The sequence below is a fragment of the Cervus canadensis genome, chromosome 21, assembly GCF_019320065.1.
Source record: "Cervus canadensis isolate Bull #8, Minnesota chromosome 21, ASM1932006v1, whole genome shotgun sequence".
NCBI lineage: Eukaryota > Metazoa > Chordata > Mammalia > Artiodactyla > Cervidae > Cervus > Cervus canadensis.
In genome coordinates, this window is record NC_057406.1 from 26,115,365 (window position 1) to 26,187,453 (window position 72,089).

The 72,089-nt window shown below is 38.3% G+C and overlaps 1 long non-coding RNA gene across 1 annotated transcript; it reads right to left on the minus strand.

The window, feature by feature from the left end:
* Positions 1-8,415: 8,415 nt before the first annotated feature.
* On the minus strand, positions 8,416-48,999 carry LOC122423881. Its single transcript, XR_006264235.1, has 3 exons — positions 48,907-48,999; positions 44,659-44,845; positions 8,416-8,531 (listed from the first exon to the last, which is right to left on the minus strand). It is a non-coding gene; the product is annotated as an uncharacterized LOC122423881 (long non-coding RNA).
* Positions 49,000-72,089: the final 23,090 nt, after the last annotated feature.

Sequence of the window (72,089 nt, forward strand, 5' to 3'; positions counted from 1 at the left end):
AAAGAAGGAGTCTGTAATATTACTCAACTCTTAGACTTTAATTTGATTAGATCCTTTGTCCACCCTTGAATCGGTCATCGGTGCCCTCAGTGCTAATAAAAGTGTACACTTTATTGTTCAGTCCTAAGTCATGTTCTATTCTTTGAGACGCTATAGACTGCAGCATGCCAGGCTGCTCAGCCTTCACTGTCTCCTGGAGTTTGCTCAAATTCATGTCCATTGAGTTGGTGATGCTATCTAACCATCTCGCCCTCTGCTGCCCCCTTCTCCTCCTGCCTTCAGTCTTTCCCAGCATCAGGGTCTTTTCCAGTGAGTCAGCTCTTTGCATCAGGTGGCCAGAGTACTGGCTCAGCTTCAGCATTAGTCCTATTAAAAAGCAAAGACATCACTTTGCCAACAAAGGTCCATCTAGTCAAGGCTATGGTTTTTCCAGTAGTCATGTATGGATGTGAGATTTGGACCATAAAGAAAGCTGAGAGCCAAAGAATTGATGCTTTCAAACTGTGGGGCTGGAGAAGACTCTTGAGAGTCCCTTGGACTGCAAGGAGATCAAAGCATTCAATCCTAAGAGAAACCAACCCTGAATATTCATTGAAAGGACTGATGCTGAAGCTGAAGCTCCAATACTCTGGCCACCTGATGTGAAGAGTTGACTCACTGGAAAAGACCCCGATGTTGGGAAAGATTAAAGGCAGGAGGAGAAGAGGGCAGCAGAGGAGGAGATGGTTGGATGGCATCACCAACTCAATGGCCACGAGTTTGAGCAAACTCCTGGAGATAATGAAGAACAGTGAAGCCTGGCATGCTGCAGTCCATGGGGTTGCAAAGAACCAAACACAACTCAGAGACTGAACAACCACAAGGAAAACAAAGTATAAGTGGGCATCTGAACAATGCTACTCTTTCTCTGTGCTGTTTTATGAAAGAAAGAACTGAGACTTGTTGGGAATTTCCTGGCTGTCCAGTGGTTAAAATTTCACCTTCCTACACAGGAGGTGTGGGCTCGATCCCTGGTCAGGGAGCTAAGATCCCACATGCCTCATGGCCAAAAAACCGAAACATAAAACAGAAACAATATTGTAACAAATTCAATAAAGACAATAAAAATGGTCCACATTAAAAAAAAAAAGGAATTGAGGCTTGTGTAAGAAAGGGTAATATATTCACACACTCTGGTGTGTTTTGCATGACTTTAGGACCTGGGATAGTGCTAAGGTTTGTTAACTCTTTGTGTCAGAGAGGCAGAATTTTGTTTTCAGAAATTTACTTCTCCCTGGTGACCCCCCAAGTGGCAGAATATAATTTTATTGTACTTCTACCGTAAAGATTTTTTTATATCTATTGAACCATGGATTCTGGACTGAGAGGAACTAATATTATGTTTCCTATGATAAGACTATAAACACTAGAGAGCTGTCTCCTTAAGCCGGCCTAAGGCAGCCCAGAACTATGGAGAAAAACTTCAAAGTCATATCGCAGAATTTCAGTGGATATCATCTTCCCTAAACTAAAGCAAAAAGGTAGAGGTAAATAATTCTTGTTAATATTATTTCTCTAGTTTTCTGATCAGTGTTACTAGAGGTTTTTAAACCTCTAATGTTTTACTAGAATCAATGTTTTACTGGTATCTTCAAAGAAACCCCTTTTAAGTTTTGATGATCAACTCCATTGGTTTTTGTTCATTTGGATGTTTTTCATTTTATGAATTTCTGATCTAAGTTTTTATGATTTCATCCCTTCAACTTTGGGCTTACTATGCTCTTTGGATTTATTGTGCTGAATACTCTGTTGAGTTTATAAAGCAGATGGTCAATACTGATGAAAGTTCCATGTATGCTTAAAACGAGTATATAGTCTTTCTTTGTTACTGACAGCATAAAAATAAATTTTGATTCTACATATATGTATATATATACATACTCATAAACATACGTATGTATGTTTATATGTATAACTATACATATGTATAACTATACAACTTGTGACTTGAAAATTAATCATATTTCCATTATTTTAATGGGTCTGTTCAAATTTTTGACATGTATATTGATGTCTAAGGTTTATTTATTCTCTCTTCTCCCAATAAGACAAAATCCTTAACTATTTTATCTCCAATATTCCTCCATTTCATTTTCTGTTTTTGTCCAGCATTTCGGTTTCAACTTGTTTCCTGAACACACACACACACACACACCTTTTGTTTTGCAGTCAAAGACAGAAGCTTCTGTTTTCTTCTGTAGACTTTTATCCTCTAAAAATTGGGAATCTTCTGTGCTGTTTTTTTCCTCTTCATTCATTCTCTATATATAAAGTCAAAGTCACTCTCAATTTCATGTCTTCCTATCTCCTGAATACATTTCTTTTCTCCATCTTCACGTCTCCCCTTCACACATGTAAAGAGACTACCATCATCTCTAGCTTGAAATGAGATTCCTAACTAGTCTTCTTGCCTCTAGTTTTGCCCACTTCTGATCCATTCCACCCACACAGCAGTCAGAATGGTACTTCATATCAAAACATGACTTCTTGTTTAAAATCCTTTCAAGATTCTTACTGTTCTTAGAAAAATTTAAACTTCTTAATGTAGCTTAACACGATGCTATTGCCTTAGTCGTCTTGTGTTTCGATCCATCTCCTCTCTTGTTCACTCTGTTTCCAGTCGTTCTGGGCATCTCTGTGTTTCCTGCACACAGCAGGATCTTTCATCTCTACGCTGCTACATGAGTATTTCCTTCTAACTAGTGCACACTTGTCTGTTTTGCTTGGCTAATCTTTATTCATCCTTCAGACCTGAGCTTAGAAGCTATTTCCTTTCGGAAGACTATGCTGAAGTAACTCCTCATCTAGATGTCATGTTCTCTGAGCTTGTTCAGTATTATACTACTTCTTAGAAACCTCGGGCTGACTTCACTATAATTGCTTTTTAGGATTTGCTGTCTTTCCTGGACTAAAACCTGTGATGACAGGAATCAAATATGTAGTGCTTGACATACAAAACAACTTAATAAATATTTGGGTAATTAATATTGAATGGATTGTGGAAAGGATAAATGATTAAATACAGGTGTTATTCTGGTACTGAGCTTACACTGGAAAAACTTTTGTTGAGAAATGCACTAGGAAATTACTCTAAAGGGGAATTTGATAAAGGGTGAGTTTATCTTACATCCTCTAAAGGGGAAAAAATGGAAACTTCACGAGCCTGCAAGGTGGCCAGGTAACCCTGCAACCTTGCTTATAACACCAAATAGAGAGCACACCATACTGTCTGTAGTGATACAACTGGCAAGAGAAGATTGAGAGCCAGAGCAAGAGATATGAAAAAATTGTAGGCGACTCTTCTCTCTAGAATTCAGGGAATGTGTGATCTTGAGATAAATCACTTAATCTCTTGATGTCTCATTTTAACTATTGAGTATCTAATGAATGATTATTCTTAACTACTGCATGGGGTATTGTGAGACTTAATTTGCTAATGTTTATAGAGTGCTTCAGATTGTCTGATTAAAAGTATGAAGTATCATCATTATTATACTATAAGAGTATGTGAAATTTTATTTTAATTTCATAAATATGAAATTATACCTTTCTACTTTCACTGAAAGCGTTCTGAAATTCACACACATAAATTGGTACATGTTTGAATCTAGGTCTGCAGGCACTCATGTTAGCTGTTCTTATTCCTGTCTATCGACCTTGCCTGCATCTCTATTGTCCAAAAGTTTACATGATTTTGACTACAGTAGACCCTACAAAAAAGGCACAATTTCTTTTTGTTAAATCACTGCTCATATAAGTTGAGATCGGTGTATTAGGATGACTTTTTCTTTCTCTTCAACCTTTGATTCATTTGGTGGATAATTTCCTCATTTCTGGGCTTCCCTGGTGGCTCAGACGGTAAAGAATGTGGGAGACCTGGGTTTGATCCCTGGGTCAGGAAGATCACCTAGAGAAGGAAATGGCAACCCACTCCAGTATTCTTGTCTGGAAAATCCCATGGACGAGGGAGCCTGGCAGGCTACAGTCCACGGACATGACTGAGTGACTTCACTTTCCTCATTTTTAAATGTAAGCCTCTTTATGGGTCATTTGCAGTGATGTGAATGGACTCAGAGTCAGTCATACAGAGTGAAGTCAGTCAGAGAAAGAAAAAGAAATACTGCATGTTAACAGAAGATCCCTTGGAGCTGGAAATGGCAATCTGCTCCAGTATTCTTGCCTGGAAAATTCCATGGACAGAGGAGTCTGGCAGGCCACAGTCTATGGGGTTGCAAAGAGTTGGACATGACTGGGCGATTGCGCACAGCACAGCGTGGAGACTAGAAAAATGGTACAGATGAACCTATTTGCTGGGCAGGAATAGAGACTCAGACATAGAGGATGGACACGGGGAGAAGGACGAGTTGAGGCAGTAGCACGGACATACATACACTACCGTGTGTGAAATAGGCAGCTATGGGAAGCCGCTGTGTCGCAGAAGGAGCTCAGCTTGGTGCTCCGTGATGACCTGAAGGGGTGGGGTGGGGTGGGGGGAGGCAGGTCTCAGAGGGAGGGGAGATACGTATACACATGGCTGGTTCACACTGCTGTACAGCAGAAACGAACACATTCTAAAGCAATTATATGGGGTAAAGAAGCTGGAAGTGAAATCGCTGGATCAAATAGCTGCCGAGGTCCAGCCCCAGCAGGACCAGGAATACCCAAGGGATGAATGGCGTAGGCGAGGAAGAAGACAGACACACGCAGAAGGTTGCGTAGAAGAGATCCCCAAGGAATCCTGAATAGGATTTAGAAGGTCTATAATATCAGATGGGAAAAAGAATCACATCTTTAACTTCAGTAAACTATTTCCTGGCACTTAGTTAAGCATCCAATAATTGCCTCTTGGACTCAAATCTTATTTCCAGTTGCTGGAAAACTAACCAACCAGAGCTCTCAATTCTGCATCTGAACCACCTGGGAGGCTATATAGAAATGCAGATTACAACATCCATCGCCGACTTTGAATAAGAATCAGATTCTCCTCTAGGAAACACTCCAAAATCCTCACCTTGATCTGGGAGAAGCCGGAGGATGTTCCCGCGGACGCCCAGCTCCTTCATGAAGCACAAGTCTTTGGAAATGCCGGTGCTGGCTGCTGCCTCTTGAGCCTGGAAAATTCTCTTCAAGATGGAAGGCACAGGTTGGAATTTCTTGGGTGAAGGCACTTTGTCTAAGCCCAGAAATCGGAGAAAGACATGTTCATGGAATTGGAGTGTCTGGCCCAAGGCCAGAGTGAACAGGAGGCTGAAAGCCAAGGCTGCTAGGGAAGGAAGCATGACCGAGGTGAAGCCGCAGAGAGCTCTAGCACCCAGCTGCCCAGCAACTCAGGTGCTGCTGATTTATCTGACGTATGATAATCAGGTGTGAACTGCTCTCTTCCCAGCTCTCAAAAGCAATTGGATACGAAAGAACACATTTTTTTTTTTCCTCTTCCCTAGTTCTACTGTTTCAGAGAAAAATCACAAGAGATTACCCATGCATGGAGCTAACTCTACAACCATCTGAGATTTGTCAGCAGTAGACAGAGTAGAAAGGAGATTTACTAATTTAACAAACATTTACTAAGCATCTATTATGTGCAAGGCGCTGAGAAGAGTGCTGGAAACGTATTAGTAGCTCAAAGTCTTGTCATTCATAGTCTAATTAGACAAATATGCATGCACTCAGGCGCTCAGTCTTGTCCGACTGTGACCCCAAGGACTGCAGCCTGCCAGGCTCCTCCGTCCATGGGATTCTCCAGGCAAGAATACTGAAGTGGGTTGCCATTTCCTTCTCCACAGGATCTTCCTGACCCAGGGATCGAACCCACGTGTCCTGCATTGGCAGGCGGATTCTTCCCCGTGCTTCTCACACAGAGAGAAGCACACACAGTGTTCACAGCAAAAAAAAAAAACTGCAAAGCTTAGTAGACATTCAGGGCTGAAAGAATTACATGTGGAAAGGCATGGAGGTTATTGAGTAGCTTAAACAAGGCAGCCTAGATCAATTTCTGTTTGGGTTTTTTGTTTTGTCCTAGCAACTGTAAGTCTTTTCAGATGCTACAGAAGAATCAGCTTGTCTGTAGAGAAAATAACTTTCAAGCTTTTTGAGAACAGAGACATTATCATTTTGCATTATTTTATACCACCTATTTTTTTATCTTGATAAATTTTATTATTGCAGTAGATGGAAAGAATTATTGTAGATGGAAAGTATATTATATTTTTTGATTGACTTTCATTTCTATAAGCAATAAGCAACTGTTTTATGTAAATTTATCATTTGAACCTTTTAAATTGTTTGAGAGTGGTAGGAAAGGGGATAGTTTTCTAGAGTCGTGAATGAATTGGGGTCACAAATCATTGCCCTAAATTGTAACCATTCATAAACTCAAATCCTTTAACATCAGGTTCTCTGAATCTGGTCAGTTTCTCTCCCACCTATTTTTAAATACCACCTATTTTAAGAACTTCCTTCAAAAGGACTTAAGCCAGGACTGTTGTATTCAGTGCTGCTGACCCCACAGCAGGCCGCTGTCCACCCATGCCTCCACCATAGAGGCTCCTGGACACTCAGAGGCAAGTCTGGCTCAGTCTCTTGGGGGATCACTGCTCCTCTCTTCTGGGTCCTGGTGCACACAAGGTTTTGTTTGTGCCCTACAAGATTCTGTTTTCAGAGCTTGTTTTCCCAAAGGAAAAACAAAATGTTGTTTCTAATATATAATAATTTCTCACCATTTACAGGATAAAATCTGAACTCCTTAGTTTGACATTTAAGGACTTTCTTGGTTTGGTACCCATTTCCCTAGCCAGTTTCATTTCCCAACACTCAGCATCTTCAGTGTTAATGCTCTAATGATACTGACGTATTTTTATTTCTCCTAAGAGCTTATTCCATCTCAGAGCCTTTGCACAGATCAAGGTCAAAGGTCACCTCCACTGCAAAGACTTCCTTGACTCACCAAAACAGGTCTGGACACTTCCTCTTTCTCCCATGAGTCTTGAGTGGGCATCCATGAGAATACTTATCACCATGCATTTCACTGTGTTTTGCCCACATCCCTCCCAGATAACACACTCCTTGAGGGTTGTGAATCATATCATTTTATTTAAGTATCTTTCATTCTAAGTGCTAAGAATAGGGAATGGGGAGTTTAATGGGCATAATATTTCTCTTCTGCAAGATGGAAACAGTTCCAGAAATCGATGACAATGTAAATATTCTTAATGAGTATACTTCATGCCACTGAACTGCATACTTATGAATGATTAAAATGATAAAATTTTATGTTAAAAAAAAATAAAGCAATTATATTCCAAAAAATAATAAAATAATACATAAATGTGATCCGCTTTGTATGTGGCAGTTTTCTTCCCACATTCTTAAATATCCTCTCGGTTTTGTACCCAGTCTGTGAAAGTGTGCAAGTTCAATCATTTTTCCCGGAAGTGCACCCCTGGAGCGCCATGCTGCTTCCCTCCGTCCGGGTTGCGCTCCATGCTTGCTATGGACCATGGAGATTTGGTGTTACCCTCCTGTGGCACTTTCCTTATTCTCTGGATGCACTGTCCTTGTGTTTCTTTGAAATGGCAACCCACTCCAGTACTCTTGCCTGGAGAATCCCACGGATAGAGGAGCCTGGTAGGCTACAGTCCATGAGGTTGCAAAGAGTTGGACACGACTGAGCGACTTCACTTCACTTCACCTGTTCCTCTAGAATCTTCCTCAGAAATGTGTATAGGAGGTAAAATTTTGGTAATATTGCCTGTCTTAAAATGTCACTATTTTACCTAAACACTCAACAGACAGTTTGACTATAGGGTTCCAATAGAAAGTAATCTTCATTCAGAATGTTATAGAGTGTCTCCCTTTTTTTCCAGGTTCAACGTTGCCGTTTTTATTTTTCATCTTTCATATTTTTTTTCCTGAAAAGTTTAGGATCTTCTTTCTACCTTCAATGTTATAAAAATGTATGATGATGCATATGGGTGAGGGTTTTTTTCATTTATTGTGTTTGGCACTTAATCCGGCAAGTTAGATCCTTTGGTTCTGTGAATCTCTTTCATGTCTGGCTTAATATAAGACAGCTGGATCCTCATAGCTGCTTCTCTATTCAATTTGTTGTGATATTACATATTGTGTAAACTCTGAAAAACTCCTGCATACACTTATGAGAGTATGAAAGTGAGTAAGGAAAATAAAGTCTTATACTATTATTATGAAAATAATTTTGACCTTGCAGATCTCCTAAAGAGGCTGTGGGGGAATCCCCTGGGCCTCCAGACCACACAGTTTAAGGACTGTTTGTGCGCACACAGACACACAAACACATATACACACACACACTCTCTCTTCAAAAACTTACCTTGCTTTTTTTGTCTTTTTTATTTATGGTTTTTTTTTTTTTTTTTTACAGGTTTTCTTTTTCGGTTCTAGCTTGTTTTGTTGGAGTCTCCCTATGTTAGAGATTTTCTTCAAGCATCTGATAACAGTTGATTGACAGTCCACATCTAAGAATGAAATCCTGATTAGATACTGTTTTGGGGGAAATAATCTTCAATTAGTGACTTCCTCCCAGGGCTGAGGATATCAACCCTATTAAATGCAATGACTTTTTTTTTTTTTAAACCACATACTTTAGAAATCTGCTTTTACTACCCTGAAATGAAAATAGCAGAATGTAACCTATCAACACATGTGATTTTACCAATAACACTGCCATGCCATAACTATAATGTAAAAAAGAAACAGCAGAAAGTCACCCTAATAAAATATGTATTTCAATGTGTAAACCATCAGGCATAGGTACTCTACACTTCACTGTGCACATAATGAGGTAGTCAGCTGTTTGCACATACTTGTAGAATCTCTAAAGGTGACAGCTATAAATACAGACTGATACAGCTGTCTTGATGTACAGTACTGACATCTTAAGCACCATAAGCAGCACTGTTCTTTGCAATGTGATTTTAGGAAATGGTGAAGAACTCTTGGTTAAACTACAAACCAAACAATGTGCTGGCTTGCTTCAATTTATAATGGCATCCCTGAAAAATTCAGTCTATGTTCAGGCCATGCCAAAATACCTGTCTCTATATGTAAAATATAAAGATAAGAGAAGATATCACTTATATGCAAAATGCAGTTAAGACTATAGATTCACATGGTTTAAAACTTTTTTTTTTTTTGCATATGTGTTGCCTACCGAGCAATCAGAAAATCTTCAGAGATGTGGGATAATTCTTCACTGTGAGGGAGTTTTATATGTGAGATGTCTGGAATCTGAGTCTCCTACTCATTAAATGCCAGTAATGTTCTCCCAATTCTTGTGGCAACCTACACATAATCTAACTTAGCACTCTTCTAAGAAATCCTGCTCCACACTGATCAGAACAAGAGTTCAAATTTTGTTTGGAGAACCTTAAAGCGTGGTTCATCATATCAGTTTCTCTTTAGTTTACAAATCAGCCCTTCCCCCTCTCTAAGACTCATGTGTCTAATTCTGAAACTCTGGTTCCAAGGCTTTGGAGAATAGGATGTGAGGCTGGGCAGACTGTCTAGGTGGAGGGTAGTGCTTGAGAAGGCTGATGACAGAGAAGTAGTCAAGATTTAGCAAAATGCCCAAATGTTTTTAATATAAACTCTCAGCCATTTCTCTGGTTACACACTGTTAGGACTCTTGCTTTTTGTTGAAAACACTTAGTGCTTTCCAGCATTCTACAAGGAACATTGTTTTCCTTCCCCTCACTTTCCCTCCTGTAAGCACAAAAGTCTTAGTTTCCTCTGGTCTTCTTAGCACTTAGCTCTCTTCTACTTTCACTTCCCAAAACTTTGTTGACCTCTCTCATCTACTGTTGTCTTCCCCTGGGTCTCCTCCTTGAAGTTTTAAAGATTTTTATTTATTTACACTTTTGGAAGGTAATTTAAAGAAACAGCATTTAATCAACCATATTGAATTGGAAGTCCCTGTATTAATTTGTAATTAGAAAAATCAATATCATTAAGGTATGGCAGAGACTAAAGATTTATGAAAAGGAAACCCAAGAGACTTTTAAACTATTTCTTGGCATTCTCTAAACGTTAACATCACAAAGCTGTGTGTATGGCCACAGTCTCTACTCTACTAGAAGTGTCTTTCTAATAGGGACAAGAAAATTTTGTACTGATACTAAGAAATTTTCCTTGTTTTCCTTGTTTTTGTTCTAGAGAATGTTTAAAAAATATATTCAAACATAACTGATATACAACATTACATTCATTTCAGGTATCATAGATAGTAATTTGACATTTACATAATTTGCAGAATGATCACCATAAGTCTAGTAACCATTTGGCCCCAAACAGTTATGTTGACCTTATTCTTTATGTTGTATGTTACTTGCTCATGGCTTATTTATGTTAATACTTGAGATTTGTACCTCTTAATTCTCTTCACCTATGTCTTCCAAACCCCTACCTCCTTCCCCTCTTGTGACTATCTACTTGTTCTCTATAAGTCTGTTTTATTCTACATACTCCATATATGAGATCATATGTTCATCTTTCTCAGTCTGACCTATTTCAATTTAGCATCACATTCTCTAGATCCATCCACATTGTTGCAAATGGCAAGAATTTATCTATTTTTTATGGCTGAGTGGTATTCCATTCTTTACATATACCATATATTCTTTTCACAAGAAACTGTGGAAAATTCTAAAAGAGATGAGTGAAAAAGTTGGCTTAAAGCTCAACATCCAGAAAACTAAGATCATGGCATCCAGTCCCATCACTTCATGGCAAATAGATGGGGAAACAATGGGAACAGTAGCTGACTTTATTTTCTTGGGTTCCAAAATCACTGCAGCTGGTGACTGCAGCCATGAAATTAAAAGACGCTTGCTCCTTGGAAGAAAAGTTATGACCAATCTAGATAGCACATTAAAAAGCAGAGACATTACTTTGCCAACAAAGGTCCATCTAGTCAAGGCTATGGTTTTCCCAGTAGTCATGTATGGATGTGAGAGTCGGACTATAAAGAAAGTTGAGCACCAAAGAATTGATGCTTTTGAACTGTGGTGTTGGAGAAGACTCGAGAGTCCCCTGGACTGCAAGGAGATCCAACCAGTCCATCCTAAAGGAACTCTGTCCTGAATATTCATTGGAAGGAATGATGTTGAAGATTAAGCTCCAATCCTTTGGCCACCTGATGTGAAGAACTGACTCACTGGAAAAGACCCTGATGCTGGGAAAGATTGAAGGTGGGATGAGAAGGGGATGACAGAGGATGAGACGGTTGGATGGCATCATCGACTCAACGGACATGAGTTTGAGTCAACTCCGGGAGTTGGTGATGGGCAGGGAGACCTGGCATGCTGCAGTCCATGGGGTTGCAAAGAGCCGGACACGACTGAGTGACTGAACTGAACTGATATTTTCTTTATCCATTCATTTACAGTGCACACATACTGCTACTGTATTTTGGCTATTGTAAATAGTGCCACAGTGAACACTGATGTGCATGTATCTTTTCAAGTTAGTGTTTTTCTTTTCTTTGGGTAAACATGCAAAAGTAAAGTTGATGGATCTGATGGAAGTTCTAGTTTTTAATATTTTTAAAGAACATTACTAGTGATTTCCACACTGGCTGCACCAATTTATAATCTTACCAACACCACACAAGGGTTCCCTTTCTCTGCATCTTCACCAGCATTTGTTCTTTGTCATATTTTAATGGCAGTCATTCTGAGAGGTGTGAGGTGGTACTTCAGTGTAGTTTTAATTTGCATTTCTTTGATGATTAGTAATGCTGAGCACCTTTTCATGTGCCTTTTGGTAATGTATATGTCTTCTTTCAAAATACGTCTCATGAGGTCCTTTGCCAGTTTTTTAAATCTGGTTGGTTGTTTTTCTGATGTTTAATTGTATTAACTCTTTGCATTTTTGAATAGTAACCCCTTACCAGATATATTGTTTGTAAATATTTCTCCCATTCAGTAGGCTGCCTTTACTCCTTGTTGATAGCTTCTCTTGCTCTGCACAAGTTTTTTAGTTTGATGTCATTCTATTTATTTTTGCTTTCGTTTCCCTTGCCTGAGGACACAGATCCAAAAATATACCCCTAAGACCAACATAAAAGAAAGTAATGCCTACATTTTCTTCTAAGAGTTCTATGATTTCAGGTCTTTCTTTAAAGTTTTCACTCCATTTTATTTTTGTAAATAGTGTGAGAAAGAAGTCCAATTTGCTTCTTTTACATGTGGCTATCTAGTTTTCCCCTCTTTTTGAAGAGGCTGTACTTTCCCCGTTGTATATTTTGGCCTCTTTTGTTGTAGACTAACTGACAATATAAGTACAGGCTTATTTCTAGTCTCTCTATTCTGTTCCACTTACTCATGTATCTATTTTTGTGCTAGCATCATACTATTTTGATTATTGTAGCTTTGTATTAGAGTTGGTATTCAGGGAACTGACACCTCCAGCTTTATTCTTCTTTCAAGATTTCTTTGGCTATTTAGAGTCTTTTGTGGTTTCATACAAATTTTAGAATAATTTTTTCTAGTTCTTTGAAAAATAGCTTTGGCCTTTGGATATGAATTGCACTGAATTTGTAGATTGCCTTGGATAGTATTGTCATTTTAACAATATTGATTATTCCAGTTAACAAGTATGGGACATCTTTCCATTTATTTGTGTTGCTCATAGTTTTCAGAGCAAAAGCCTTTTATTTCTTTGGTTAGATTTATTCCTAGATATTTTATTATTTTGAGGCAGTATTAATGTGATGACTTTCTTAATTGCTCTTTCTGATAATTTGTTGTTAGTGTATAGAAATGCAACAGATATCTGTATATTAATTTTGTATCCTGCAACTTTACTGAATTCATTTATTAGTTCTAATAGTTTTTTGGGTGGAATTTAGAGGGTTTTCTGTACTTAGTATCATGCTTTCTGTAAACAGTGACATTTTTGTTTCTTACTTTCTAATCTACATTCCAGATTGTAGATTTCTAATATATAATTTTTTCTTGTATGATTTCTATGGTTAAAACTTCCAATACTAACTTGAATAAAAGTGGTGAGAGGGGGCATCCTTCCTGATCTTAGAGGAAAAGCTTTCATCTCTTCACCATTGAGTATGACGTTTTTGTGTGTTTCCCATACATATGGGTTTCCCTGGTAGGTGAGAGTGGGCATCCTTCCTGATCTTAGAGGAAAAGCTTTCATCTCTTCACCATTGAGTATGATGTTCCTGTGTGTTTGCCATACATATGGGTTTCCCTGGTAGGTGAGAGTGGGCATCCTTCCTGATCTTAGAGGAAAAGCTTTCATCTCTTCACCATTGAGTATGATGTTCCTGTGTGTTTGCCATATATATGGGTTTCCCAGATTCTGGTAGAGAATCTGTCTGCAGCAGCAGACCTCGGTTTGATCCCTGGGTTGGGAAGATCCCCTGGAAAAAGGACAGGCTCCCACTCCAGTATTCTTGGGTTTCTCTGGTGGCTCAGATGGTGAAGAATCTACCTGCAATGCAGGAGACCTGGATTCGATCCCTGGGTTGGGAAGATCCCCTGAAGAAGGGCACGGCTACCCATTCCAGTATTCTTGCCTGGAGAGTTCCATGGACAGAGGAGCCCAGCAGGTTCATGAGGTCACAAAGAGTCAGGCACAACTGAGCAACTTTCACTTTTGTGAAATCTATTCAGTACAGATTCACTTTTGTGAATCTATGTATATATAGAGTGAAAGTTTTTCTCTCTCTATATATATAGAGAGAAGTCATTCAGTCACGTCTGACTCTTTGTGACCCCGTGGACTGTAGCCTACCAGGCTCCTCCGTCCATGGGATTTTTCAGGCAAGAGTACTGAAGTGGGTTGCCATTTCCTTCTCCAGGGGATCTTCCCAACCAAGGGCTCGAACCCAGGTCTCCCACATTGCAGGCAGACGCTTTACCTTCTGAGCCACCAGAGAAGCCTATATATATATATGCTGTGTTTATTATGTTGAGGTATGTTCCCTCTATACCCACTTTGTTGAGAATTATTTTAATAAATGGATGTTGAATTTGGTCAAAAGATTTTCCACATCCATTGAGCTGATCATCTGATTTTTATCCTTTAGTTTATTAATCCAATTAATACACTGATTGATTTGCAGATATCAAATCATTCTTTCATGCCCCAGATAATTCCTACTTGATCATGGTGTATGATCCTTTTAATGTATTTTTGAATTTGATTTGCTAATATTTTGTTGAGGATTTTTGCATCTACAGTCATCAACTATATTGGCCTATACATTTCTGTTTTTTGTGGTTTCTTATTCTGGTTTTGCTATCAGGGTGCTGTTGGCCTTGCAGAGTGAATTTTGGAAAGCTCCTGTGCCTTCAGTTTTTGGAACAGTTTGAGAAGGATAGGTATTAGTTCTTCATTAAATCTTTTGTAGAATTTACCTGTGAATCTGTTTGGTTTTGGATTTTGTTGGAATTTTAAAAAATTATTAGTTCAATTTTATTACTGGTAATTGATCTGTTCATATTTTCTATTCCTTCCTGATTCATTCTTGGGAAACTGTACATTTATAAAAATTTTTTTCATTTGCCATGTTGTTAATTTTATTGGTATATAGTTGTTCATACCAATCTCTTATAATCCTTGCTATTTCTGTGGTGTTGGTTCTAGTTTTTTCTTTCATTTCTGATTTTATTTATTTGGGCACTTTCTATCTCTTTTTTAAACTGGCTACAGTTTTATCCATTTTGTTTATCTTTTCAAAGAGCCAACTCTTAGTTTTATTAATGTCTTTATTGTTTTTTAGTCTCTATTTCATTTGTTTCCACTCTGATCTTTATTATATCTTTCCTTTTATTAACCTTGGATTTTGTTTGTTCTTTTAAGGGTTTTTTGATATAAGTTGGACTTTTTTACTTGAGATATTTTGGGTTTGTTTGTTCTCTCTTTTCTCCTCTGGGATCCCCTTAATGCAAATGTTAGTATGCTAGGTGTTGTCCCAAAAGTTTTTCAAAACTGTCCACACTATTTAAAATTCTCTTTTCTGTTTAGCTTGGGTGATTTACACTACTCTGTACTCCAGATCATTTATTTATTCCTTTGTATCATTTAATTTACTGTTAATTCATTCCAGTGTAATTTTTAATTTTAGATATTGTATTCTTCAGCTCCGTTTGGTTCTTCATATTTTCTCTTTGTTGAAATTTTCACCATATTCATCCATTCTTTTCTCAGTTTGATGAGCATCTTTCTGATTGTGACCTTGAATTCTTTTCTAGGCTTGCTTATTATCTCCACTTCATTTAGTTCTCTTACTGAATTTATGTCTTGTTCCTTTGTCAGGGCTGACCCAGACTTTTTTCAAACTACTGCCCTGCACAGAGAATTGAACTGTGTGAGATTTTGCATGTGCCCTTTAAGAACGAAGTCTTGGTTTCTTATAGCCCTCCAGCTCTCCTGAACATAAGTCCTACTGGTTTGCAAATTCAGAAGTTCTGGGAGTTTGTCTTCCCAGTGCAGGCTCCCTGCGCTGGGGAACCCATGTGGGGCTTGGACGATTATAACATTTCTCTTATTTGTGGTCCAACATGGGTGTGAGGGTCCTGACTGTATTAAGTTTTCACATCTCCTACCCATTTTGTTATGACTTTAGTTGTGGAAAATCTTTTCTGCTAGTCTTAATGTCATTCTCACAGATAGTTGCTCTGGAGATAGTTGCTATTTTGGTATCTATGGGAGGTGGTGAGTTCACGGTGTTCCTATTCCACCATCTTGGCCACTTCCTAAAGACTGGCTTTGAACTTAGTTCCTATATATTTCCTGAATCAGGATATTTTGGGGAATTCCCTGGTGGTCCAGTGATTAGGACTCAGCATTTTCACTGCCAGGGCCCAGATTTGATCCCTGGTCAGGGAAATAAGATCCCACAAGTCATGCAGTGCAAAAAAAGAAAAAGGGAAAAAAAACACATTAAATCAATGTATTTTGAAATGGAGTGTTTCTTTGACATTTTTATAAACTTTCTTTTATTTTTTCCCATACATTTTGCAAACTGCAGGGAATTCTACCTTCAGAATAGGAGGTAATTTAAATATATCAATAAAAATAATAAATAGGTAAAATTCTGAAGTAGTATGCAACATTAAAAGTCATATAAATAGAATTATTTAAAATAAAAATAAAATCATTCTTATTTTTAAAATTTATTTAAATTCTTTCTTAATATGATTACTGTGCTGTGCTGTGCTAAGATATTTCAGTCATTTTCAGCTTTCTGTTACCCTATGGACCATAGTCCGCCAGGCTCCTCCATCCATGGGATTCTACAAGCAAGAATATTTGAGTGGGTTGCCATTTCCCTCTCCAGAGGATCTTCCTGACCCAGGAATTGAACCCACATCTCTTATATCTCCTGCATTGGCAGGCAGGTTTTTTTTTTTTAACCACTAGTGCCACCTGCGAAGCCCAATATGATTACTAATTGTACATAAGTGAGAGTACAATTAATACTATTGATAACTGGAAATGTTCTCTTCTGGATGCCTTGTTTCCTGTTATCTCCCTTAGACTTTCTACTCATCTTCACATGTTAGGGCTGAAGCAACAATTAGTCTGACCTCATCAGCATCCCCTCCTTCTTCAGGCCCAATCTTTGCTTCGCTCCATCTCTGACAACTGTTCCCCACTTCCAGCCCTCTGGATATTTTTTTAAATCAGTGGGAAGGTAAGTATGTTTTAATACTCTACATGACTCATAAAAAATAAAGAAATATGGTATTTTTACACATATAGTATACCACACCACCTGCAAAAAGATCCAGTCAAATTTAAGAAGAAAATAAAGTGGAGACAAAAAACCTGCTGACCTTGAAACTAGCAGAATCATGGGATAATACAAATATTCTTCCAGTTACTGGAAGATTTTTGGCAAAAGAGATATTATGTCTTTACTTCTCTACTTGATCTAGAAGGAGATACAATATAAAATTATACACATACTTTATACTCATAAATCTTTATCTAAAATCAAGAAAATGTGTTTCCTTTATGGGGTACTTCATTAGAGCAATAATGTGCCTTGCTGTTTTATAGTATATTATTTATCTGTGTAATCCCAATACAGCCTAAAGTAACATTTCAAATATTATTTCAAAAAGTTATTTGGCTTGTGTTATGTCAAAAAATGAAGAACGTAATGCTTTTTAATCAAATTGACTATCATTATAAACAAAAGAAAATGGAAGTGCTTGAATTGAATGAATGTTTTTGAATTAAGTGACTAACTTTTGCAGGTATAAATCCTTGTATCTGTAATATTCTTTTTCACTTTCTACTTGAATCATGTGGTTACAATCATATAACTACACCTTTCCATCTTGTACCCTGCCTAAGATTGTAGAAATAAGTTTCATTTCTAGAAAAAGAAATGGTAAGTTTTAAGCAATGTCTGATCAGTTTTTCATACATCTACCTTCAATCTAAGTATCTTCCCTGGTTATACTGTGAAAATCACTGCTGAGTATCAGAATACTTTGTCAATGGCTATTTTATCCATGGGAAGTCTCTCCAAGAAAACCAACAGAAGAAATAGCATATAGTGAAGTGATTACACAGGTGAGGAAAGAGCTGAGAAGCCCAGTGGGAAAAGCTAAGACAATTCACAGATCAGGAACAGAAGGAATCTACTAGTAGGTCAAAGGGAGAATGTGTTGTCACAGCTTAGGGACCACTTTTATGAGCAAATGCTCCATCACTGGGAATATCTAGAAAGAGCAGAACTTGCTAAGGGCAGCTGCTGCCAGAAATAACACTGTAGGCAGAGAGAAATGAGAAAATCTTTGCCTTTCCTTTCCTTCCAGTTACCAATATCCTGCCAAGGACACCCACTGGCTGAACTAGAACCCAGTTAATGTGGACTCCCAGGGAATAACATTCAAAAAACTAAGATCATGGCATCCAGTCCTATCACTTCAAGGCAAGTAGGTGGGGAAACAATGGAACAGTGACAGACTTTATTTTCTTGGGCTCCAAAATCACTGCTGATGGTGACTGCAGCCATGAAATTAAAAGATACTTGCTCCTTGGAAGAAAAGCTATGACCAACCTAGACAGCATATTAAAAAGCAGAGATATCATTTTGCCGATGAAGGTCCATCTAGTCAAAGCTATGGTTTTCCAGTAGTCATGTATGGATGTGACAGCTGGACCATAAAGAAAGCTGACTGCTTAAGAATTGATGCTTTTGAACTGTGGAGTTGGAGATGACTCTTGTGAGTCCCTTGGACAGCAAGGAGATACAATCAGTCAGTCCTAAAGATCAACCCTGAATATTCATTGGAAGGGCTGATGCTGGAGCTGAAGCTTCAATACTTTGGCCACCTGATGTGAAAAGCCAACTCATTGGAAAAGACCTTGATGCTGGGAAAGACTGAAGGCAGAAAGAGAAGGGGACAACAGAGGATGAGACGGGTGAATGGTACCACTGACTCAATGGACATGAGTTTGAGCAAGCTCTGGGAGTTGGTGAAGGGCAGGGAAGCTTGGCATGCTGCAGTCCATGGGATCACAAAGAGTTGGACACAGCTGAGCAACTGAACAACAAAAACAAGCCTTTCTGTGAGGAGAGGGTGAGAAATGGATCCTATTGGGAAAAATCCCAGGTCCAGCACTAGCCAGTCATTCCTCCTGGTACTCAGCATCTGTCTTCACCTCTATGCATGCATGCATGCTAAGTCCCTTCAGTTGTGTCCAACTCTTTTTGACCCCATGAACTGTAGCCAACAGGCTTCTCTGTCCATGAGATTTCCTAGGCAAGAATACTGGAGTGGATTGCCATGCCCTCCTCCAGGGGAACTTCCTGATCCAGGGATTGAACCCACGTCCCTTATGTCTCCTGCACTGGCAGGCGGGTTCTTTACCAGTCATGCTGAATTTAAATCTCAGAAAAGTTTATAATTTGGCATAAATTTAAAAGTGAAGCAACTTTGTGCCATAAATAGAAATATACTGCCAATCTCTCCTAAACAAAAGACCTCACCACATCTGCCCTTTGACATTCTGATCTCATTCTTTTTTTTAAAATATACACTCACTGTTCAATTCAATCCCAGTGCTTCCTCTAGTTGTGGCAAGTGGGGGCCACTCTCCAGCTGCAGGGCATGGACATCTCACTGCTGTGACTTTTCTTATTGTGGAGCAAGGGCAATAGGTGTGTGTGTGTTAGTAGGTGCGACGCATAAGCTCAATAGTTGTGGCTCTCGAGTTCTAGAGCATAGGCTCAACAGTTGTGGCACATGGGCCCAGCTGCTCAGCAGATGTGGAATCCTCCTGGATCAGGGATCAAACCTGTGTCTTCTGCACTGACAGACTCTTCACCACTGAGCCACCAGGGAAGCCCCTATCATCTCATTCTTGATGAAGAGCTCAAGTCGCTAAGTGTCTCATGATTAATCGTTAAAAAAGCCCACTAGAGGCCAGAAGCTGCTTTAAAAAAAGAGGGCATTTATAATCAAAGGAAATTATAACTTTACTCCAGTATCTTACCATTATGATTTTTCTTTTGGGGCCTTCCAGATGCTCCCTATAAGTTTTTATTTATTGCCAGCATTTTGAGCACCGTTAGTATCTGCTAGATCATAAAACTGGAATGGTAAGGCAGCTTGACCCTGTTGGAGAGCCTTTTTCTACTCTGGGCTCAATTTCAAGGCAGAAATTATATGGCTTATTCAGTAAATCTATTAGAGGAACGCAAAAGTGTGTGATATGCATAGTTTATAACCAGCAAAACATCATAATCTATTCTTCTTTGATCAAGTACATTTGAAACCCTCATTCTTTCATGAACAATATTTATCCACCCTGGATACTGAGTTATGATAGATTCCATCAGCCTTCCAAATTCTTTATCTCTGTCAGTAGACTTGTCCTTTGCTATCGACTTCGCAGTTTTTGCAACTAAATAGAGTGTACTTCTAAAGGAAGTTTCTATTTCCTTACTCCTCTAGAAGTATTCATCCTGCAGCTACTCCCCAGTAGTCTAGTGCTGAAGAGGATCTCATAAGTGACTCAATTCATGAGGGCTAAACAAGTGTCAGTTTCTAGTTAGATATCCTTCCATCTTCATTTTCACCTTTATATCACAGCACTAAATTCAAATATTTTGAGCAGGTAACAGGCACTAATTCAGAAGTCATGATGCTATTTCAATTTCTAAATCTGATGAACAGAAAAAAAAAGAGCAACAGACTTTATTAATTACATTAAATTTTTAATAAAAATTTAAATTAAAAACCAATAAGGACTGGTTGGTATTACTACCTAGAAAATTTATCTAAATGACTTTGTAATGATCACCTTGATTGCTTCTTCTTTTTTTGTAATTAAAATTACATTCTCTTGAATTACTCTACTGATTCTTCAGTTTTCTTATATAGCAAAAAAGCATACATGCAGAATTTTCATTCATTCATTCATAATTTAAAAAATCATACTTTTTAAATGCTTATCACAATCCAGATACTCCTCTAAATGCTAGGAATACAGAGGTATATTCTAGGGTCAAGAAGTAGAAAATAAATGAGTAAGTCTGTAATGTTTGCTGTTTGGTTGCTAAGTTGTGTCCAGCTCTTTGTGACTCCGTAACTGCAGCACACCAGGCTCCTCTGTCCTCTCTCTATCAGAGTTTGCTCAAACTCATGACCATTGAGTTGGTGATGCCATCCAACCATCTCATCCTCTGTTGACCCCTTCTCCTCTTGCCCTGGATCCTTCCCAGCATCAGGGTCTTTTCCAAGGAGTTGGTTCTTCACATCAGGGGGCCAAAGTATTGCAGCTTCAGCATCAGTCCTTCCAATAAATTTTCAGGGTTGATTTCCTTTAGGACTGACTGATTTGATCTTGCAGTCCAAGGGACTCTCAAGAGTCTTATCCAGCACCACAATTCGAAAGCATCAATTCTTAGTTGCTCAACCTTCTCTATGGTCCAACTGTCACGTCCATACATGACTACTGGAAAAACCATAGCTTTGACTATACAGACCTTTGTCAGCAAAGTGATGTCTCTGCTTTTCTGTAAGCTACCTAGCTTTGTCATAGCCTTCGTTTCAAGGAGCAAGTATCTTTTAATTTCGTGACTGCAGTCACCTTCCACAGTGACTTTGGAGTCCAAGAAAATAAAATCTGTTACTGCTTCCACTTTTTCCCGTTCTACCTGCCATGAAGCAGGCTTGCCATGGGATTATCTGTCTATGTTATAGACCATATATCTATAGTGTATTATATATACATATGGTCTATATCTATAATATATTAATACTAATATCTATAATATTACAAGTGATGATATAAATATGCTGTGGACCTATCAAAGGAGGTGGCTTAAACATAAACCCACTGGATATGAAGAAGTGTGGAAGTGAATCAGAAAGAACAGTAAAATAAATTTTTACCCTTTAGTGTTTTAATCTTGGACAATTTTATCAACTTGAGTGCCCTCTAGTAGACCAAAAGAATATGTCAGCATCACTAGGGCATTACTATCCTGCAATATGAAAGGACCAGGAAAACCAAGAACTTTCACAGCCATTCATGTTACTCACTATGATGTTGATTACAAAGAAAGTTATAGTTTATCTTATTTCTTAAGTATATACTAGGTATTTAAAACATGTTATCAAACTCAACACATAATTCTTTTTTCCAACACATAATTATTGAATCATTCTGTGTCAAGAAGTGGTGGAGACTGATTAGAGGACAGAGAGATTGAGACTCAAACCCTAATATCAAGAAAATTACAAAATGATCAGAGAGGCTAACATATGTATACAAATAATTGAGAAAAGGGTATATATAGATATACACAGAGAGAGAAATACAAAATGCTGTGGGAATTTAAAAGAGAAAATAATCATATCAAAAATAATGAGAGCAATAATAGTGTTAATAATGTGTGCTCAGTCACTCAGCCATGTCCGACTCTTTGAGGCGCCACATCAGGTTCCTCTGCCCACGGAATTTCCCAGGCAAGAATACTGGAGTGGTTTGCCATTCCGTTCTCCAGGGGATCTTTCTGACCCAGGGATCAAACCCATGTCTCTTAAGTCTCCTGCATTGGTAGGCAGATTCTTTACCACTAGCACCACCTTGTACTAATAAAAGCACCATCTATTATTCTATCTATTATTATGTACCAAGTACTTTACTTGGGTCAGGGTCCACTATACACCTTCCTGGGGGGTCTGGGCTTTCTGGGCTCTGCAGCAGAACTTTTCACATAATTTGAGGAGCTCTGATAAGATGAACACGGACGAGGCCAATCTGGTTAAAAGCAATAAATCTGCCAACAGACAAAAAGAGAAAAAGTTCAGAGAACGCACAGCATACCCTCTGGCCCCCAGCCCCTCGAAGCCCAGCGCTGGCACAGTGCCCAGCGTGGCCTCAGAGCTCTGTCCTCTAGTTTGGGGCAGTTGCAGACAGAGGTGAGTGGCCAGGACCCAGGAGCTGAGGGCCAGACTGTCCACACCCCCCGCCCCGAGGGGGCAGAGATCTCCCCAACCCAGGATCCAGAACACTGCAGGGCCAGCTCCACTAGGACCTACTGGTCTGTGCAGGCAGCTCAGAGCTGGGCTTCCCTGGTGGCTCAGCGGTAAAGAATCTGCCTGCAATGCAGGAGACGTGGGTTCGATCCCTAGGCTGGGAAGATCCCCTGGAGAAGGAAATGGCAACCCACTCCAGTGTTCATGCCTGGAAAATCCCATGGACAGAGGAGCCTAGTGACTGACAGTCTTTGGGGTCACAAGACTCAGACACGACTGAGCGACTAAACAACAACAACAATCTCCAGGTCCCAAGTCTGCAAAATTTCTCATAATCTTGTATAATGTATAATGTATTGCAAGTATTTTTTTTTCTGTTACATAAATTATAACTTACTTGTGAAAACAGAATATTCTAAGCCAATCTTAGACATAAGACTACCAATTCCATGTGTTCTCTGATGAAAGAAGCATTGCCACTTGGGAAATGGCAAGAAGCATCCTTTACCTATTTTTTATATTTGTGTTTTGTAGGCTTCTACTTACCAACAGATCCTATAGCTATTTTGTTCAATTTTACATAAGTATTTCGCTTTTTGGAGTTATTGCAAACACTACTGCTTTTGTAACTTTTTATTTTATATTGGATTAACTATGCTGTGATAGTTTCAGGCGGACAGCGTTATCCAAAGGTACAGTTATGCCTGGGTGTTCACTGGAAGGACTGATGCTGAAGCTGAAACTCCAGTACTTTGGCCACCTCATGCGAAGAGTTGACTCACTGGAAAAGACCCTGATGCTGGGAGGGATTGGGGGCAGGAGGAGAAGGGGACAACAGAGGATGAGATGGCTGGATGGCATCACTGACTTGATGGACATGAGTTTGAGTAAACTCCGGGAGCTGGTGATCGACAGGGAGGCCTGGCGTGCTGCGATTCATGGGGTTGCAAAGAGTCAGACACGACTGAGCAACTGAACCAACCAACCAACCAGAAGTTAGGCATTGGTATTTTCCTATTTGGGGGCTTCCCAGGTGGCTCAGTGGTAAAGAATCATACAAATACAGGAGATGCAGGAGACATGGGTTCAATTCCCGGGCCAGGAAAATCCCCCAGAGAAGGAAATGGCAACTCACGCCAGTATTCTTGCTTGGAAAATATCATGGACTGAGTGACCTGGCAGGCCACAGTTACTTTACAAGTAACCTAGAGAATTTGTGACTTCACTTACTTTCAAGTGGCACAGGGAGAACATAAACCTGAGTCTGTCTAAAATCAAAACAAAGCTTTATACTTAGGAAGATAATTTTAAAAGCTTTATATTTAATATGAAATATAAGGAAAGAGAAAAAACAGTTTTAGAGAGACGGAGAAAATCAAGGAGTAAGAGATTAAAAAGCATGAGGAGAAACTATGGGTCATAAAATACCTTCACTTGGTTTGATCGAAGCAAGAAAGTCATAGAAAACATCAAGGAACTTTACAAAATGATATTTTAAAACTTAATTTTAGAGGCTTTGGGGGAACTGCTGAAAAATTTTGAGGTACAGTACTGACAAAACAATTTCTTTTTGTGGAAATGTACTGTGTGTAGGATAGATTAGTGAAAGAAGACACTAGAGGCAACATAATTGATAACAAATGCCATAGTGAGCAGAACAGTATTCTCTTCTGACATAAAATTAGGGAATTTTGCTTTGGTTCTGGGGATAATTAGATTAGTAATAAGTGGCATCTTTTACATGGAAATACGTGGTGCCAATATCTCTGAGTTGATTTTGTAACATGATTTTACTCAAAGCACACTGAAATGATTTTCCAGGTTGATCCAAGGCTTGGATTTAGATGGATCCATTAGGTTAACTGCTAGGTGAAATTATTCTAGTATTTTCTTACCCAAGGTTTAAATTATTAAATAGTCCAGAATAACTACTCCTTATCTTACATAATATTTAAGATACTGCTCAATGATGGCCTTCCCCAGTCCTCTTCTTTTTCATTCCTTTTGCGTGTCAGAGAACTCTGTTTACTTTATTTCCCTTTTTTTTTTTCACCTATTCCTGTTTATTAATAATAATTTTATAATTCTTAACTGATGGGATTTGTCATCTTGCAAGAAAATCCAATTTCATTTGAAAATATGTAGATATTAGTATTAGATAACATTACTCAGTTTGGGGACCAGTCTCAGAGGTTACACTATCAATGCATCCGTTTTGATCAACCAAAAATTTACTCAAAGTCGTATTGCTATTGTTCAGTCAGCCAGTTGCATCGGATGCTTTGTGACCCCAGGGACTGTAGCATGCCAGGCCTCTCTGTCCCTCATCATCTCCCAAAGTTTTCCAAATTTATATCCATTTTATTGATGATACCATCCAGCCATCTCATCCTCTGATGCCCTCTTCTCCTTCTGCCCTCAGTCTTTCTCAGCATCAGGGACTTTTTCCAATGCGTCAGCTGTTCACATCAGATGAACAAAGTACTGGAGTTTCAGCTTCAGCATTAGTCCTTCCAAGTGTTCAAGGTTGATTTCCCTTAAGAGTGATTGGTCTGATGTCCTTGCTATCCAAGGGACTCTCACGAGTCTTCTCCAGCACCATAGTTTGAAGGCATCAATTTAATGTCTATTTATTGTCAATTACAGTGGAGAACAAAGGTAAATAAGAAAAACCCTAAGGCAAAGAGCTATTTAGAAAAGAGACAGACAAACACATAAATTATTGTAATATGCCATAAATATTATGGTAAGAAATGAAGAAAATGTTGAGAAAATATAGGCATGAGAATGTCAAATTCTCCCAGGAGATGCCAACAAAGACTTCACAAAAGATGATCTTATCTTAAATATGAGGGTAAACTCATGAAGCAGAAAGTTAGGGTAGGACACACACAGGGGAAATAAGATTTGTAAATAGGTAAAGATATGGAACAAAAAAAAGTTATGGAGGATTTGGGAAATGGTGAAAAGTTTGGTGTGAATCAGGCATATAAGATTGTGAATCACCCATGAAAGACTATGACGTTTTATATAGTTTTTAATTTAAAAGTGAATAGATTAATTTTAAGTCTATTTTGTTTGTCTTTTATTTATTTTTTTGTCTTTTAATAAGTTTTTATTTTTATTTTTTTTCCATTTATTTGTTGGTCTTTTAAAATCTGGTTTCTAGTTTAACTCACTGTGGGCTTGCTTTATGGTCAGTTTTATGGTCAGTTTTGGTAAATGTTCCATGCTTGCCTAAAAAGACCATGTATTCCGCCATTTTGGGTTATGATCATCTCTTTAAGTTCAACAGTATGTTTTGGATTTTTAACATTTTTTAAAAAATTGAGGTAAAAGCCACATAACATACAATTGACCATTTTAAAGTGTACATTCAGTTGCATTTACTGAATTCACATTGTTGTGCAATTATCCCCTCTTTCTAGTTTCAAAACTTTTCATTACTCCAGAAGAACATCTTGTATTCATTAAGCAGTTACTCCCCATTACAAACTCCACCCCTCAATGGTAACCACTAACCTGCTTTCTGTTTCCATGGACTTGCCTATTCTGGATATTTCATATAAATGGGATCATATAGAATGTGATCTTTTATGTCTGGTTTCTTTTACTTGGCATAATGTTTTAAAGGTTCACCCAAATGAATATCAGTAGCAGCATTTTATTCCTTTGTATGATGAATAATATTCTGTTTTATACATACACTGCAATTTTATTCACTTGTCCATTGATGGTTATTTTGATCATTTTCATTTTTTGGTTACTGTAAATAATTTTGTCCAAAATGTATGTGTAAAGTGTTGAAGAAATATGTAAAGCCAATTAGAAAAAAGTTTTTAAAGGAACGAAACAAGCTCTGGAGGTGAACAGTGCTATACTGGAATAATTCACTAGCAGAGTTCAATGGCAGATTTGAGCAGGAAAAAGAAAGAATCGGTGAGTATAAAGATAAGACCATTGTATTGGTCCAGTATGAGGATCAGAAAGAAAAAAGAATAAAGAAAAATGAACAGAGCCTGAGGGACCTGTGAGATACTCTCATGTACTAACATATGCATAAAGGGAGTTCCAGAAGAAGAGATAGAAAGCAGGTGAAATAGTTGTTCAGAATTAACGGTCCCAACTTTTATAAAAAATTATACGTCCAAGAAACTCAATGAACTTCACACAGGATAAACTCAAGGAGAGCTGTGCTGTATAGTCAAGTGTGGAACGTTAAAGATAAAAGAAAATCAAGAAAGCAGCAAGGGAAAAGTGACGAATATTACACAAGGGATCCTCAATAAGATTGGTGGTGGTTTAGTCATTAAGTCGTGTCTGACTCTTTGTGACCCGATGGACTGTAGCCCGCCAGGCTCCTCTGTCCATGGGATTTCCCAGGTAGGAATACTAGAGTGGATTGCCATTCCCTTCTCCAGGAGATCTTCCAGACCCAGGGACTGAACCCACATCTTCTGCATTGTCAAGTGGGTTCTTTACCACTGAGCCTCATGTGAAGCCTCAATTAAATTAATAAGTAAGTTTTCATCAGCAAACATGGAGGTCAGAAGGCAGTGGGATGACATATTTAAAATCCTGAAAGAAAAAAAAGCTGTCAACCAATAAATAGTCAATGTATAGCAAAACCAATACAATGTTGTAAAGTAAAATAAATCATTTAAATAAAAATAAATCAATAAATAACTCTGTATCTACAAAATTATCCTTCAGGAATGAGGAAGAAATTAGGACGTTTCCAGAATTAACAAAACCTGAAAGTGCTTGTTACTAATAGACTTGCCCTACAAGAAGTGTGTAGGCAGTCCATCAGACTAAAAGGAAAGGACGCTGGAAAGCAGCCTGAAACCATATGAGAAAATGAAGGACATTGGCAAAACGAACTGTACAGGTAAATATGAAAGTTAGTATTATTGCATTTTGGTTTGTAACTTATTTTTAATAATATAAATGCATGAAATAATAATTATAAACCTATATTAGCAGGCACACTATGTATAAAGATATAATCTGTGACACTAATAATATAAAGGGAGAAGGTATAAGACGTGTTAATAAAAGAGCTGAGAGCTTGCATTCTATTGAAACTAAGTTTGTACTGTTCAAGTTAGATTGTTACAAGTTTAAGATGTTGATTGTAACACACTGTAACACACTAACATTAAAGAAGTTAACTATAAAATAAACAGAAAAGGAAAGAATAAGGAGACCAAAATTGTTCACTACAAAAAAAATAATAATCAAATACAAAACGAAGGCAGGGAGGGAGGAATTGAGAAACAAAAACATCAGACTTACAGAAGATAAATAGCTAAAAGGCAGAAGTAAGTCCTCTCAGTAATTATTTAAAATGTAGATGGATTAAACTCTTCAATCAAAAGGCAGAAATTGGTAGAGTGGAAAAATGACCCACATATATGCCATTTTCATACGTATATATTCTGTATGTAATTACAAAACACCAAAATAAGATGAAAAATGATATTTCATGGTGATACTAACTGAAAGGGAGCTGAGCAGAATACATTTTTAAGACTTTAGACATAGAAATAGACTTTAGGTCTACTAAAAATGCTATAGTAATCAAGACATTCTGGTACTAGCATAACGAGACATATAGACCAATGGAATAAAATTGGAAGTTCAGAAATATGCCTTCATGTACACAGTTAATTACTTTCAACAAAGAGGTCATGATCATTAATGTGGAAAGAGGAGACTCTTCAACAAATGATACGGAAAGATGGATAGCTACATGAAATGAATGAAATTAGACCCGTTCCTTATGCCATACACAAAAATTAATTCAAAATTGATAAAAGACTTAAATTTAAGGGCTAAAATGACAAAACTCTTAAAAGAAAACATAAAGGCAACTTATATGACCTTGGATTTATCAATGATTTTTAAGATATAACAACAAAAGCAACAAGAAGAAAAATAAAGTGAATTTCATCAAAATAAAACTGTGCATCAAAAGCTATTTCAAGTGTACTTAATGCTACTGGTTTGTACACTTAAAAAGCAAAGTTGTAAATTTGCATTATGTATACTTTACCACAAAGAATAAAAATTAAGTTCTATACAATTTCACTTGGTAATTTTTTCCTTTACCTATTGTTATTTAACTTTTTTGCTTAATTGCCAAATATTAAGGCTTTTCTTTACAGTATTTTTGTTACTAATTTTTAATTAAGTCCTTTTTTGATTAGAGTACAAACTATATGCTTTTAATTATTAAGTATTATTTAAAATATTTTAAATACTACTTATATTTATATGATATTTATTTATAAAATATGTAACATTTCATATTTATTAAATAATATTGGATTATTTTATGGCTCAGCATATGATCTATCTTGATTAATGCTTCATGGACCCTTGGCAAAGATATTCTTCAAATGTTGGATATAGCCCTATATAAACAATATGTAAATATCAACTGGGTGAATGATGGGATCAAATCTACATATTTAATTGTTTTTTCAGGTGCTTAGTTTTTTTTGTAATTACGTGAGTTAAAATCTCCAGTTGTAATCATGAATTTGGTTACTGTTGTCTTCAATCTGTTGATGTCTGCTTTACATATTTTGAAGTTTCATTATTAGGCTAAACGTTTTAGAATTGCTAATTTTTCAGATGAATTGACCCTATCTTGATTTTGACATGACCCTTTTACCTTTCCTAGTACTCCTGTTTTTGAAGATAATTTTATATTAATATAGTCATTGTTGTTCAGTTGCTAAGTCATGTCTGACTCTGCAACCTAATGGACTATAGCCCACTAGGCTTCTCTGTCCATGGGATTCCCCAGCAAGAATACTGGAGTGGCTGGCCATTTCCTTCTACAGGGGATTCTTGCAGACCAGGGATCAAACCTGCATCTCCTACGTTGGCAGAGAGATTCTTTACCACTAAACCACCAGGGAAGTCCTAATATAGGCGTGTGTGTGTGTGTGTGTGTGTGTGTGTGTGTGTGTGTGTGTGTTAGTTGCTCAGTCTTGTCCAACCCTTAGCACACCAGGCTTCTCTGTCCATGGGAGTCCTAATATAGGCGTGTGTGTGTGTGTGTGTGTGTGTGTGTGTGTGTGTGTGTGTTAGTTGCTCAGTCTTGTCCAACCCTTAGCACACCAGGCTTCTCTGTCCATGGGATTCTCCAGGCAAGAACACTGGAATGGGTTGTCATCCGCTTCTCCAGGGGATCTTCCCAACTTCAGGATTGATTCCAGGTCTGCCACATTGCAAGCAGATTCTTAACCATCTGAGCCACTAGGGAAGCAATATAGGCATACCAACTCACCAACTCTTAAAATTATTATTTTTATGTCACAAATACATCCATCCCTTTGTTTGAATGATCTGTGTAAATAGCTAAAGTATGTTTCTTACAAACAATATGTAGTTGGGTCTGTATTATTTTTTAGTCTAGTCTGAAAATCTTTACCTTTTAGTTGGGATATTCATATCTTGTATATTTAGTGTGATTATTGAGATGATTGGGTTTAAATGTATCCTATTGTTTTCTATATGTCCCATATATTCCTTTATAATTTTTTCTTTGGTGTGATTATTTTTTAATATTTCATTTTATCTCATTTCTTGGATTTATTGTTGAATTTAATTTGGTATTATTTTGTTAAACATTTTTGCATCTATGCTTATAAGAGATATGGTAAGGTACTTTTATCCCAATATTTTTTTCCACCTTTGGTATCAAGATAATACCCGCCCCTTAAAATGTTTTGGCATATGTTTCCAACTCTGTTGTTTGAAAAAGTTTATGTATGACCGTTACAATTTCTTCCTTAAACGTCTGATGGAACTCACCAGTTAACTCATCTTTATCTAGGTTCTTCCTAAGAATGTATTTATTCACTATTTTTTTTTTACTTTATATATATCTATTAAAATGTTCTATTTTTCCTGTGTCAATGCCTTTCTAGAAATGGATTTTATCTACACTGCTAAATTTGTTGCTAGAGTTGTTCATAATATTACCTTAAGTTTTTTAAATTTTTGTTGGATCTGTTCTGAAATTCTACCTTTCACACCTCATATTGATAATCTGTTTTTTTTCTTTAATCTTGATAACTGTAGTTAAAGATTTGCAAATTTTATTGACTACTGCAAAGATACATTGGAGTCCATTGTTTTCTTTATTGTTTTTGTATTTCCCATTTTGTTAGTTATTAGTATAATTGTTTTATATCTTTTCTTCTATTGCCTCATTTTTTTGTCTTAAGTTGAAAGTTCAGATACTTGATTTAATGCCTTCTTCTTTTATAGTAAAATATTTAAAGCCATAAAATTTCCCCTAAACATTGATTTAGCTTTGTTCCATAAATTTTGATTTGTTGTGTTTTCACTTTCAACCAATTCAAGATATTTTTAATTTCCCTTGTTATTTCTTGTTGAAACCATGAATGATTCAGAGCTGCTTTGTTCAACATTTGTCCTGTTTAATTTTTGAATGCTTTCAAAGCACTCGTTGCTGGAGAAGACTCTTGAGAATCCCTTGGATTGCAAGGAGATCCAACCAGTCCATCCTAAAGGAGATCAGTCCTGGGTGTTCATTGGAAGGACTGATGCTGAAGCTGAAGCTCCAACACTTTGGCCACCTGATATGAAGAGCTGACTCATTGGAAAAGACCCTGATGCTGGGAAAGACTGAGGCAGCAGGAGGAGATTAAGATTATGATTAAGGCAGGAGGAGAAGAGGACGACAGAGGATGAGATGGTTGCATGGCATCACTGACTCAATGGACATGAGTGTGAGCAAACTCTGGGAGATAGTGAAGGAAGGGGAGCCTGGTGAGCTGCAATTCATGGGGTCGCAAGGAGTCAGACATGACTTAGTGACTGAACAACAATAACAATGTGTAGACATACTTATTAGACTGGGTTCTCTGATGCAAGTATTAGATATTTTATTTTGGAGATGAAATCAAGGGCAGCCAGGGTGAGAAAAAAGAGAAATAAGGCTTTATGAAAATGAGAGATGATAGTTACTACTTTATGAGTAGGCACAAGGAGATACAGTGAATTTGACTGAAAGAAATATCTGCTGCAAATGGAAATGTTTCCATATGAGCCATAAACAGTAACATGCTTCAGAGTAGAACGTGGGGAAAGAATTTACTTCCTTGGCTTCCTCGCATTTCCTTTTCTCATTGATGAAGCTTTCCTGATCAGGCATTAGCTTCCCCCACCTCCAGATTGTATAACTCTACCCTTCCAAAGGTGTGGTAACCCACTCCAGTATTCTTGCCTGGGGAATCCCCTGGACAAAGGCGCCTGGCGGACTACAGTCCATAAGGTCGCAGAGAGTCGGACATGACTGCAGTAACTGAGCACACATGCATATACACCCATGGAAAGACTGTTTATGTTGCCAGATCCCAAATTCTGTTACATGCTTGCCAGTGAAAGAAATACTAGAATCTCTGGACATCCATTGACTAGCCTGGCTGTGTAGCAGAGGCTTGGAGGGAAGAGTTCTATATTTATAGTGCAACACAGTGGATGCTGCTTCCCTGGTGGCTAAGACTGTAAAAAATCTGCCTGCAGTGTGGGAGACCCAGGTTCGATCCCTGGATCAGGAAGATCTCTTGGAGAAGGGTATGGAAACCCACTCCAGTATTCTTGCCTGGAGAATTCCATGGACATAGGAGCCTGGAGGGCTACAGTCCATGGGGCCACAGTCAGACACGACTGAGCAACTAACACTTTCACCTTCAACTGGATGTCGCTGGACAGCAGAGCTCTTTATGCCTGAGTGTGAGGCCACAGTGTATGGTTGGTGTCGGCCACAGAGAAGGTGGCTGAGGACACATGAGTTTCGCAGCATTGTGCAGTAGTATATATATCTACCAACATATATTTTTAAACTTAGAAAATCACTGGGAAAAATGCACATGAGAAGTTAACCTCTCTGGGAAGAACATGGCATGAGCAGCCAAGGGGATTAATACTGTTTTGCATGATTTTCAGTAGTGATACTATGCATTTTTTAAATCTTTTTTGTGTGTATTAACAAATTTTTTAAACAAAGATTGTCAGATTGGATAAATTAGTGCAGAGATATATGGAATTCTTTGTAGCCATTAAATGCTAGTTAAGAAAGACTACTTATATAAAACAGCATCTTTCCCATGACACATTAAGTAAAAAATATTAAAATGTTAAATGATACATAATGAAAATAATTAAGAACCCTTAGATATTTAAGAATTCTAAATAAAAATTGCTAAAGCATCTTCTATTAGTCTTTGAACATGTAAATGAAGTAAATAAAAACTATGATGAAGAATAATAGAAGAGACACAAGGAAAACTACACAATTTATATGAGACAATGGATAGCTGTCATAAAGTAAATAGATTTCACAGAAATACTTGTATGTGGACATGAGCCAGGGAAAAACCACTAGTTCAAGACACTGACAAGTATGGTTTTGAATCCTGCCATGACCATCCTGAAATTTATTCTAAGTTCCGTTTTCATTACCAGTTAATAAAAACAATAACATTTTGTTTTTAGAGGGTCCTTATTATTGTGAAAAACAAGGTTATATTTAGAAAGCTTTGAATGAATGAAAGGAGTAAGGATATAGTAATAAAGGAGAAAGTTCAAACAACTTTGTCTGATAGTAGGAAATAAGGAGATTTGCTAATACTACTGTTGTCTTTTCCCATTTTAATTTTTTTTATCGTCTCAGTAATTGGTTAGTTACTAGCACTCTCTAGAAACTCAAAGAAGAATCCCAGGATTCAAAGCTAAGCCTCAATATTTACAAAGGTAATGAGTCTGTCAGCCATGGGAAGTCAAGTGTTCTTACTGTTTGGTATTGCTAACCTCAAACCTAACCTAAAGGGACACCTTTCTTGGGGGATAGCAGTTCATTTGTCTTCATGCTAACTCTATCAAGGAATTTTCCTGTGCAGAAAACAGCTAGTTTCACTAAGCTCTGCGTGGGCAGTGTTTTTTATGTAGTGTACTGACAGCCAGTAACTGAACCTAATCCGTCAAACTCATTTCACCCCAGACCTCAGGTAAGTCCAATTCTGATCCGTAAGGTAATGGCATTACTGAACTACTTAATTCTTGACCTTTTGTTTTTGAACATATAGTACTCTGTGGTTTGGGGTTGGGGGAAATGTGTATTTCTTTTAGTGCTAAGAAATATGGTCATTATCTTCGGGTGTTGCATTTAAAAATATTATGTTTGCCCTAGAATTTTCTTAAAGCAGCCGCAACATTGATCAACCAGCCTTTGACAGAGTTGTTCCTCTGCACTAACAGGCTTACAGTGCAGTAAACTGCACGATTTTATTTATTTTTCACTTAATAGTTGAATTTTTTAGTAATATTGTATTCCTATATACTGATACATGAGATTGGTAAAGAATTTGCCTGCAATGTAGGAGTTGCGAGCTGGATCCCTGAGTCAAGAAGACCCCCTGGAGGAGGGCATGGCAACCCACTCCAGTGTTCTTGCCTGGAGAATCCCACGGACAGAGGAGCCTGACAGGCTACAGTCCATGGGGTCACAAAGAGTCCGATGCAACTGAAGAGACAGAGAATGCATGCTCTACGTGAGCTTTTAAAAATTGTTCTGTCTTGATTTTTGTTTAAATTTCAGGAACTGACCAGAAGAATTTGGATGTATAGCCTTGACCTGTTTAAAAAAATAAAAGAGAAAAACTCTTCTAATTGTACCGTGTACACTTTTTTGTGCATAATGTGTGCTAATTCATGCTCAGTATTATTTCTGCCCATTATTTACCTTTCTAATTATTGAGAAAATACTAAAACAGGCATTTGGGAACCATTTCTGCAGCACAAAGTGGTTGCCCTTTGCTTTCTCACATGTTTGCTGAATGATTTGGTGTTTTCTGAAGAGCAGAAACCATTTACAAATACAGATGAGATTTACAAATACATTTACATAGGAACCAAGGAACAACAAAAGGGATACAAATGGTTATAACCTAAAAATTACATCTATTAGTATGTTAGTTGAAATTATTCTGTTGTTAATGGCCTTATTTCAGAACTTTAAGACTCCTACCATATAACTGACTACAATTAAATGTGGGGGAGTTAAGAACAACTCAGAAAGGAAACTTAAAGATTTTTGGTAAAGGGGTGTGTGTGTGTGTTTTAAAGATATTATATTACACTAAAACCTTTACTTATATTAGTTTTACTCTTGACACCCCAAACCACAAGATGGACCAACTTTGATTTCAAAAATTGTGTCTAGGGCTGCTTCAAAGAAGGTGAAAATAGCAAACATTCTCAGATTCAACCAATTTTTAGAATTGGTTTAGACCAATTGGTCTACAATTTAGACCAAACTGTAACTAGCACAAGTCATGTTATAAAATGCTGTCTATTTAAATTTCTTGGATCCTTAAGGGAAACAAGATATTTTCTTTAAAGTTCACTGAGGAAGAGATATCTTAATCTTAATGATACCTTAATCTCTGAAAAATCCTGAATTTTGTATGAGTGTCAAAACTTTAGCATAATGCTTGTAAGAACAGAAGTAACTCTATTCACAATATTTGACCATGGTCATGATTTCTAAAAAAATGAATTATAATTATTAGATCTGTCATCAAATTTCAGCTAGAATTTACCTTAATATCTTTGATATAAGTTGAAAATAAGTACCCACAGAAAGCCACATTTGAATTATGAATATAAAGTTCTTTCCAAACACATTAGCATTTCCAAACATAAGTGTCTCGTTTAAACTAGGCTTAAAGATAATAAAAGCATGTAAGTTTTCTCTAGTATGTGTGACAAATTGGAAAATATGAATTTATTATGTAGACATCCAGTATTTGTTCACAATGATGCTTCCTAAAGCCCACTTGACTTTGCATTCCAGGATGTCTGGCTCTAGGTGAGTGATCACACCATTGTGGTTATCCGGGTCATGAAGATCTTTTTTGTATAGTTCTATATATCCTTGCCACCTCTTCTTAATATATTCTGCTTCTGTTAGGTCCATACCATTTCTGGCCTTTATTGTGCCCATTTTTACATGAAATGTTCCCTTGGTATCTCTAATTTTCTTGAAGAGATCTCTAGTCTTTTCCATTCTATTGTTTTCCTCTATTTCTCTGCACTGATCACTGAGGGAGGCATTCTGATCTCTCGTTGCTATTCTTTGTAACTCTGCATTCAAATGGGTGTATCTTTCCTTTTATCCTTTGCCTTTCGCTTCTCTTATTTTCTCAGCTATTTGTAAGGCCTCCTCAGACAACCATTTTGCCTTTTTGCATAGGTAAAAGCTAGTGGAGGTGACAGACTTCCAGTTGAGCTATTTCAAATCCTAAAAGAAGATGCTGTGAAAGTGCTGCACTCAATATACCAGCAAATTTGGAAAACTCAGCAGTGGCCACAGGACTGAAAAAGGTCAGCTTTCATTCCAATCCCAAAGAAGGGCAATACCAGAGAATGTTCAAACTACCACACAATTGCACTTATCTCACACTCTAGCAAATTAATGGTCAAAATTCTCCAAGCCAGGCTTCAACAGTACATGAACCATGGACTTCCAAATGTTCAAGCTGGATTTAGAAAAAGGCAGAGGAACCAGAGATCAAATTGCCAACATCCATTGGATCACAGAAGAAGCAAGAGAATTTGAGAAAAACATCTACTTCTGCTTTATTGATTACACCAAAGCCTTTGTGTGGATCACAACAAACTGTGGAAAATTCTTAAGAGATGGGAATACCAGACCATCTGACCCGCCTCCTGAGAAATCTGTATGCAGGTCAAGAAGTGACAGTTAGAACTGGACATGGAACAACATACTGGTTCCAAATTAGGAAAGGAGTACATCAAGGCAGTGTATTATCTCCCTGCTTATTTAATTTATATGCAGAGTACACCATGCGAAATGCCAGGCTGGATGAAGCACAAGCTGGAATCAAAATTGCCGGGAGAAATATCAATAATCTCAGATATGCAGATGCACCACCCTTATGGCAGAAAATGAAGAGGAATTAAAGAGTCTCTTGATGAAAGTGAAAGAGGAGAGTGAAAAAGCTGGCTTAAAACTCAACATTCATAAAAGGAAGATCATGGCATCTTGTCTTATCACTACATGGCAAATAGATGGAGAAACAATGGAAACAGTGACAGACTTTATTTTCTTGGGCTCCAAAATCACTGCAGATGGTGACTGAAGCCATGAGATTAAAAGATGCTTGCTCCTTGGAGGAAGAGTTATGACCAACCTAGACAGCATATTAAAAAGCAGAGACATTACTTTGCTGAAAAAGGTCCGTCCAGAAAGAGCTATGGTTTTTCCAAGAGTCATGTATGGATGTGACAGTTGGACTGTAAAGAAAGCTGAGCATCAAAGAATTGATGCTTTTGATCTGTGGTGTTGGAGAAGACCCTTGAGAGCCCCTTGGACTGCAAGAAGATCAGATCAGTCAATCCTAAAGGAAGTCAGTCCTGAATATTCACTGGAAGGACTGATTCTGAAACTCCAACACTTTAGCCACCTGATGCGAATAACTGCCTCATTGGAAAAGACCCGGAATGCTGGGAAAGATTGAAGGCAAGAGGAGAAAGGGAGGACAGCGGATGAGATGGTTAGATGGCATCACCAACTCTATGGACATGAGTTTCAGTAAACTCTGGGAGTTGGTGATGGACATGGTAGCCTGGTGTGCTGCAGTCCATGGTGTTGCAAAGAGTTTGACACAACCGAGCGACTGAACTAAGACATCCAGCATTTGGTGAAATACACGAGAGTAAAGCATTAAAAGTTTTGAACACAATCCCTTACTTTTTGGGGCCCAAAAGATTGTGACATGTGCACTTTAGCCTTATAAGAAAGATGGAAAATGTTCTTACTGTGTTAAATCACTGGGACATTTGTCCCCCAAATCATAAGCTCTGTACAACTTTGTTTCTTAAATAATGTTCAAATGCCATCTCCACAATTATTATGCTCACGACTGTCCCTGGAAAACTTCCCGCTATAGTGTTGATCACTGCATTACAAGAGAATAACTGGACCTCCCTCCCTAAATAAATAAACCCAGGCTTTGGCTTCTTGGTGGCTTCTCAAGGGAATTAAAAACCAAGTAATTTTGTCAATTAGTTGGTTCTTCTTTATTGTGGTAAAATATCAGTTTAACTGATCTTTTATAAATAATTTGACAATTTTTTAGACTGAACAAACCACTGTTTTGGCATCATGTTCAACACAATCTCAGATTTCCTTACCTGAATAAAAATCTGTACCTTTAAACTCCTCCTCAGTATATTAGCTTTCTCACTGGTAGTTCCCTAATTTTTTTTTTTTTCCACTGTGGTTTGGCCTGGCTAAGTACAGTCTCAACTTCATTCAAATTTCAGCGTTATTTACAAACTGACTAAATGATCTTCTAACATATGTGAAGGCAATAGGGAAAGACCTCACTGGCCCAAAATGCCTTATTTACTACTAGATTTGATCCTTATGTTTCTCATCCATAAATTACATTTACCACACACATTGGTATTTCATTTTTTTTATGTGCAGCTGTCCAGTTTTCCTAGTACCCCTTATTGAAGAAACTATCTTTTCTCCATTATATATTCTTGCATCCTTTGTCACAGATTAATTGAGCATAGATGTGTGGTTTTGTTTTTGAACTTCCTACCCTGTTCCATTGATCTATAAGGTTTTTTTGGTTACCACATCATTTTGATTATTGTAGCTTTGTAGTATCATCTGAAGTGAGGGAACCTGATTCTTCCAACTCTGTTTTCCTTTCTCAAGATTGCTTTGGCTATATGGAGTCTTCAGCATTTCCATACAAATTCTAAAGTTTTTTGTTCAACTTCTGTGAAAAATGCTGTTGATAATTTGACAGGGATTGTATTGAATCTGTGACTCTGTAGATTACCTTGGGTAGTGCAACCATTTTGACAATATTGATTCTTGTAATCCAACAGCATGGTATATCTTTCCATTTGTTTGCATCATCTTTGATTTCTTTCATCAGCATCTTATAGTTTTTGGAGTAAGGCCTTCTGTCTCCATAGGTAGGTTTATTCATATGTATTTTATTCTTTTTGATGCAATAGTAAACAGGATGGCTTCCTTAATTTCTCTTTCATTGTTAGTGTATAGAAATACAACAGATTTCAGTGGATTAATTTTGCATCCTGCAACTTTACTGAAGTTATTGATGAGAGTTGGACTGTGAAGAAAGCTGAGCACCGAAAAATTGATGCTTTTGAACTGTGGTGTTGGGAGAAGACTCTTGAGAGTCCCTTGGACTGCAAGGAGATCCAACCAGTCCATCCTGAAGGAGATCAGTCCTGGGTGTTCCTTGGAAGGACTGATGCTGAAGGTGAAACTCCAATACTTTGGCCACCTCATGTGAAGAGCTGACTCATTGGAAAAGACCCTGATGCTGGGACGGATTGAAGGCAGGAGGAGAAGGGGACGACAGAGGATGAGATGGCTGGATGGCATCACCGACTCGATGGGCACTGAGTTTGAGTAAACTCCGGGAGTTTATGATGGACAGGGAGGCCTGGCGTGCTGCGATTCATGGGGTCGCAAAGAGTCGGACACGACTGAGCAACTGAACTGAACTGAACTGAACTGAACTGAGTAGTTTTGTCATAACATCATTAGGATTTTATATGTATGGTATCATGTAATCTGCAAACACTAACAATTTTACTTCTTGTCTTTGAATTTGGATTCCTTTAATTTCTTTTTGTTCTCTGACTATTGTGGCTAGAACTTAGTTGGTATAGCCACTATGGAGAGCAGTATGGAGTTTCCTTAAAAAACTAAAAATAGAGCTGCCAACCATATGACCTGACAATTCCACTCCTGGGCATTGAAAAGATACATGCACCCAATGCTCACTTCAGCACTACTTATAATAATCAAGGCACGGAAGTAATCTAAATGCCCAACAGCAGATGAATGGATAAAGATGTGGTATACATCCAATGAAATATTACTCAACCATTAAAAAGCATGAAATAATGCCATCTGCAGCAATAAGGATGGACCTAAAGATTATCATACTAAATCAAATAAGCCACACAGAGACAGACAAACACCATATGTTGCTTATATGTATAATCTAAAAAAAATAGAGATGAGCTCACATACAAAATAAATAGACCCATAGACACAGAAAACAAACTTACGCTTACCAAAGAGGAAAGAAGGGGAGGGAAAAATTAGAGAAGCTGGTGATTAACAAGGACACACTGCTATGTATAAAACAGATAAAACAACAAGGACCTTGGTATAGCACTGGGGACTATACACAGTAATTTGTAACAACTTATAAGGGAAAAGAATCTAAAAAAGAACACACACACATATGTAGATATGTGTAACTGAATCACTTTGCTGTATGCCTGAATCTAACACATTATAAATCAATTATACTTAAATAAAAAAATAAAATTTATAAAAAGCATGAAGTAATATTGTATCCGAGGGATTGAATTTTAAAAAGTCATTAATTTTTAAGAATAAAGTAGTAGAAAAAAGAAGTAAAGGAGATGGGTGAAGGTACAGTAGACTTTATATTCCATTCTAAGTATAGGCCTTTATTCCATAGGTGGTAGGGTAATATTAAAGCAGTATAATGACAAGGTTAGGTCTGTAGTTCAGATCAGTCATTTCAGCAAAAATGCAGAGGAACAGATTTCCAGAGGACAAATCTGGAGTGTGGTAGATATTGGTTAGAAGGCTACGGCAACATAAAATGTAAGGAAAGAAGATGACAGATTTGAGGTGGAAAAAGCCAGCTTTACTTTCTTCCCACCATTAAACTTTAAGTGTAAATTGATCTGTTAGATTAGAGAAGCAACAGAAGGGAAATTGTGTGCATATGACAGAGTAGTAGTGAAGATTAAATGATTATGTGAACAGGGCTATAAATTGTTTGCTGTTATTATCATAGGGCAGGAGAAAGTAAAAATTTGAATGAGTTAACTGACCCCAACTGACAAGCATCAGTGGAGAGCTACCCTCATGGTCTGGACCCAGGACACAGATCTGCTAGAAGGACCTGTGCTGAAAAGGGAAGGAATGCAAGAGAAGGACTCCCAGTAGGTGTGGACAAATGAAAACTGCTTTGTAAAATAAAGTTAGTGCATGAAGGGAACACAGGTGAAGTAGAGTATGCTTCGAGTCACCTCTTGTAAAGATGAAGAAAAAAGGAGATATTTGAATTCACCACAACACTGCTTGTCCCCTAAATTGCAGCAGGATACCTTCAGAACCCCTGAAAAATAAGTGTCATTGCATTCTATCTTCTCCTGCCATGCTCTGAAAGTTACACAAGGAAGATGCAAAAGCATTTGCATAGAAATCCATAGAAGTGCCACATGTACATTCCATCAGCATTTTGCTTTGCTCAAGGATTTTTGTGGACCTAAAAAAAACTCTGATCTGTTTGGAAAGAGGATTTGCATTTGCAAATAGGTTTACAGGCAGATCCAACAAGCAGCATTTTGCCATTTGCAAATCCACTTAAACATCTGGGTCCCTTTTTAGCCCCTAAAGTTTTGTATAATGGACAGCTCTAGAATCATAGTTTGGACTTCATTTTTAAAATCAAGAAAAATGTTAAGTAATTTGTATAATTTTTGTTTTGAAAGCACAACCTATTCTGTTAATGAAATAAAAGAATAAACAGAAACTAGGCTTTGTCTGTTAAAGGAGTATTGAATAAATGAAATCAAAGAAGAAATGATAATCAACACACCTGAACTTTATTAACTGGGGAAATAAGTGACATTTCAGTGAAACAAGCTTGTAATGAGAGTTTTAATTTAGACTTAAGTTCTACCTGTTGTCCTAATGGTAAAAAAAAAAAACAAAAAAAAAAACTGTATTGACTACTTATTTATTGAGAACCTAAAGCTATATCTCCTATATAACTTTTTTATATTAAAAACAAACCAGTGAGTTTCTTTTCTAGTTTAGAAAAGAGTATTATAATATAGTCAATATAAGATTTATTCAGACTAAATTTATACTTTACCAGTAGACTGTAAGAATTCCATTAATGCTTCATTGATATCGTCAATGGAGAAAAAGCAAAATGGATGCAGTGCTTCTGCTCCACTGGGTCTGTAATGAAGCAGCATTATAGCAGCTGCTGTCTTTTTAAACAGCTTTGTATTTTTCTAAGGCATCACTTGGTATAATGCAAGAATCTCCAGAAAAATATCTTTTGACCTAGTGGCCCTCCCCTTATATTATTTGTGATTTTTTCGAGATCTGTGGCCATCTATTTGCCACTGTGGTGCTAGATAATTTGAAATGTACAATAAAAATTTAAAATAGAAATGGAGAGTTTGAGATTGATATGATCCAAAACATCTGTGCTAGTGAATCTTAACATTTTAGGAATATTGTCTATTAGAATGTGTCTATGTTTAGTGATATGATGGAGAACTTTCTAAAGCAGTGGAAATCTCAATCATTGTTCTCCCTTTTCTTGTTAAAAAAGAGGTGTATGAAACATTCTATACAGCACAATTGACATTTTGTTAAACTATCAGACTATGGTGATGAACTGGAAACATGTCCAGTTAACTTGTTTCAGCAGTTGGCATGACATCGTCATTACCAACTATATCACGCAGTAATCCACTTTGCTGAGGTAGCATAAGTGAACAGCTAGGTCTTTTGAGGTTAGCTCATTCTGTCTGTATGTCTGCGTGTGTAATTTAACTTCTACACATCCATTCCAAAAGATTGAAAATATTTCAAGGCTAAGATTTTTAAATCCAGGAACTTACATTTCTGAAATTACGATGCTGTGGGCATCTACACTAATAACAAAAATGTAAAAATGTGGAAGAAAAATATAATTAATGCACTAAATTAACTGCCAAAAAAAAAAAAAAGGAATAAATGCACTGCCTGAACAACCATCACACTTAAGCTTCCTTTCTAAAATGTAACCTCTAAAAGGTGAAGTTTTAGTTTTCCCATGGCCTGAAAATATCTGATGCACACTAGATATTCAAAATATACTCATGATTTTCAACCAGAATTCTCCTGAATTCCCAAATTTTGTATTGACAGTATTACTCTCAGATGATCTAACACAGAATGTCCAATAATGATTCTTCCTTGACTCTTTCACCCACTAAAGCCCCTGCTTCTCTTCCACGTGAGCTCTGCTATTAAAGATGGATTATTTCAGTGAATGGTACCACCATTTATCTACCGCCAACATCAGCCACGTGGATGCCATCCTGGATTCCTTCCTCATACTCCACATCAAATCAGTCACCTTGACCTCTTCGTTTATCATCTGACACAGCTGTCAATTCCATTCACTAACCCTCACCATCCTGTCGCCCTTTAAGTTTAGGTTCTCAGTACTTATCCTTTTGATTATTGATTATTTCATTTGACTATACATCAAAAGTTTACCTTTCTTGGTCTTGCTTACTTATTTCTAATTCATTCTTTACACTGTTGCCAATGACCTTTCTAAAATGTCACACTGAGTATGTCACTCATCTACTTTAAAAGGTATCAATGGTTTTCTATTATGTTAAAGATAAAATCAGAACCCTAGTTTATGCTATGTCCTTCATGATCTGCCTTCTTGTCCCTCACAGAATTACCTTTTTCTTTATCCTTATTGATTCCATACCAAACTACTTGCAGTTCCTCAAATGTGACACTTTCTCTTGTCTGTTTTATTCACATGTACTATTCCCTATGCATGGAATATTCTCTGTCTTCCATGATCAACTTCAACATTTGACTCTCAACACAAGGCATTATCTTCTCTACAAAGCATTCCCTTATGTTCATGCTCAAGGTTTGATTTCTACATGGAACTCAGCGTATGCCTTTGGCTTAATGATCATTATATAATGTTTATTTAATTGGTTCTTCCACTAGAATGTGAGCATGTTGATGGTGGGAATTGTGTCTTAAACCTCCACCTCCAGCAACTATTTTTATGCTTGACATGTTGAATTCATTCATCTATTCATTCATTCATTCAACAAATATTAATGTGCAGCTGTTATTTGTCAGGATTTATTTTTTAGTCTTTGAATTAGGTAATGAACAAAACAAAGACCCTACATCATAGGTCGAATTGTGTCTCCTAAAATTCAGGTACGCTTCTTTGGTTGGCAATACACTATGCTTATTCTCACACACGATTCTGGGAAAAAGTCAGTGCTACCCAGGACCCCATTGTAAAGAACAGCAGGAAGATCTACGTGTGGGGCTCTCCTGGAGTCTGCCTCATGCTCCGATGCTCCGTGATTGTCTGACTTCAGTGTGCATCCTTTCATTAAAGGAAACTATAACTATGAGGATAGCAAACTATAACCATGAGGATAGTGGGCTTTAAGTTGGTTCTACTAGTCCTTTCAGCAGACTATTGAACCTGAGGGTGGTATTTGGAACTCCCAAACCTTTCAAAGGCTAAGAAATCTACAGGGCACATTAAATATTTGTGAACATCACTCGATTTGCCACAACCCTCCAAAGTCTATTTTCTGCACAGCAAGTATAGAAATTCTTTAAAAATATAAATCACTTTACTTCTGTGCTCAAAACTTTCTAATGACTTCCCGGCTTATATAGGATGAAATACAAATGTGTTAATATGGATTACGAATGATATATTTACTCGGACCTCTTGAAAACTGTCGGATTTCAGAACGAACTGCTTTCTTTGATCATGGACTGGCTACAGCCTAACCAGCCTTCCCTGATCATGTCTTGTCGTAGGGATTTTTAACTTATTCTTCTTTTTGCATTTAATATCGTTTTCATTGTTTTCCATGTGTCACTCCCCTAATACCTTCCCCAATGCCTCCTACTTTAACATGCACCTTAAATTTCCATAGTAATTTCCACAGGGCCACACCCTATACAGACATCACTTTAACAGTGCAGGTTCCCATAGCCCATCTGCCTGACCATATGCCCAAACCATTAGCCACCACTCATGAGTCAGTAAAAACCTAAATATAGTGGGCTTTTAGTACTATTCGATTTTCCCATCACTATAAGGAAAACAGCATGCAAAACCATTGAAGTGATTTTTTTCCTTACCTCCTTCAATCAGTCTTTGAACCTGCTGGTCTTAATGTCACAGTATTCCAAATAGGATGTTGTTTTTCACCTTGGAAGTGCCATCCACAAACAAAGCAGTTTTTCACTGGTCAATAGAAATCTGCTCATAGGGCACCACTCATGCAATTATGGGATCCAGCATCTCTTCACGTGGCTCCAGTCAGTCCTAGGAAAAAGATGTTACTGCTTAAGAACACTAGTGTCTCCTTGCGCTCCCTAGATAGATTGTTTCTGCACAAACCAATTATATTTTATTATAAAATTCTGAGCCCTGCCCTCTCTATGAAAGCCTTTTTTTTAACATCAAAGACATTATAGTATTTTAGTTTTCAAGATTATTTTACATTTTTCAGTCATAGGAGCTGTTTCAATTAATGTCCAATAGCAAGCCAGGTATTTTTTTACACAAATAAGTGTACTGCATAGTTAAGGTAATTATAAGAAGGAGGAAATGCCTTTAGGAAATAGTCTCTAAACTTTTTAGAGGAAAAAAAAAAAAAAGAAATTTCAACTAAGCAGAGGGATCCCAAAAGGCTTCCCTGAGAAGCTGAAATCTATGTTAAAGTCAGATTATCTTAGCCAGATGAGGAAGACTATCTCAGGAAAAGTGTTGTGTCTAGAGACAGCAAGCTGGGGAAAAGCTTGGCACATTTATAAATCTGAATCAGGTCTCCCAAAATGACTATACTGGAGAGTGACTCAACTGGACTGGAGTGACTATACTGGAGAGTGAAGATAAAGAGATAGAAATGCCAGAGGTTTTGTGCACCCAGTTCTCACTGCTACACTTTTTACATCAGCAGCTTATTTTTCTGTGCAATATAATTAAAAACATGGAGACAGGGACACACCTGTAAGTAGAAGGGAATACTATCTCCCAGATGTTACTCATCTTCTCCACAGCAGATACATGTCTTCATAACCTCGATTAGAGAAATACAGGCAGAAAGGATTTTTGCAAGACCAAGGATATCATAAATTCTCTGATGGTTAGCCCAACTCTAGAAATTACATGTAGAGTCTAGGAAGGGTCACCTTTTATAAAATCTAGAGCTGGAAGGCATCTTCCAAGTGCATCTCTTTAATGACAAAGAAAAATTTGAGATTGAAATCTGATATAAAATCCATCAAGTGGATATATTTTTTTCTACTTTTCTTTGAACTTCTCTGTGAATAAAAAAAGTATGGAGCAAAAACACAATAAAGTACAAAGAAAAAAAGAAAAGGTGTTAGGTCTATTCCAAGGTTTTAATTCTAAACTTCTATGTACTTCACCTTCAGATATTTTAATGCTGATCAGTTAAAATGAGTTGTCAGTAAAAATTATGATCACTATTTAAATCAATTTGATAAACATTATATACTAAAAATAAGGCTAAATATCATTCTTGAAAAGTGAAAGTGTGAGTCTCTCAGTCATGTCCGACTCTTTGCAACCCCATGGACTACAGCTGCCAGGCTCCTCTGTTCGTGGGATTCTTCAGGCAAGGATACTGGAGTGGGTAGCCATTCCCTTCTCCAGTGGATCTTCCCTGCCCAGGAATCGAACCTGTATCTCCTGCATTGCAGGCGGCTTCTTTACTGTCTGAGTCAACAGGGAAGCCCCATCATTCTTGAGACAAACTGAAATTCTCGAAAATTATAGCCTTGAAAATATGTGTCTCTTGTGTGTGGTTAACCCAGTTAATTCATGGAGGCTTTCCACCTGAACTCTTTCTATAACCTAAAATGCCTAATCCCCTTAATCCAATTAACTTAATTAATTGCACATATCTTAATTATTCTCTTTAGTTACCTAGTTATTATATATATGACATGAATATTAGGTTCTTTAGATCACTTCCTTTAAAAGGAGAAAGATTATAAAAGCACAAAAATGGATTATGTTATCTGCTTAAAAATGAGAAATTATAGAACAGCGTTAAAGACATAAAAAGAAGAGAATGCAAAATGAAGTTGTTTTTAAATATATTACAGTTCATAATCAAAAGTTTATTAGTAAAGCATTAACTTGAATTTATTTATTCAATGAATGTTAATTAAATAATTTGTCAGATATTGATCTAGGTACAGGGATTAAGTCAGAAATTTAATAAATGATAAACCAAGATTATAGTCTTTGTGGCGGTTAAATTATGGTGGGCAGGAAGGATCAGTAAATAATTTTTAAAAGTTAATTACAAATTATGTTATAAGGTAATAAAGGCTATGGGTGAAAAAGGTAGAGCAGAATATAGGAATATGAAATGCCAGAGAAGGAATGTATCAGGAAGAATTTTATAGTTGGTAATGGTTGACAGGGGCTTCCCAAGTGACTCTAGTGGTAAACAACCCTCTCTGCCAATGCAGGAGACTTATGAGACAGGGGTTCTATCCCTGGGTTGGGAAGATCCCCTGGAGGAGGGCACAGCAATCCACTCCAGTACTCTTGCCTGGAGAATCCCACGGACAGAGGAGCCTGGCGGGCTACAGTCCATGGGGTCGCACAAAGTTGGACACAACTGAAGTGACTCGGCGCGCACACACACACACACACACACACACACACACACATATATACACACACTCAAGGACTGAGTACATTGGGAGGGTGATTTTGTAGCAAAAATTTGAAGGAGAAAGAAACTATACTGGGAGAAGAATATTTCAAGCAGTTAGAGTGAAACCGCTCGAAAGCCCGGACAGTGTGACCCAGATGGGAAGAGTAGGGGATGAAGACAGGTCATAGAAGACCAGGTCATTCAAGTCCTTGGATGCCTTAATAAGGTCTTGGGATTTAACTAAGAGTAATTTGAGGAGCTCTTAGACGTTTTGATGGAGACAGATACGCTATGGCTTATGTCTTAAAGAATCTTTGTGGCTGCTACACTGAAAATAGATTATGGGGAGTAGAACATAGGAAGAAGTAAGAGAACCAGTTGGGACATGCACTTTTCAATTTTACGTGTAAACCTGGCTAGTGGGTAGCACCCAGTTACTTATTCAAATACGAATCTCGGTGTGACTGTGAAGGTATTTTTATCAATGTGGGTAACATGCATGATCAGTTGACTAACTGAGATATATACGTTTAGTCATGTGGGTAGGCCTCATCCAGTAAGTTCATGGTCTTAAGAAAAAAAATGAAGTTTCCTAGAGAAGATTCCCTGATAGCTCAGTTGGTAACAAATCCACCTGCAATGCAGGAGATCCTGGTTCTATTCCTGGGTCTGGAAGATCCACTGGAGAAGGGACAGGCTACCCACTCCAGTATTCTTGGGCTTCCCTTGTGGCTCAGCTGGTAAAGAATCTACCTGCAATGCGGGAGACCTGGGTTCCATCCCTGAGTTGGGAAGATCCCGTGGAGAAGGGACCGGTGACCCATTCCAATATTCCGGCCTGGAGAATTCCATGGACAGACACAACTAAGTGACTTTCACTTCACTTCAGAGTAGAAGCTCTACTTCAAGACCACAGCATCAACTCCTGTCTGAGTTTACAGCCTGCAAGACTGTCCTACAAATTTTTGAACTTTCCAGTCCCACAACTGTGTCAGCCAACTCCTTAAAATAAGTCTCTTCATCTTACCTGTGTCTATGAGATTCCCAGTTGGTGCAGTGGTAAAGAATTGGCCTGCCAGTGCAGGAGACATAAAGAGAGATATAAAGAGACATAAAGAGAGGAGGAAACGGCAACCCACTCCAATATTCTTGCCCGGAGAATCCCATGGACAGAGGAGCTTGGTGGGCTTCAGTCCATAGGGTCACAAAAAGTCAGACATGACTGAGCACACACACAGACCATAGATCTATATATCTGTAGGTAAACACAATCAATGGGATATGTGGATTTATATATGATATATACAGCAAGTCGCCTACATACGAACATTTCCTTTCTAAGAGGGCATTCTAAAGTCCAATTTGTTCGTGAGTCCAATAAAGTTAGGCTTAGGTTCCCGACTAACACAATCGGCCATATAGTCCTGTACTGTAATAGGTTTATAATGCTTTTCCCACAAATAATATATAAAAAGAAAGACAAAAAGTAAAGAAGACATTTTTAATCTTACAGGACAGTACCTTGAAAAGTACAATAGTACAGTACAACAGCTAGCATACAGGGGCTCGCATCAAGTGAATAGGAAAGAAGAGTTACTGACTGGAGAAGGCAAGAGCAGGTGGGAGATGGTAGAGCTGCAGGATCGTCAGTGATAGGAGTCAACTGGAGGGCAAGCTATCTCATCACCTGGTTCCACGGTCTCAATGATTTTCACTATTGTTTCCGTCTTCATCACTTGGCACTTCTTACCAGGACTAGCTACACCACCATTGCTTTAATGCTTGCTTCTGGAAATCCAGGGCTTGAAATAAAGATACTGTAATAAAGCACACAAAAGTGCAATCAATCACTTGTCGAGGACTCATGCACATGACAAATGTACGCCAAACATGTGAACCAACTTATGTGATTTTACACGCACACGCATATCTGAATCTTTGAAAGTTTGTGACTTGAACGTTCGTATGTAGGGGACTTACTATACTTATACATGTTTGTGTATGTATATCCATATATGTGCATATATATGCTTTATATATGGATATATACACACATATCTTATTGTTTCTGTTTCTCTAGACAATCTTGACTGAAAAACAAGGCTGTTGCTATAATCCATGTAAGACAAACTGGTGGCTGAGAACAGGATGGTATTGGTGTAATAGTGAGAATCACCTGATTCTGCATTTATTTTACTGCCACTGATGTCTACAGAGTATCATCTTTAGAAGTAATTCATCTGAAGTCTGAAAGCAATTTACTAAGACACGACAATTCCCCCTGGTTTTGTTTTTTTTTTTTTAAGGGAGGGTAAAAGTTAGATGTCTGGGAATTTTCTAGACTGTAATTTGAAAGGCACTCAACCTCTACACAGAATTGGTGGCCCTATTCTCAAGCCCCCACCACTGCTGTGAAAGGGAAAGGGAGAAGGCTGAAGGTATAACCTAAGGGTGTCAACTGTTACTTATTGAACAAGAACTTGCACACACGATGTCAGTGATGTGATTAATCATCCTCTGGTCCAAAAAGAAGGTCGTTCACGCTGAAATTTTGATTTATGTGTGCTCTTGCATTATCTCCTAAACCCTAGCCACTTGCCAGCATGCACACTCTAATGAGTTTGGCATTTGTGTAGGACTTTAGAAACATTAAATAATGAATCCCTCTAGAAAATCCTCTTGTGTTACTACATCCTACTCAATTTCTAAGTGGAGAAAATACAGATGATGCATAATTTGACTAAATCTTCACATCAAGTGAGTAGAGGAGTAAAGGATAATTAAATGTGTTCCAACATTATATTATAGAATAATTAAATGTGCCTCATAGAGCCCACGGGACACCACAGACCTAAATAACTGAAGATTTCAACTTTATCAAGGAAATCAGGAGAGTAGGCTAATCTTCAAAGGACTTTTTTATTTACTAGAGTTAATATTATCTAATATTCCTTGTGGCTTAGCCATAATTCTCCAGCTAGCATGATGCTTTCTCACAAACTGACTACTTTTAATGAATCATAACTTACATGTAAATTTAACCCTCTTCTTTAAAATGTAAGGTAATAAATTTTATAATTTTTTGTCTTTTTAAAAACTGTTTCTTTGACATGGAGTTAAAATTCATTGCTATACCACTATGGTAAAATGCCTTGTAGCTCTCATGTTTGGCTTTGATCACCAACTACTACTAAACATATCTGTGTGTCTGAAACTTTGCAACGCTATGTCATAAACCAAAATGCTAACAGCAATAATCTATGTGACGATGGCAGCTGCTGAGATATCAAAATAGATTTTCTCTAAAAAGCTCCAAGTTTTTTCAACCTGCACCTTACAATGCACAGAAAAGAAATTTACATAGTTATAGCAGGCATATGGTAAAGATTTTTACTAAGAAAAAATATACATCCTAAAACATATACTGATCTGTACTAACCTGGCCTTCTCACGTTTGGTGATGAACAGAAATCAAGGGCTCAATATTTTTGCAAGTTAGACTGTTTTATATAATAATTTACCATATTAAGCAAGACCTTCAGGGGACTTTGTTCTTAGGGTCACTATGAGTGAAAACAAACAAACAAAAACCCCTAAACAAAACAACTACTCATTTTTGAAGTTGACTGCTAGAAAGGTTACCTTGAAACTAAATAGAATATGAGAAAAAAAATATTTTAAATCACCTAAAGAAGTTATGATTATGGGCACAGATTTGCAGCCAGCCTTGTTTACATCAGCTGGAGGGGTGGGGCCAAGAAGCTTCAAGCTTTATCTTGGTTTGTGGTGCTCCTAGACTGGTAGTGCCCCCAGGGGCACAACAGAAGCAAATGCAAATCCTCTAGAGTAAGACTCTATCTGTAGTGTATTAACAGATCTGCAAATAATTTCATGAGTGCAGTAATAATGGAAAAATAAAACTAAGTAGGTACCAAAGAAATAAGACATTTGGAAGGGAATCCAGAGGAAAAAAACTTACAATGATCTCAAGTATTGGAAGCATCAAACATAAACCAGCATTTAAAAACTGTATTTACAAGATTTAAAGAAGAAAAATGGTAAGCTTTAAAATATCTTTAGGGTACATGAGGAAACGGGCTTCCCAGGTGGTACAGTGGTAAAGAATCCGCTACCCAATGCAGGAGGTGCAGGAGACGTGGGTTCGATCCCTGGGTTGGGAAGATTCCCTGGAGGAGGAAATGGCAACCTGCTCCAGTATTCTTGCCTGGAGAATCCCACGGAAAGAGGTGCCTGGTGGGCTACAGTCTGTCCATAGGGTCACAAAAGAGTCAGACACAACTGAGTGAGGACAGCAACAACAGCACAATGTCTACTTAAGAAATAAAGACTGCATTAGGTTAAAAAAAGACCGCATGGTGTTCACAAGAGTCACATCTAAAACACAGACACAGAAAGAGTGAAAGGAAAAGAATAAAGAACACACATAAAATACAACTGATTTGGTTTTACTAATATCAGAACTAAACTGACCCTAAGATAAAAATTTTTGATAAATGTAAAATTTATTAAGATAAAATAAATATTAATTGTGAAAAGATGTGAAATAAAATATGGAAGAAATACAAGGAGAAATAGACAAATTATTAATCATAGTAGAAATTTTAAAATATTTTTTCAATAACAGTAGGGAAAATAGAAAAAAAAATCATTAAAGATATAGGAACTTTGAAAAATAAAAACCCAGCATAGACTGGGTATCTCTTTGTATCTATATATTTCTATAGTAATGCATGTGAATATATTTATATATACATATAATGCTGTATTTAGCAGCTGGGGAATATATAGTCTTTTTACGTACTATTGGAACAACTATGAATACTGACCTTTTTCTGGGCCATAAATCAAATTTTATTGAATAGCTAAGGATGAAGATAATAACAATTAAGCTAAATTAAGTGGGAAAAAAGATATCTGGAGAAATCTCCTTTTATTTGAAAACTAAGAATTTAACTTCTAAGTAATCGTGTCAAAGAAGAAAATAAGAAAACATCAGCTAAATGATAACAATAATGAAAATTTTAGCTCATATTAAACTTTGCATTATAGAATGCAGCTAAAGTCCCACACAGAGGAAAAAAATCACATGTAGGAGAGAGAAAGAGACTAATGAGCTAAGTATCTATCTTATACAGGAGAAACAAACAGGGAAAATAAAAAATAGAAACAGAAATTAACACAATGGAAAATGTTCAATAAAGAGCATTTAAAAAGCCCAAATTGTTTTTTATCAAAAACTACTGTTAAATTGATGACCTCTTAGTGTCATTCTGCTTATTTAACTTATATGCAGAGTACATCATGAGAAATGCTTGGCTGGATGAAGCACAAGCTGGAATCAAGACTGCTGGGAGAAATATCAATAACCTCAGATATGCAGATGACACCACCCTTATGGCAGAAAGCGAAGAAGTAAAGAGCCTCTTGACGAAAGTGAAAGAGAGTGAAAAAGTTGGCTTAAAGCTCAACATTCAGAAAACTAAGATCACGGCATCTGGTCCCATCACTTCATGGCAAATAGATGGGGAAACAGCAGGAACAGTGGCTGACTTTATTTTGGGGGGCTCCAAAATCACTGCAGATGGTGACTGCAGCCATGAAATTAAAAGACGCTTACTCCTTGGAAAGAAAGTTATGACTAACCTAGATAGCATAAAAGCAGAGACATTACTTTGCCAACAAAGGTCCATCTAGTCAAGGCTATGGTTTTTCCAGTGGTCATGCATGAATGTAAGAGTTGGACTATAAAGAAAGCTGAGCACCAAAGAATTGATGCTTTTGAACTCTGGTGTTGGAGAAGACTCTTGAGAGCCCCCTGGATTGCAAGGAGATCCAACCAGTCCATTCTAAAGGAGATCAGTCCTGAGTGTTCACTGGAAGGACTGATGCTGAAGCTGAAACTTTAATACTTTGGCCACCTGATAGGAAGGATTGATTCATTTGAAAAGATCCTGATGTTGGGAAAGATTGAAGTCAGGAGGAGAAGGGGACGACAGAGGATGAGATGGTTGGATGGCATCACTGACTCAATGGAGATGAGTTTGGGTAAACTCCAGGAGTTGGTGATGGAAAGGGAGAACTGGCGTGCTGTGGTCCACGGGGTCACAAAGAGTCAGACACGACTGAGCAACTGAACTGCTTAACTGATGACGCCTTAGAGTAGTTTAATTATGACAAAAGAGAGGAGGCCCAAGTTGTTGCTGTATAGTTACTAAATCATGTCTGACTCTTTGGGATCCCGTGGACTGTAACCCGCCAGGTCCCTCTGTCCATGGAATTCTCCAGGCAAGAATACTCAACTGGCTTGCCATTTCCTTCTCCAGGGGATCTTTCCAACCCAGGGGTCAAACCCGCATCTTCTTTATCGGTAGGCAGATTCTTTACCACTGAGCCACCAGCAAAGCCCACAGGCCCATGTAAATAGTATCAAAGTGGAGACATTTTGCCCAATCCTATAGATACTAAAGAAATATCAATAGGATGATATAAACAACTTTCAGTAATAAATTTACACCTTTAGATAAAGCAGATACATTTCTGGAAAAACAGAATCATCCAAAAGTGATTCCAGAAGGGAAAGCTAAATAGTATTAATAAATACACAGATGCTAAGAAATTAAACCATTAATCAAAAGCCTCCCCACAAAGAAACTCCAATTGCAAATGGCTTCTTTAATGGATTCTGCCAAATATTCAAAGAAGGAAATAATTCCATCTTCTCAAACTCTTTCAGAAAATAAAAGTAGAAATTACACCCTCCTGCACACAGTTGTATGACACTACTATAACCTTGAAAAAACACTGGCAAGAATATTTCAGGAAAACTTAAATAATGCCACTTTCACTAGTGAATATAGATGCAAATCTCCAATATCAAACATTAGATAATTAAATCCACATATTAATATATCTAAACAAGAATCCTGTATCTTCTCCTGGTAAAACCCAGGGGTGTACTGCAATTCAGCTGCGGTGCTTACCACCCAGAATTAGCACAGACTTCCTACGTGGCTCAGTGGTAAAGAATCTGCCTGCCAACGCAGCAGATGCAGGAGACGCGGGTTCCATCCTAGGATGGAAGATCCCCGGGAGGAGGAAATGGCAAACTCACTCTAGTATTACTGTCTGGAAAATTCCATGGACAGAGAAGTCTGGCGGGCTACAGTCCATAGGATTGCAGAGTCCGACACGAGTGGGCAATTGCGCAGGAGCACGAACTGCAAGTTTAAAGAGCACAGTCGTCAACAAGACTACCCTGACTGTGGGCTCTGGCAATACTTCGGGAGGTCCCGATGTCAAAGACAAAGACTACTGGGGTTCCCGGGGAAAACTAAGATGGCATCTAGGTGATAAGGCCTAACCTCTTCGTTTGCGCTTCATCTGGTTTCACTTGCCTGTAAGGAGCCGTTTGCAGGGACCTTATTCCCAACACAGTGGGTCAGAGTTCCCAGCTCCAAACTTCGGTGCAGGACACCCTAACTTGGCGGCATGTGCAGAAGCTCTGTCCTTCTCCTGGTTCAAGATGGCACTGGTGCGCGGACTGCAGAGAAGTGTCCGCCTCGGCAATCTGCGGCGTGTGACCAGTGCGCCTGCGCCCAGCCCCTGAAGAGCCCCGCCCCTTTCTCCTGGAGGAGGAGATCCCTGCAAGGCAGCCTTGCCCACAGCCTTTGGGCACGGCGAGTGTCTAAAGCACAAAGTCGCACATCTCCATTTAAAAAAAAGAAAAAAACAACTTAATTTTATTTATTTGCTTATCTGCACTGGGTCTTAGTTACCGCTTGCAGGATCTTTGGTCTTCATTGCATAGCATGCAGAATCTTTAGTTGAGCTTGAGAAATCTTAGTTGTGGCATGTGGGATTTAGTTCCTTCATCAGGGATCCAACCCAGGACCCCTGTATTGGGAGCGTGGAGTCTTAGCCACTGAGCCAGTAGGGAAGTCCCCTCCACTCATTGATTAAGCTTACCTTTGATGCTGAACTGAATTCAATCATCTTATTTTATTGGCATGTGACACCAGGCAAAAGGACTCTTATTGGGGACAGACTTGAGAGTGTTGGTCACACCATGTTTCCCAAACTCACACTTCTGACTGACTGGTTATAAATCCGGGAGTTTCCACAAACCCTCCCAGCTTTGATAATTTGCTAGAATGTCTCAAAGAATTCTTATAATAACAATTTCATCATGAAGTATACAGATCAGGGACTTCCCCGGTGTCTCAGACAGTAAAGAATCTGCCTGCAATGCAGGTGACCCATATTCCATCCCTAGGTCAGGAAGATCACCTGGAGAAGGGAACGGCAACCCACTCCAGTATTCTTGCCTGAGGAATTCCATGGACAGAGGAGCCTGGTGGGCTCCAGTCCATAGCGTTGCAGAATCAGACACGACTAAGTGAATAACACACACTTGTAGATCAGGAGGCCCAGCCAAATGGACACATATAAAGCAGGAGGGGAGATTGGATTTGTCATTGAATTGATCAACATATTGATAATTTACTGCAATACTAGGCCAGAAGAGAAAAATCTAATTTTCTCAATAGATGCAGCAGAAACACATCTTCCATTCATACCAAGACTCTGTAAATGAGGACTTAATAATAGTCACTGTAGATATTTCCCATCTCATGCTCAGGAGACACATCTGGTCATTAAATTCTCCAGTTTTCTGGAGATATTATTAAATTCTCCAGTTTTTCATTGAATCTTTCTCCAGTTTTATTGAGATATTATTGGCATACAACATATGTAACTGTAAGATGCAGGATGTGAGATTTTTGTACACTTATGTATTAATATTATAATGTAGGGCTTCCTTGGTGGTGCAGATGGTGAAGAATCTGCCTGCAATGCACAGGAGGAAATGGCAGCCCACCCCAGGATTCTTGCCTTGGGAATTCCATGGACAGAAGAGCCTGGCAGGCTAGAGTCTGTGGGGTTGAAAAGAGTAAGATATGACTGTGTGACTAACACTTCACTATCACAATTAAGTTAGTGAACACTTCCATCCACTCACATATTCACCATTTGTGTGTGTGTGTATGTGTGTGTGTGGTGATAACTTTTAAGGTCTTCTATCTTGAAACTTTCAAGTATATAATACAGTACTATTGATTACAGTCACTATGCACTGTGCATTCCAGACCTGATTAGCTGTATCATTTATAAGTACTTTTTTTTTAATCAGTCTTTTCTTTCTATCTGTGTCTGGCCTTGGTTGTCTCTCATTGGAACTACTTGAATTGCCTTTTTGTTGAGTTATTTTCATTACTATTGCTCATCTGCCATTCCTACCCTAAACGTTCTAAGATTTAAGTCTGTTTACTTTGCTCAATATTTTTCATCAAATCTCCATGGTTTAGAGCATGAAATTTGATACTTTGAGGCTCCCTATACCACTGGACAAATAATCTTCCCTCATATTACTTATAAGTTAGAAACATCAAACTTCCAACTTCAAAAGTTGCCATGCCTACTCATGTTTTAGGAATTTTTAACAGTTAAATGCAATAAAAATTATGGCTTACATTTCCATAGTGTTTAGTCTGAGAGAGACATGCTCTAACTTGTATTATAGTATTTTATTTTATAATAGAGAGTATTATTATCATCCTTCCTTTTTTTTTTTAAGATTTTGTTTAGCACAGTTTTAGGTTCACCGCAAAATTCAGAAAAGGTACAAATATTTCCCATATACCCTCTGTCCCCACACATATATAGCCTCCCCTCTTCTCAATGTCCCCGACCAGAGTGGGACATTTGTTACAGCTGATGAACCCACTTTGACACACCATAATCCTCCAAAGTTCATATTTTACTTTGGAATTCACCGTTGACATTGTACATTCCAGGGCTTGGAAAAATGAGCAAAGACACGTATCATTATAGTATCATACAGGCTATTTTAACTGCCCTACAAGTCTCAGTGCTCTGCCTACTTGACTCTTCTTTTTCCTTCCAGCAGCTGGCAATCACTGATTCTTTTTTTACTCTCTCCATAGTTTTGCCTTTTCCAGAATGTTATATAGTTGAAATCATTCAATATACAGCCTTTCACACTGACTTAAAGCAATAGGCTTTCAGATTCTTTCATGTTTCTTTTTAGTGTTGAATAACATTCTGTTGTCTTGATGAACCACAGTGTATTTATCTATTTACCTACTGAAAAACAGGGCTTCCCAGATGGTGTTGTGGCAAAGAATCCACCTACCAATGCAGAAGACACTGGAGACACAGGTTGGATGCCTTGGTCAGGAAGATCCCCTGGAGTAGGAAATGGCACCCCACTCCAGTATTCTTGCCTGAGAAATCCCAAGGACAGAGGTCTCTGGTAGTCTACAGTCCAGGGATCATAAAGAGTTGGACACGACTGAGCACGCATGCATTGAAAGACAAGTTGGTTGTTTCCAAGTTTGGGCAATTCTGAATAAAGATGTTATAACAGTCTTGTACATGTTTATGTGTAAACACACATTTTCAACTTTTTTGGATAAATACTAAGGAACACAATTGCTAGATCATGTGGTAAGAGTATGTTTCAGTCCAGTTCAGTTCGGTTCAGTTCAGTCCCTCAGTTGTGTCTGACTCTTGGCGACCCCATGGACTGCAGCACGCCAAGCCTCCCGGTCCATCACCAACTCTCGGAATTTGCTCAAACTCCTGTCCATCGAGTCGGTGATGTCATCCAACCATCTCATCCTCTGTCATCCCCTTCTCCTCCTGCCTTCAATCTTTCCCAGCATCAGGGTATTTTCCAATGAGTCATTTCTTCGCATCAGGTGACCAAAGTATTGGAGTTTCAGCTTCAGCATCAGTCCATCCAATGAATATTCAGATCCTTTAGGATTGACTAGTTTGATCTCCTTGCAGTCCAAGGGACTCTTAAGAGTCTTCTCCAATACCACAGTTCAAAAGCATCAATTCTTTGGTGCTCAGCTTTGTAAGAAACTGCCAAACTGTTTTCCAAAGTAGCTGTATCCCTTCTTTCTTGATGAGGTAACAGAGGACACACGATATTGAGTCACTTTTTCCAACTAAAGGCAGACCTGGGATCAGAATTCAGTTCTTGTAACTGCTAGCTTACTGCTCCTTCTAAATTGGAGTTACCTTTTTATATGCATTTTGGATCACAAAGTCATTCCTCAATAGCGACCAACTATTTTGGTCACTCTATGACAATTTCTTTTTTTTTTTTTAATTTATATTTACCGTTTCCCCTGTCCTTCCTGTCCTGTGTTATTGGTTACTAGACATTTTCTCTTCCTTATCTCATTTGTATATGCCTTTGTCAGAAGAATGATGACATTATAGAAGATAGAGTCAGTTCTGTTCTTTCTCTTTCTCTTAGTCTGGGACTACAACATGGAATATTTTATTTGTATCCACCTTGGAGAACTCATATAACTATGTTCATGACTTATTGATAAGTAAATAAGGTTATTTCTTTTTTTATCAGACTTTTTATTTATTTATTTATTTTTGGCTGTGCTGGGTCTTCATTGCGACACGTGGGCTTTCTCTAGTTGCAGTGCATGGGCTTCTCGTGGTGGCTCCTCTTGTTGCAGAGCATGGGTTCTAGACACATGGGCTTCAGTAGATGCAGCACGTGGGCACAGTAGTTGCAGATCGCAGGTTCTAGAATGCAAGCTCAGTAGTTGTGGCACTCAGGCTTAGTCACCCCATGGCATGTGGAATCTTCCCAACTAGGAGTCCAACCTGTTTCCCCTGTGTTGGCTGGCAGGTTCCTAACCACTGAACTACCAGGGAATTCCCAGTAAGCTTGTTTCTATAATTCATCTAGATTAGTTTTCTCTCTCTGTTTTTTTTTTTTTAAAAGAGAAAACTTTTTGCCAATACGTTAAGTTTAAATTAATTTCATCAAGTAATATTTTTGAAAGATTTCTTTTCTTCTATCCTATTTATGCTATAGTCTTACTCGCTCAGTTGTATCTGACTCTTTGTGACCTCATGGACTGTAGCCTGCCAGGCTTCCCTGTCCATGGGATTTTCCAGGCAAGAATACTGGAGTGGGTTGCCATTCACTTCTCCAGGGGAACTTCCTGACCCAGGGATCGAACCTCTGTCTCCTACATACTTAGGTACAATTTGTTATCTTTAAATCTAGGAAGAGCTCATAATGCATGTCTGGTAAATATACCAACGAGGATTAAGTTCATACTTGAAGGCAATTTGCAATGGTGTCACTTTTCTAACCTAGCCTTTTTAATAGCATTATAGCATTATCTATTTTTATAATCAATTAGCAGAATTTCCTTGCATTGCCACTGAAAATTTTAAACATGTAGCTAGTCAACATTTGAATTTTGATTGATTGCTTATTGACCAACATATACAATATTTAAAAATCTATACACTTTAGTTATTTGCATGATTTAGTATTTTCAACAGCTGCTGCCAACTATTCACATCACAGATGACTATATGTTCCAAATGATAGGAAAAAAAGGCTGACATGCCAATTGTAAACCTGTAACTTTGTTACAAAAGCAACACATTGAATCATCCAAGAAGTACATTAAGTAAACCTGGACTGCACATATTTTTAAATTGAAAATATCAGAATTAATTTACTGGAAACCCCCATGGGAAGTAACTATATGTCACAGGTGCCAAATTAGAAATCTCCAGGTTATAAGATCATAACCCCTAGAGGAATATTTATCTGTATGTTTACTTAATATCTAACAGCATGTGAAATTTATTTATTAATATGCCTGCAGGTTTTTCTCTAATCCCACTTCTCAAGATGCACACACATAGATAGAAAGCCAGGAGGGGGTGAATTGCCCTGGAACTGTTTCCATCTAAGCTGAAAAATATGGTTATAATGGGAAAAGCAAAAGTTGTTCTCCTTCTGACCTTGAACATTTATGCACATCCAAAGTAAAATATGTGGGCAAATTCTAAGACCTACATTCATGGCGTCTTCCCTGCCATACCCTTAGTCCAACCTAAAGTGAGCATTGATTGCACTGCCTTTGAGAATAACTTATCTATAGGCCTTATTTTATCATTCCTTCAGTTATAGTTTATAGGTATCACTCTTACTTCCTTTGGATGCTCTACATTGATAGAGATCTTGGTGTGATCATTTGTTTTAATACGTGACACATAGCAAAGTGACTTTGTACATTGACATCTACCAAATATTTATTAAATGCATTGAGTTTGAATTGAATTATATTTATGTATGTAAAAATTTAAACATGTAAACCAATGAGTAAGGGTAATGATATCAAAAAGGAAGGATAACAGTTTTTTAAACTGGCAAAGAAATACATTTCAGAAAGTTTTAGAATGCAATTTTCAAAAGTACTTTCATTTTTCAAGGGAAGCTATGATACCTGACAGTATTAAACACATGGATTTCTGACTTAATTTTTGTCTATACAAAAATAAAGTACACAAGTGAAGCGACTGTCTGGATAATTTAAACCAAAACATTTCTGCTTCAATTTTCTATGTGTTTTGAGTATAACTATTGATCTGACTTGAAACATCCAATGTTGCCTCCGTGCTATACTTCATTTAGCATGTATGGTCTTAACCATAATGAAAGAAATCTGCTTGAGGCCGTAAGAGCTAGACTGCATGCAATACTAATACCAGACATTTGTATAATACCTTACACATCTCACAAAAGTGCTTTCACATCAATTATTTCATTAGGTCCTCAGGTGGGTGTGTGGGGGCAAGCAAACTGTGAAATAGGTGGCAAATTATTATGACTCACATTTTATAGATATGAAAGAGAGGGATACATTTTGTACGTTTCTTGCAAATACCTAAATATCTTGCACAAAAGTCTCTTGCCTATAGAAATCTAGTTGCTTTAACATGAAGGTAAATCTTGCTAAAAGTAAAGCCGATTTGTATACATTTGGGACTTGCTACTCAGCTAATGTTGTCAAGTAGTGGGGAGTACAAATTAGACTTTTATAACTGTTAATTTCCAGATATTTGTAAATGTACCATGGGAATATATGAAAGAAACTTACGTGTTCTATAAAGGGACTGAGAGTGTGCACAGAAGAGATGGCATTTTGAATTGAGTCTTAGAGGATGACTTCAACAATGGGAGAAATGATTAAGGCTGAAACTGACAGCTCTCGGATATAAAACTGCACATTAGAGTTGACAGTCTGAGGTATACTGTAGCTTCACAGTAAGTTATCTGGGAGAAAATTATGGAAAGAACAACTAGAAAAGTATCAGTGACCAGATTATGAGTAGTTTTGAATTCCAAACTAAAGATTTTGGCTCTTCTTGTGTAGGCAATGAGGAAGGTTCTTTGCTTTTGTTTTGTTTTAGGGTAAAAATGTAGGAAACCTTGCTCTGACAGGAGATGAGAAGGGAGTTGAGAATGGAATCTTAGGCCAGTATTTTCCAAACATCTCAAAGGACACATACAAAATGTTAACACGTGCATGACATTCTGGGCCAAACTGACAAGGTTTTTCTTGTGTGTGGGCTGCCAGCTCCCTGAGACCTGCTCCTCCCAGCTCCCTGAAGGCTGAGAGAATAACTGTAATTTATCTCACTTGACTCTATTGGCTCCACCATCAAAGTGCCTTTTACCTCTGCTGGGATATCCTGCCTTCGGCAAAGGAAGGAGGAAGAGGAGGTAAAGAGGACAAGATGAGGGATATAAGGAGACAAAATAAGAAAGGAAAAGAAACATTTTTAAAAGGGAGAAAGTCAAAAAGACCTGACCACTGTTGAAAAGTAGTCTTATGGGAGTTCAATTTTTATAGCCACTCTTGTATGAAGACATACAGATGGCTAACAAACACATGAAAAGATGCTCAACATCACTCATTCTTAGAGAAATGCAAATCAAAACCACAATGAGGTACCATTACACGCCAGTCAGGATGGCTGCTATCCAAAAGTCTACAAGCAATAAATGCTGGAGAGGGTGTGGAGAAAAGGGAACCCTCTTACACTGTTGGTGGGAATGCAAACTAGTACAGCCGCTATGGAAAACAGTGTGGAGATTTCTTAAAAAACTGGAAATAGAACTGCCATATGACCCAGCAATCCCACTTCTGGGCATACACACTGAGGAAACCATATCTGAAAGAGACACGTGCACCCCAATGTTCATCGCAGCACTGTTTATAATAGCCAGGACATGGAAGCAACCTAGATGCCCATCAGCAGATGAATGGATAAGGAAGCTGTGGTACATATACACCATGGAATATTACTCAGCCATTAAAAAGAATTCATTTGAACCAGTCCTAATGAGATGGATGAAGCTGGAGCCCATTATACAGAGTGAAGTAAGCCAGAAAGATAAAGAACATTACAGCATACTAACACATATATATGGAATTTAGAAAGGTGATAACGATAACCCTATATGCAAAACAGAAAAAGAGACACAGAAATACAGAACAGACTTTTGAACTCTGTGGGAGAATGTGAGGGTGGGATATTTCAAAAGAATAGCATGTATACTATCTATGGTGAAACAGATCACCAGCCCAGGTGGGATGCATGAGACAAGTGCTCCGGCCTGGTGCACTGGGAAGACCCAGAGGAATCGGGTGGAGAGGGAGGTGGGAGGGGGGATCGGGATTGGGAATACATGTAAATCCATGGCTGATTCATATCAATGTATGACAAAACCCACTGGAAAAAAAAAATAATAATAAAAAAAAAAAATGAAAAGCAGTATGGAAGTTCTTCAGAAAATTCAAAACAAACCACCGTATGATCCAGCAATTCCATTCCTGGATATGTATCTGAAGGAGTTGAAATCAATATCTCAAAGGGATATCTGCACACTCATGTTCATTGCAGCATTATTCACAATAGCCAAGGTATGGAAACAAGCCAAGTGCCCAACAATGGAAATAAAGAGAAAATGCAATATATATATATACATGCAGTATGTGTACACACACACATACACATACAATGGAAGACTATGCAATCATGAGAAAGAAGGAAACCCTTCCGTTTGCAACAACATGAATAGAGATAAGCTGGACACAGAAAGACAAATTTGTATGATCTCACTTATATGTGGAATCTAAAAAAGCTGAGCTTATAAAAACAGAATAAAATGATAGTTACCAGGGCCTTGGGAGTGGGGGAATTGGGAACATGTTGTTTAAGGGTAAAAATTTACAGCTAGTTGATACAGAAGTCCTGGAACTCTAATGCACGACATAATGATTACAGTCAGCAATGCTGTATTAGAAACTATTTGGACAGCAAGGAGATCAAACCAGTCAGTCCTAAAAGACATCAACCTTGAATATTCATTCACTGAAGCTGAAGCGCCAAAACTTTGGTCACCTGATGCAAAGGGCTGACTCATTGGAAAAGATCCTGATGCTGGGAAAGATCAAAGGCAGGAGGAGAAGGGGGTGACAGAGGATGAGATGGTTGGGTGGGCGTCACCAACTGGATGAACATGAGTTTGAGCAAACTCGGGATGATACTGAAGGGCAGAGAATCCTGGAGTGATGCAGTCCATGGGGTTGCAAAGAGTCAGACATGACAGCTACTGAACAGCAAAGAGAGTAAATCATAACTGTTTTTAACACAGAAAAGAAATGAAAATATGTGACATGATAAAGATGTTAGCTAACACTATTGCTGTAATCATATTGCAATATATAAATGTATCAAAACAATGCCTTGCACATCTTAAACTTGCCCAATGTCACAGTCAATTATATCTCAATAAAACAAAGAGAAAAAAAAAAAGAAAAATCAAATTGTGTGGAAGCTAAGAGGACACAGGTTAGGACAATGTCATCCCTCATTGCTTGTTAGAGAGCAGTTTGAGTAGCAGAGGGGGCATGAAAGGCAGATTAAGTAGTGACTGGGAGGTAGAGAAGTGATGTGTGTAGGTCACATTTCTTATAAGAAGCTAGTGGGGGAGGGCAAAGAGCAATAATCTGAAAAGAGAGGCAAGGGCTCATTGGGAAATTGAAGACTGGAGTATATGTGTAGAACTGAGGACAGGAGAAAAAAAGGAAACAATTGATACAGCAAAATTTGGGCAAGTGAGAGAGTGGAATCAAATGCACCAGTAGAGGAATTAACCTTGGCATTGGTTAAAAATATGTCTTTCTTTACTAGAAGTATTGATGGAGCGAGAAATTTTGAAGGGTGGTAAGGAAACGTGAGAATATTCTCACTCAATAGCTTTTGCTTTTTCTGTAAAATAAAATGTGAGCAGGATGGTAATCATTCAACAATTCCTATTGGGGAAAAGGATAGGTGACAAGGTAGAGTGAGGTTAGGGTCAGATGCACCTATCAGTCATGTTCTCAACTCTGTGCCCAACAGTATGCTAGGTGCTGTAGAGGATGTAAAATATGGATGATGTAACTCTTGTCCTCCAAGGGAAACACACATACAAACATCTTTAACGATAAGGAAATCTTTGCAAACTAAACTATTATTTCCTGCAAAGCACAAAAGCAATCTTATAGAAGAACTAGGGGAGTGGTGAAGAAGCTGAGAAAAGCCTCATGCATTATTTGGATAAACAGAGGATTCAGTTTTAGAAAGAAACAGAGACCAGAGTCAGGATGGCACACACGGCAGACAGTAGAGGAAGTGGGTGATGAGGAACACAACTGAATACTTTGGCAGGAACCAGAGTGTCTGTAGGGAGTATAAAGATGCATGAAGATCAGTTAGGTATTTACATGCAGGATGGAGGAGAGCATGGAGATAATAGAGGAAGAAACATAATAAACCGGAAACTGTTGCAGCAAACCAGATGTGAGGCTATGCAAGAGTAATGCCCGTGCCAGAATGGGGAGAGAAAGGGATAAATCGGAGATATATTCTGAAGGATGATTTGCTAAAATAATGTGACAGATTGGATATTGATTGGGAGGAAGCAAAGAATAAACTGTGTTTTTAAGTTTTCACTTCTGGGAGATAGAAAAATGATGCTAGTGCTGAAATGGAACATCTGGGAAAACAAGACTGTTCTGGGGTGAGGATGATGAGTTTTAGTTGCAGGCTTTTTGATGTTTAGGGGAATAGTAGTGAAGATAGATGATAGGTACTTGTTGGGCATTTCAAGTCTGTGATGGGAAAGTACAGGGACTTCTAATTTGGATTATCACCAAGAGGTCATCAATGAAGTTTTGGGAAAGAATCGACTCGCCAGAGAAAGTGCTTGGAGACACATAGGATAAGAGAATTAAGACTTGAGTTTCAATCAGCATTTCCAGTTAAAAATGAAGAACAAGAAGCTGAGCCTGATAAGGAGGCAAAGCAAAGGATCAGAAAGTCTGGGCAACTAATGAATCAACATGTTTTGAAACAGAGTAAGAAGAAAACCTCAATTCTGAGTATTCATTGGAAGGACTGAGGCTGAAGCTGAAGCTCCAATCCTTTGGCGACCTGATGCGAACTGACTCATTGGAAAAGACCCTGATGCTGGGAAAGATTGAAGGCAGGAGGAGAAGGGGACGACAGAGGATGAGATGGCTGGATGGCATCACCGACTCAATGTATGAGCTTGAGCAAGCTCTGGGAGTTAGTGATGGACAGGGGAGCCTGGCATGCTACAGTCCATGGGGTCACAAAGAGTCAGACATGACTGAGCGACTGAACTGAACTGACAGGTCATGAAGAAATAGAATTGATAAAAATACACTGAATCTGAGCAAAAGAGGATCATTTTAAGACTTCCAGAAATCAATTTCAGTGAAGCAGTGGGAGGAGAAGAGAATGAAGATACGAGGTAAACAGACAGTGATTATATAAACATGCTCAAATCTTTCCAAAGGAGAGCATGCTAGAATTTCTTAGAGTCTTGAGGAAGTGTTTTGTTGATCATCAGTGAAATTGATAGGGTGTTATACTAGACCCTGCTCACCCCTCAGTCATCCAGAGCAGCTCCATTTATATGTTTATGTATGTGTGTGTGAGCACATGTGCCTGTGTGTATGTGTGTCTTCACACACATATAGATTTAGGAGTTGCCTATATTTTATCTGGACAGGTGTGTGATGCTAAAATAAAACATAAAATTTAATAATCTTCTCTAGAAGTTTGGCAATCAAAAAGAGACCAATAACAGATGAGTGTTAAAGAAGATAGTAGGGTAATTTTACAACAGGATATTAACTCCCAATATTTAGAGAAAACTGGCTGTGGATTCATACATCTTTTCTTTTAAATGTTGGCTCTATTTACTAACTGTGAGTGAGTTACTTGGGTTTCCCAGGTAGCTCACTGGTAAAGAATCTGCCTACCAATGCAGAAGACTCAGGAAATGGAGGTTTGATCCCCAGATTGGGAAGCTCACCTGGAGGAAGAAATGGCAACCCACTCCAATATTCTTGCCTGGAGAATCCCATGGAGAGAGGAGCCAGGTGGGCTACAGTCCATAAAGAGTGTCCACAAAGAGCTGAATACAACTGAGCGCACACGTGAAAGCCTCTCTTAACCTCAGCTCTCACCTGTCTGAAATGTATACAACGGTTCACTTTGTAGGGTGATTGTTAGGACGAGATTGGAGTGGGCAAGGGGACCAGTTTCTTTCATCTCTAATTTCCATTTCAATGAATGTGATTTCCACCAACCACACACTGAGGTATATAGGAAATGAAACTTCATGATCTGTAATTAAACTGAATCTCTGACTTGAGCTCCTATTTCTACTGATGGCAGAAATCTAGCTGAGTCATTTCCTGGTGAACTCAAACAGCTCTGCGTGTTCTCAAACATTTCATTTTTAAACCCAAGTAAGTTCATGATTTACCCGCCCACACAATCTCTCCAGGGTGGCATCTAAGACCTCATGCATCTTCTTGGTTTCCAGTTGTCCTTGGTCAACTCGTTGTCATTGGCATGCAATGGGATTCACCCTCTGACTTCCTCCTGGAGCCTGTGTCACGCTCTGCATAGGCGCTGGATGACGTGTAATGGGTCCTACCTCATCTTCTGATGCTCTTGAAACAAACCAAGCTTCACCGACTGCTGTGGCATCTTCTTACCCGGACCAAAAGTCCACTGTCTGTACACCAGCTATTTTGGCCAGCTAGAATATATTCATCTCTTCAGGGCCATGAGAAAATATGAGTCTCCTTTGGTGACCTGTTGAGGTTTAGGGGGTTCCTTGAGCCCCTTCAGACCTGCCTGGCAGCTCAAGTATAGTCATGACTGCACCAACTCTCAGATTCCCCCTAAGGGGTTTTTTCTAAGAAGTAATGTCCTTTTGGGTACACTTTGGGAAGTTCAGCTCTGGTCTTAAATTTACAAACCTAGCTGAGGTTTCTCTGCTTATATCCTCTGAAAACAACAGGAAAGAGGGGACATACCACAGAGTCCTTCAGAAACCTTTTTGAACATGTCAATGTTTAAAAGTTGTGCTCCTGCTCTGCTATTTGCCTTTACCCACTCCTTTCTCCTGCTTACAGCATTTAGTGGCATTGCTGTTCAGTTTCTAAGTGGCGTTTGACTCTGAGACCCCATGGACTGAGCCCATCAGGCTCCTCTGTCCATGGGATTTTCCAGGCAAGAATACTGGAGTGGGTAGCTATTTCCCTCTCCAGTGTATCTTCCCAACCCAGGGATCAAACTCAATCTCCCGCACTGGCTGGCAGGTTCTTTACCACTGAGCTACCTGGGAAGCCCACAGCCCCTAGAGTGGATCTGAGCAAAACTCTGCTTGTGCTTGGTCATGGATATTTACAAAGCCTTTCTATGCATAGCCTGGATCTTCAGTAGATGAACTTCCTTGGATGTTTTGCTATCTTCTTGAAACCCGGTTTTTGATGGAGCTGGATGATTACTCAGCTTAGGCTGCACAAAGTTCTGTCAAGCTGCTCTAGGGGCTAAGACCAAGTTTAATGTCAAGTGATGATGCTGAAGTCTTCTCCCAAGAATATTGTGTGATTTTTTTTTTTTCTGCTTGTTTTTAAATCAGGCTACACACATGGTCATGGCTCAAGGAGGAAATGGATTAATTTAGATCATATAGGTTTGCAAGGTAGTTTTAGGTCAACAAAAGGGCAGCCTAGGCCATCCTGCCCACTTGGTTTTATTGCCCAGGTATAATATGGCCCCTCTATCAACCTTTTAGGCACAGATATGCTAATTAGGTTGCTCAGCAGTCATTAAAAACGGAACAGCCCTACTGGACAGATTTTAATTCATGCAGTTTGCTGGTGTAGTCATTTGATACCAGGCCAGCGGAGAAAACTGCCTTATCAGCTAACCTCAGAAAGGGGACAGAAACTAGGAGCTATTCTACTCCCCAAATTGTGATGGTATGTTACTTATTTGGTTTGTGAAAACCTACCAACACCCACACAGACACACGCACACTCCTTCTCACATGTTTAAACAACATAGAGTTACCACTCCTTATGGTGGCATAGACCTGAGAGGAACTCACTCGTGGGTTCAGCTTTCATTCTAGTTGTCTGAAAAGTTTGCCCTGCGGGATTTCCAGCTGACTAAGGATCAAAGCCTGCATATCAATAACCTCAGATGTGGAGATGACGCCACCCTTATGGCAGAAAGCAAAGAAGAACTAAAGAGTCTCTTGATGAAAGTGAGAGAGGAAAGTGAAAAAGTTGGCTTAAAACTCAACATTCAAAAAACTGAGATCATGGCATCTGGGCCCATCACTTCATGGCAAATATATGGGGAAACAGTGGAAACAGCAGCAGACTTTATTTTTGGGGGCTCCAAAATCACTGCAGATGGTGACTGTAGCCATGAAATTAAAAGACACTTGTTCCTTGAAAGAAAAGTTATGACCAACCTAGATAGCATATTAAAGAGCAGAGACATTACTTTGCCAACAAAGATCCATCTAGTCAAGGCTATGGTTTTTCCAGTAGTTATGTAAGAGTTGGACTATAAAGAAAGCTGAGCACAGAAGAATTGATGCTTTTGAACTGTGGTGTTGGAGAAGACTCTTGAGCATCCCTGGGAAATCCTAAAGGAAATCAATCCTGAATATTCATTGGAAGGACTTATGCTGAAGCTGAAACTCCAATACTTTGGCCACCTGATGCAAAGAGCTAACTCATTGGAAAAGACCCTGATGCTGGGAAAGATTGAAGGCAGGAGGAGAAGGGGATAGAGGATGAGATGGTTGGGCGGCATCACTGACTCAATGGGCATGAGTTTGAGCAAGCTCCAGGAGCTGGTGATGGACCGGGAGGCCTGGCATGCTACAATCCATGGAGTCGCAGAGAGCTGGACATGACTGATTGAACTGAACTGAACTGAAGGATCAAAGACCTCTGTTGCACTGCACATTTTCTAAGCCACACTGTTTGCTGAATTGTTCTCTTTTTCTCTGTCTCTCTTTTTTGGGACCGATTCAAAGACTAACTCAATAGTCAGTATACTGCAAATATACTGGTAAACCACTCCAGTATCCTTGTCTGAAAAATCCCATGGACAGAAGAGCCTGGCGAGATACAGTCCAAAGGGCTGCAAACAGTCAGACATGACTGAGCAACTAAGTACTCTTAATTTGTCTAGGATTCATACTAACTAAACTAAATCTATAATACTTTGTTTATTAGAAGCCCCTTTTTGTTCATTAAATGTGGATCAAATTAGTAGTTTTTAAACTAGTGGTAATATTGCTGCATTAAGACTTTCAGAACTCACTTTCTTTATTGTCCCAGAATTTTGAAAAAATACTGCCATGACCTCCCTAGGATTTTTCTTTGGAGAACCTGTGCATTTAAATGCATATGTTTTAGTGTCTTTGGATAATGTAAAGTTTCGTCTAAGTCATTGATATAAAGACCACAAGCCTAAGTATGTTTAAGCATTGAAGATAAAACGATAGAAGAAATAAAAGACAGTGAGACTAAGGCTTGTCCCAAAAGAATTGTGGAGACACATACTCTAGTCCTCAGATAAGTAGGTTCATTTTTCACAAGAAAGAAGTTTTCCCTTCTATAAATGGGAGGAAGAGGGAAAGATCAGGAAAAAAAAAAATAGAAAATCACATTTGAGTTAAATCCAGAGTACGGAGGACTCATGGGATAGTTTCACTTTCATTTCAGAAACATGAGAGAGAAATCAGCACGGGCTTTGGTGTCAAACTGAAACATTTTTTATTTGACATGATGCAAATGAGAGCTGAAACCACCACGATTTCCTGCCCATGTGTTAAACAACACTGAACAAGTAAGAGTAATTTAATTATGTTCTCTAGGAAATACTTAATACTGGAAACTAAGCCCTGGCCTCAGTGCTTATGTATCAAAACTAACAGTTCGGTCACCAAGACTCCATTCAACACTTTCTCCTTGCTGTTCCTGCCCATTCAATGGTACAACATCATAAATTCAACCCAGTTCCAATCAGGTAGCTACTTTTCAAAATAGTGGCCTTGAAATTGCCCAAACTAGACCCCCCAAACCTATGACTATCCTCCTTTTAAATCCCCTTTTGAAGGTGCAGCCACGATTCTGTCAAACTGATGTTAGCCTTTTCTGCAGTAGATCTAAGAAACTTCATTTTGCTTTATCAACAGGTTCATCTTGAGGCCTTTTAGACGGCTGCTGGTCAACCGAGAATGGGTTTTCATTGTCCCTTTTCATAACTAAATGTAACCTATTTAACTGATTCCACATATAAAATTTATAGACCCAAGATTTTCCCTTACACATATGGATTTCATAGTAGTGCAAATAGAACTCACGAATAAGGCAGCAACACATCTATGAATAATTTTCAGATATTCTTAATTTCCTCCTAAGTCTTGTAAAGTGTGTGCTATGAACTACATACATCTAGATCTCCTTAATAGGGTGTTGTCTGATCTTTCCTTTCTTTATAACCTTGGGTAGTTTGCTTTTCTTTTCAGAGCTTGAATTTCTTCTTTAGTAAAATGGGGTCCATTACTATATTACAAGGTTATTGGCAGGATTAAAGGGGTCCATGTAGGTAGAGAGCCTAGAATAATCTCTAGTATATGGTACAAATACAATGTTGGTTCCATTTGTCTTTTTTTTTTTTTTTTTTAGTGGAGTGCAGTTTATTACGCCGGCGGGCCCAAGGCAGAGTCTCCTCTTAGCCAAGGACCCCGACCAGCATTTGTGAAAATCTTTTATACCCCATGTGTCCGAGTCCAAACCCACTACCCCAATTCCCTTGAGACTTACATAAACAAAGGAAGGGTAAATACAACTACAATAACCCCATCATTCACGTGTTATGTGTTCAAACAGTCAATAATCAATAAGCCCGCAGTTACATAACAAATAGTTAATAACTGATAAGCCTGTGCTTACATTCTGATAGCTAGTGTCCGGAGGCAGGGGTGATTAGTGTCTGTTCTTCAAGATTCCCCTGCCCAGAGAGGGGTCTTATCCTTCCATTGTCATTCCCACAGGCGCTAAGCACAGAGTTCAGAGTCCACTGGAGAGGTGGCCGTGCACGATCAGCACAGACAGGCCTGAGATGGAGTCCAGGCCCTATGAATTCCTTCTTCATTCCCCCCTCTTGATGCTCTTAGTTTCCATAACGAGCATCATTTATTGAGATATATTGTACCTTAGCCCTCCTGCCACCCACATGAGAGAATGCTATCAACCTCTGGGTTACAAAATTCACAAGGCATTGTAGGAAGCAGGGTCCACAAAGCAGTATGATCAAGATTACTATAACAACAGTTCATTAGACATGGCTTTCACTTGATTTTGCATATCCTCCAAGGCAGCAGATACATCTTCAGACAGGTCAGGGATGTACACACCATTCGCCAAAGTCCCTCCTTGGGCTGCTGTGAGTATGTCTAATGCCATCCTATTTTGAATTACTGCCTTCCTCATCTGAATCTGTTCTTCGTTCAAAGCT